At 43.3% G+C, this 72,089-nt stretch overlaps 1 long non-coding RNA gene across 1 annotated transcript; it reads right to left on the bottom strand.

Annotated features, from left to right (window-relative positions):
- Positions 1 to 27,700: 27,700 nt before the first annotated feature.
- On the bottom strand, positions 27,701 to 52,999 carry LOC123377307. The gene is made up of 3 exons (XR_006582165.1): positions 52,885 to 52,999; positions 39,048 to 39,187; positions 27,701 to 27,770 (listed from the first exon to the last, which is right to left on the bottom strand). It is a non-coding gene; the product is annotated as an uncharacterized LOC123377307 (long non-coding RNA).
- Positions 53,000 to 72,089: the final 19,090 nt, after the last annotated feature.

Raw genomic sequence — 72,089 nt, 5'->3', positions numbered from 1 at the left:
TACTTCCTAGTAGCCATTTTCCTCCCTCATCATTTGATGATCCCTTAATAAGGCTACTTGGACCGCAGCCAGACGTGGATTCTCAGTCTCAACTGCTGCATCCCATTTAAAATCTCCAAGTGCTAATGCCAGACACGCAGGAGGTGTCAAAATTGTGTGTCCAATTTTAACTCCATAACAATCATGGAGAGGAACTGGCAGATGGCTATCATAGGCTTATAATAAAGTTAAAAAAAAGCCATTTGTTTTCCCCATCAAATTAAATATTTTCCTGTTTGATTTCATATTTTAAGAAGAATTTAGGAAAACCTGCCTGTGATGCAGAAACATTCTGTCTTACATTGGCACTGTCTGCCTTACAGCTTTTCTTTGGGGGTGGCTCTAAGATGTCCCAGATGCCAAGATGTTTTTTAGCAGCATCTGGCTTTTTGGCACACTATCTGGGCAGTTGGGTTGGCAGCTTCAACGTTGCCAGAGGGTAGTTCTATGTTTCAAGCGTGTGGCTGGGATTGCCTTGACCTTCTACATGACATTTCTTTTTGATTTACCTTTCTGCGAGAGCAGTGTTATTTCCTCTTTGGTGTCACGGCTCATGACGTTTCAGCGTATTGAATCCACAAGGGGATCTTAACATCAAATCACAGGGGACATTCCCATATGATTAGATGTAAAATTGTTGGATCATTCTAAACTAGGGTCATCTGTGGGTCATGAACCGCTCTTCCCGCCCTGTCGCCATTGTGAGAGCAACATGATGTCACAGATATTCCCGGGGGGGGGAAACAAAATTTGAATTTTTTTAAGTTTAAAAAAAAAAAAAAAAAGCACATTCCAGAAAAATGTTCCCATTTTCCAACCAACTCAGATTTTTTGATGCACCGTCACTTGTAAAATGGAAATGTATGATCTCGCTTGATTTATAAATGAACTATATATGCACATCAGAAATCTGCTCCCTCTGATCAATCACAGCATGGTCTGGTGCAGCGCTTTCAACCGTGCGGGCTTTCTTGGGGGGAGACAATGGTTCATGGGGGAGCTCCGAGTGTTGGGGCGGGGATTGAATAGATATGGCTGCTTTTGTTTATTTCTAATTAAGACACTATTAAACTAGGTTTAAAATCACCTGCGTCTTACATACATGTCTGTGTCTTATGCTGCTGCTGGGCCTGCGAGCCTCTCTGAGCCCTCGTCTCCTGCAAAGGGGCTTCAGCAGAGACACTCCCTGCCGGGGGAAGCATTCAGCAGGAAGTCTCTGACTGAAAGACCTCTGCTGGAGCAGAAGGCCAGGTGACGCTTCCAGAACCAGTAGCACCAGCACTTGCACACAGGGCATGGGGGCTGAGGGAGAGACCTGTGCACGGTATGTTTATCACAGAAGGATTTTTACCAAGTGCCAAGACTGCATGTAGCAAACATTTGGCTGAAGATGATTAGATTTGACTCTCGCTCATGGGTAACTGTGTGCTCCATTCCAGCCTTAAGTAGCTCAGCTCAAGAAAATTTCTTAGAATGATCAAGTGAGCAAAGGGTGAAGACCAAGTTTTCAAAGCTAACAAACCAGGAATTCTGGCTTTCTGTTAAAGGGGAGTACAAAGAACTCAGTGATGAAGCTATGAAAGTGCTGCTTCCGTTTACTTCTAGTCTGGGTTTTCAGTGAAAGCTAAACATAGAAATTATTTAAACATGGAAAACAAGCTACGTCTGATGCTACAAAAGATTCAATCAAACATTGTGTTACTACATGGCTCAAAACAGGCCACGTCTTCTCACTAAAATCTTAGTCTGTGTCTGAACACACAACACACACACACACACGCACAAATTCCATATTTTCAAATCATAGTTTTAAAACCCAGATTAGATCAAATTATATAATTAAACAAATAGCTTGTTGTTGAATAAAGTCACAAAACTAACTGATCTCTAGCACACCTAGTGAATCTAGTGTCCAGAGCTAGTTAAAAAAATGGTATTTGGTTGTGGAGAGCCACTAACGTCTAAGATATCTGTAAGGGAGCTTCAGTACTAAGCGGTTTGGGAACTATGGATCTAGTGGGCTGTGTATCGGACTGGGAGTCAGTTGACCAGAGGGCAAATCACTTCATTTCTGTTTCCTTTCCTGACCATTGTCTGGTTTGTCTAATTAGACTCCAACCTCCTCAGTGCCTAGTACAATGGGGTACCGATCTCAGAAAACTAAGTGCTACTTATATTACTACAAATGATCATCCCATTTATTTTTCTTAAATGTCATGGGATATCTACAACTCACTTTCTGGATAAATGTGTACCAAGATTATTATTTACAGTAGCACATACTATGTGCTAGTTTCTTTCCTGCTTTAAAGAGATCACAGTCTGAGAACAGACAAGACGATACAAGGTAACAGAAGAAAGGGAATGTGCAAACAAGACTAGGCAAATTATATACAAGTCAACTTGTTTCACTGTAAGCAGTCCGATAATGAAAAACGCAATACAGTATTACAAATCAACACAGTACTCGGCACAGTACAAATGTCCTTTCTAATATTTCCATTTTGAAATACATCTATGTATAGCTTTCACAGACCGAAGCACTGTAAGAAACTGCACTGCTAACATATCTCTCAGGCATAGGCTATATGGTTCAAAGAAGTTGTCAACAAAGTTCACCTATGAAGCGAACACATATTGAATGATTTTAGGACGTGCCTAGTTATATGAATGTCCTTACAATAAACTACTTCATCATTTTACCTTTCATACATCTATTGAATTGGCGCTGTAGTCCAAACAGAAACCATTTTGCTATACTTCAGAGTTATCTGGTTTTAATGAGTCTCTGGAGGTACAGCAATGGATTTTGCTGCCAATTACCATTCAGCTGAACACTGCCATGGAAACATTGAACTAGAGGAGTTTGGTGTTCCTGCTTATAAACTGCTATGCTGCAAAGTTAGTGTACATGCAACATGGGCAGGATACACCAAATGGCAACTTATACGAGGAAGGTAAAACCAGCGGCTAGTTCATCATCAGTGCTGATTTTCACAGTCAACTTGAACTGAATATTTTAGTCCTTATTTGGAGTTCTAGTCATTTGAAAGTTCTGCCAAGAGTGGAATAATGACTAAGGGAAGATTATGGTGCCTTTACTCATGCTGAGTAGTATTAGATTCCCATTAAAGTCAACGGGGCTATTCATAGAGTAAGTTACTATCAAAGGGAGCAAAGGTATCAACCTGGCCCTAAGTAATTTCCATTCTTCTTTCATCGCAATATTAATTTCCACTTTCAGTAGAAATTCTCAGACTCTCTCTCAAAGGGTACGTCTGCACCACAGTCAGGCAGTGCAGTTTCAGCACATGTAGACCTCTCTCAGCTAGCTGTGATCTAACTAAATCAAAGCTAGCTCGAGTAACAACAGTAGGGAAGCCGTGGCAGCATGGGTAGCTCCTCGAGCATGCACCCACGGTCCTGGGCAGGTGGGGCTTGCCTGTGCCACAACCCATCCTGATGCAGCTTCACTGCTACTGTTACCTGAGACAGATAGATTAGATAAAACAGATTAGATTAGATTAGATTAGATTAGATAGATAGATAAAAGCTAGGTCAAGCAAGTCTACACATGCTGCAATAACACCTCCTGGCTGCAGTGTAGACCTACCCTAACTCTGTATCCCTGGTTTTTCACATACAGAAACAATGGAAGTTTGATGTATTGGAGCACGTCCTCTGAAGGGACATCTGGTGTTTGAGGCAGAGGATTAGGAGCTGGGAATTATGGAGCCTACTGAATTCTACAGGACTTTTCCATCACTAGTAATTTGTATTGCAGGTGTGCAGAGAGGCCCCAACCCAGATCAGGGATTCACTGTGCTAGGCACTGTACATATTTATAGTAAGACAGTCTCTGTCCCAAAGAGGTTACAGACTGAATAGATGAGACCAAGGACTATTCTCCCCATTTTACAGATTGGGAAGTAAGGCCCAGCAATTAAGTGATTTGCCCAAAATCAAACAGGGAGCAGAGCAGAGCCTGGAAGTAAATCCAGGTCTCCTAAATCTCAGTCCAGTGTCATGGAGTCACAGAGTTTTAAGCCAGAAGGGACCATCACATCATCTAGTCTGACATCCTGATGTCAGAGGCCACCAACACCATCCAGCACCCACACACTAAACCCAACCATCAGACCAAAGTATCAGAGCCCACAGGAGACTAGACTATATTTTGCCACAGGCACAGAATAGGAGGGACCGAGGTGTAACAGTGCCCGAGGCCCCTGCAATGGCAGGGAAATGATTAAGTGAGATTTACCCTGATAATCCTCCCAAGTGACCTGCACCCACAGGCTGCAGAGGAAGACCAAAAACACAAGGCCAACCTGACCTGGGGAAAATTCCTTCCTTCCTGACCCCACACATGGCCATCAGTTAGGCCCCGAGCAGCGCCTGGGCCACACAACCACCTTCCTTTCCCATAAGTGTTTGAGGTGGGCAGGAAGCAGGAGTCTGGGGCTGGGGGGTTTCATTCCGATAAGAGGACTGGGAGAGAGGCAGTGGCAGGGAAGAAGGGGATGCTCCTACAGTAATGGGAAAACACAGGCTGTCTTTGGCACCTCAGTGCAGATCAATGGGAACTAAAGTAAGGCCCTAATTTGCAAATGAGCCTCACTCTCATTTAGGAGCTTACCAAAATAAGAGGCTAAGTTTTCAAGAGTCCAGTGCACGTTGGCCGCTGACCTCTATAGAAATTTGTCCCTGAGTCTCTCTGGTGAAGGAAACATCCCGCAGACTGATCTGGAGCACAGGTCTTTAAACTAAACAAGGGAAGCCTCTGACACAGTAACCAGTATAGGATACTAGCAGCAAAGAATACTAACATTTTTAAGCTGAATACGCAGGCAGGTAATTAACAAACCTAGAGCAGCTGAGATTCCACAGCCATTCAGCCGTTTGAACACAGTACTAGGCTCCTTCCAAAAAAAAAAAATCATTTCTGTAGGAAACCCCCCTGATTTATAGCTACAGTGTCTGATGACAGGGGCAGAGGAGAAGGGAGAGAAAAGCAGCATTTCTTTGAAGCGCATTCTGCAGCTTTGACAGTCATTCCGAGATCAGCCTCTAGTTACACACAGGGAGGGGTTTCTTTCTTTCACCCTATGAAGACTGACTCAGGAATGAACTTTTAGGGAGCCACTTAAAAAAAAAAAAAAGCACTAGATTGAAGTTAACTTTGTCCACTCTAGACAACACATTCAGATCTCAACCCAGCTAGGAGACCTGGAGGAAAGGGTAGAAGCCATGGATTGCTGTGCCAACAACCTAGTGGTAAGGAGTCATGGACCACAGCATATACAATACCAGGGCAAGGGGTGAGATCCTCAGCTCCCCCACCCAAGCCCCTTTGTACCTTGTAAAGGAGCTGAGCTCTATAAAGGGGCAGTAAAAGCACCAAAACAGGCCAGGGAACAATTTCTCTGGCACGGGTACTGTGGAAGACGGTTATAAGGCTGCCCCCGATCACCCTTTCACAAACCCTGGGGTACGGGGTGGTGTTGGGACAGGGTCAGAGAACTCAGAGCTGTGGACATTCCAGGCATTGGTGTGAAGGCTGCTATAAAATAGGCTCCTGGGGGCTGTCTAAGGGGGGGGGCAGTGACCTCCCCAGCCCCTGTAACAGTCCAGGATTGGAAGGGTACAAAGGCGGCTTGATGCTGGAGCTGTAAACTTACAGCCTCAGAAGACTGTTAGCCAGCAAAGTCTCTTGTTAGCCAGCGAAGTCTAGTGGATTGTTTTGCTCCGGTGAAATTTAAAGTTAATTATTAAACAAGATTTAAAATGACTGAATATTGGGCATGTTCCTCGAGAAAAAACCACTTCATTTATACTAGGGTAAACCGATCCCACTGGAATGAGAACTCACCCCCACGGAGGGTGGAATGCAGGCTACTAAGCGTAGCTAAACCGAATCAAGGGCCAAATTCTGCATGTCTTGGAGTGATCTGGCAAAACTCCCATTGACACCTCTAGAAGTGAGCATTAAATCAATGGAGAATTTTCATACCAAAGGCAGGATTCACAATAACTGGTGAGTTTGCACATGGCAATGCATAAACACATTTGCACTAGGACTTTATCTCTCTTTATAAAGGCCCCATTTCAGCAAAGAACTTATGCAAGTGTTTAACTTAAAGATATGGGACAAGAAATTAGCACAATACAGTAATTAAGTGAAAGTCTCTAACAAGAAATTAAAGGCAAAAGACAAAATTATCTGAATATTTTCCCAGCTGACTATACCATTAAATAACCCTGTGCATTAGATAGAATTATCTGCTGACCTTTCTGGACATCGATGGAAATGGAAAGTGATTGTGATAATCAGCTAAAAGCCTTTAGTTGGATTTTGGTAGTTTAGAGGAGGAAGGATATTAATATTGTGCACCTTTAGAAGAACTTCAGAGAGCTCCCTCACCAGGGAAAGGAGCAAAATAAAAAAAGAAAGTAATACGTGAAACATTTGAGATTAAAATATCCATTCTCCTCTAAAATGCTTGGATAGCAGGCTAGAATACGGAAGCCTAATGCTAACTATACCAGATCTATTTCTTATATTAAAGGTTATGATATCAAAGTTATGATGTCCATATTCTAGAGAACTGAAATTGACTGAACCTGACACCTAAAATTCAAGAACTTTTTATTTATACAGTGGAACAAGCACACATTTGAGGTTGAAGTAAAGCATTATTTCCTAGTCCACATGATAAGGTAATCAATATTATTTCATCCGTATCAAACACTTACTTCCATTAAAATAGTGAGATCAGTAAGTGCCCTGATGAACACTGTTAATTTCAGTCACGCAGTATAATTCATTTAAAGAATTACATTAAAATAAAAGGAACACTCAGATTTGGTTGGCTGCAATCCATTGGGGAGCCCTGGCAAAATTCATAGGCACTCAATCATCTATCATTAACCATCTCAATTAGCTGATTTGTGAGAACAATTACAGTATGACTACTAAAATCAATTACTACATTTCTGAGCAGACAGACAGACTGTATTAGCTTGTCTAGTTTTTTTGTGCATTTATAAACCAGTTTAGGTTAGTGTTGGAAAATCACACAAGTTAGAAGCTGTAAGTTAGAACCTAGTTAGAATTTAAAAATCGAATACATCAGCTAGCTCGTCTCCCTGCCAGTGCAAGACCAATCCTTACAATATGTTTTCAAGCATTTTGTAAATCACAATAAAATTAAGTTAATTCAGACTAAAGTCATTTATCTCATAGGATATGGAACAGGATCACAATAAAGATCCTGAAAACAATATGAGTGAAACAGATTCTACTTAGACAAAACTGAGCAAGAAAGAGTGTTGAACTTTGGCAGTGGACAATAAAGTACAAGAAGGGCCCTATCAAATTCACAGCTGTGAAAAATGTGTCACAGACCATGAAATCAGCCCTTCCCCTGTGAAATCTAGCTATTGGGAGGGAGGAGCAGGGCTGGGGGTGCCCCAGCCGGGGACTCCAACCATGCTCTGGGCTCCAGATGCTAATCCTGGCTGGTCTTGGGAGGGATGGGATGACTTCTTCCCCTAAATGGCCGTTCTCGGGGGTCAATCAGACCCACCTCCGGGTAACTCCACTCGCTGCATGAGCCCAGCTCTGAAGGCAGCATAGAAGTGATGGCAATCCTGCAACCTCCCTACAGCAGCTTTGCGACCCCCCCATATACCCATTTTGGATCAGGACCTCAAAGGAAACCACAAGGTGAAATTTCAGATGGAAACATCTGAAAACATGAGATTGACTCATTTTCAAATCCTATTGCCATGAAATTGATGAAAATGGACTGTGAATTTGGCACGATCTAAGTATAAGGAACTACACTGGCACCCTATAGCTATTCACATTCTGTAAGAGAGAACAATGGTTCCAAAAAGTTCAATAAATTACAACTTGGGTGAAAAAATAATGAACTGTTTCCTTCTCAGAGATATCAAGTAAGGAATACAACCTTGAGTACTCACTAATGTAGGCAGAATTTCTATGCCAATTTAAACACTTCACTATAAATTAAATCTTAAGACATTTTCCCCCAAAGGAAGAACACCTCTTACAGTCATGGCTAGAATACATTCAGAATCATCATCAGAGGAATAAATCTGCTCAGGGTGGATTCACAGATTTATGTTCCATACTCCAGTGCCCTGGAAATGGCGTTTTTGTTTTTGCAATGCACCAACTTCAGGACACATTGCATTACAATGTTGTATCCTGATGGCGTGCTACACTCATTGCCACATGAATGCAGGCTCCACACTCCCCAAACCATCCCTACCACCAACATTCCCAGAGGACAAGAAATCTGTTTAGAACAAAAGTATACACCAGACAGATCAATAATTCAACCACATGCGTAGTCTTCCAACATACCTCTATTATAGGTGTTCAAAAGCCTACCTGTACTAGGTAATCTTTTCTTCTCTCTTCCCTGAAGTGAATTGTAATAACTGCATGTGATATCAATACCTTAATTTCTTTTTAGCTATACGTTACATAGGAAGTAATGTACCTTTGAAACTCCAATTCACTACATTAAAACATATTATAATAATAATGCCAGCCAGACAGCTGGAGTGTGAGGCTCACAGCTGGCAACTGGGGAGTGGTCGCAGCTTTGCTTAAAGCTAAGCATTTTGCAAATACAAATGAAGTCCAAATATATAATCACAAATGGAATGCTTCCTGGACAAGGTGTCCTAATTTCTAGGTTGTTGAAAGCGGTGGTATGTGGGGAAAGCATAAATATAACTCCAGATCAAACATTCGTCAACAACACAATAAATTCACGAATCAAGTGTAATTTTGTATCTGGGGCTGTATTGTGCATTTACAATTTCCAGGAAATTACAGTTTACAGTGGAGTCTATTTAAAGAGGGATTACCAAGTTTTCAGGCTACATTTGACCTCAGTTTTTCAAATATTTGTTTGCTAGCTCACGGCCCCAGCTCAGAAAAGCACTTAAGCATATTCTGAGCTGTAACCATGTGCTTCAAAGGGACTTAAGCGCATGCTTAATGTCAAACAAATGCGTAAGTGCTTTCCTGAATCAGGACCTGCATTAGGCCATTTTCCCCTAAACCAATAGTTTCAACGCTATTTTTTTCAATGCCAACAGGCTAGCCCAAATAAGAAAATCAAGAGAAAATAAGGTAATGAGATTATACCATACAGTGGAGTGGAGCAAAGGATGCCCTCATCTATAGTACTGTGTCCAAATCTGCCCTATCCTCACTAAGGAACAGCCTGACAAGTTATTGCCAACGGGGCTAATCAGAGCTACACAGGCCACAGCCCAAACTAGTCTCTCTCCCCTTGTCCAGATGTGCTAACGTAAGAATAAGGAGGAACCTGATCCAATAAAAGAGCATCCATACCCCAACTTCCACTGCCCACGTCAGCTGGACATCGCTCAGAATCTGCTAGGCCCTAAATGCTCTCTTTTTGATCCTGCCTGAATTCACGCCCATTACTCACTGCAAAGACTCTTGTAGCTTTATCTTGTTATATTTTAATGGGGTGTTGAGCAGGGCCTTCTTTGCTTCTTTGCTAAACTCTCATTTGATCAACCATATTCAAAGACAGGAGGAGTCAGAGCTTATCTGCATCTTTTTACAAGCTGAGAGCTTCTTACTTGCTTCATACGAATCATAAAATGGATTTGTTAGAATTGCTACAATCTGCTCCTCTATTTCTGGGATGGTCAATGTGACTACATCCTCAGCACCCAGCTTTTGCCCTGCTTTGTTGATTACTGGTCCTGTTACTTTTGTTTTATTAAACATTTTTTTCTCGGAGCTGCTGTTTTATGATGGTTTTTCCATTACTATTCTTTTTTAATAATTGTTTTATTTTCATTGTTCTTTTTAATGACATCCATACCAGCTACTTCATTCTTTTCTTTCCTGCTTTATCAGGATTTTTATTTACGATGTAGTCACTTCTGCAGCTCTGCAGATATCTATTACTTTAGCTAATGTTAAGTCGGGATGTCTTAGTGACAGTTCCTTCAGACTGAGGTAACTAATGCCAGAAACAATCTTATCCTTTAACCAAGGGTTGCTGAAAGCTGTCATCCCTATTAGGCTATTGTACAGCTTTCAGCCAGTTACTGATGTCTTTCATATGTTCCATTCTGTCCAGGGATATGTTATTCATCACTATTCTCTAACGCCACATCCAGATTGTTTCATTCAATTTCAGACTCAAAAGTGAATGTGCTTTAATCTTCCAATACTGTTTCTTCCCCACCCCACACCAGAAGAAGAAAGACACACTACTGTGGCTTTTCCATCTGGCGCCATAGCCATTAGATCATTGTTTGGACTGCCTCCACCATTAAACGACATTTCCTGTAATCTGTGAAAGGGAATTCAATAGGAGTCTGGGTCACACTTCATATTTATAAAGGGATAGTAGTTAATAGATGTTAAAAGCATGTTACAGTCACGAGTAGTATGGGTTACAGGTAGTTATCAGAACATCCGTTAAAGGTGTTACCGAGGGTTTAAGTGACCTACGGATCTACTGGACCCCATAACAATCTATAAAAATCAGTTCACTATTTATTAAAGCACCATTAATTCTACCTTTATAAACTATTTAGAACTGAATACTTAATATAAAGTGTGACCAGTGTTTTAGTCCCAGCGTGTGAGTGTGTGTTATACTCTGGAATTCGGACCATGTTGGATCACTTTATTATGCAATATTCACATTACATAACCAGTAAATCACAGGTGATAGTGAGTTTACATAAGAACGGCCATACTGGGTCAGACCAAAGGTCCATCAAGCCCAGTATCCTGTCCTCTGACAGAGGCCAATGGCAGGTGCCCCAAAGGGAATGAACAGACAGGTTATCATCAAGTGATCCATGTCCTGTCATGCAATCCCAGCTTCTGGCAAACAGAGGCTAGGGACACCATTCCTGCCCAGCCTGGCTAATAGCCATTGATGGACCTATCTTCCATGAATCTATCTAGCTCCCTTTTGAACCCCGTTATAGTGTTGGTCTTCACAACACCCTCTGGCAAGGAGTTCCAGAGGTTGACAGTGCATTGCATGAAAAATACTTTCTTGTGTTTGTTTTAAACCTGCTACCTATTAATTTCATTTGGTTCATCTGCCATTTTGTTGCCCAGTCACCCAGTTTTGTGAGATCCTTTTGTAGCTCTTCGCAGTTTGCCTGGGACTCAACTTGAGTAGTTTTGTATCATTTTCAAATTTTGCCATCTCACTGTTTACCCCTTTTTCCAGGTTGTTTATGAATATGTTAAACAGGACTGGGTCCAGTACAGATCCCTGGGGGACACAACTATTTACCTCTCTCCTTTCTGAAAACTGACCATTTATTCCTACCCTTTGTTTCCTATCTTTTAACCAGTTATCAATCCATGAGAGAACCTTCCCTCTTATTCCATGACGGTTTATTTTGCTTAAGAGCCTTTGGTGAGGGACCTTGTCAAAGGCTTTCTGAAAATCTACATACACTATATCCCAGGAGTTGGCAACCTCTGGCACGCGGCTCGCCAGGGTAAGCACCCTGGAGGGCCGGGTCAGTTTGTTTACCTGCTGCATCGGCAGGTTCGGCCAATCGCAGCTGCCACTGGCCGCGGTTCGCCGTCCCAGGCCAATGGGGGCAGCGGGAAGCCATGGCCAGCACATTCCTCAGCCCGGCTGCCGACCCCTGCTATATCCACTTGATCTCCTTTGTCTGCATGCTTGTTGACCCCCTCAAATCAATCTAGTAGATTGGTGAGGCAGGATTTCCCTTTACAAAAACCATGTTGACTATTTCCCAATAAATTATGTTCATCTATATGGCATCATGTGCCAGCAATGCCCCTCTGCCATGTACATTGGCCAAACCAGACAGTCTCTACGCAAAAGAATAAATGAACACAAATCTGACATCAGGAACCATAACATTCAAAAACCAGTAGGAGAACACTTCAATCTCTCTGGTCACTCAATTACAGGTCTCAAAGTGGCAATTCTTCAAGAAAAAAACTTCAAAAACAGACTCCAACATGAAACTGCAGAACTGGAATTAATTTGAAAACTAGATACCATCAGATTAGGCCTGAATAAAGACTGGGACTGGTTGGGTCATTACAAAACCTAAACTTAATTTCCCCAATACTAATTTCTCCCTACTGTTACTCACACCTTCTTGTCAACTGTCTGTAATAGGCCTCTCTCTTACCACTTCAAAAGTTATTTTTCCTCCCTTGGTATCCTGCTGTTAATTGATTTATCTCGTTAGACTGACCTAACACTTGGTAAAGCACCCCCATCCTTTCATGTATTTATACCTGCTCCTGTATTTTTTACTTCATACATCTGATGAAGTGGGTTCTGGCCCGCAAAAGCTTATGCCCAAATAAATTTGTTAATCTCTAAGGTGCCACAAGGACTCCTCATTTTTTTTGCTGATACAGACTAACAGGGCTACCACTGAAACCTATGTTCATCTGTGTCTCTGACAATTTTGTTCTTTACGATTTGCCCATCAACACTAAGCATTTGCACTGGTATAGCTACACCAATGGCTGTAACGGCAGCAAGTCCCCACCGTGGAGATTTCCATCACTTTAAGCTACTTATCATTACATCCAGGATATTAATTAGGGTGCAGGTGAACTTGGTTTATTAGTGCTGCTGTCTTTCTGGCAGGGAGGATGAAATGACCCAGTAGAGTAGGCTTTGTCTCTTCCATCTCCCACTTTACAACAGGGGGTCATGGATTTCCCCATTCAATGTGCATTAGGGCTGGGCCAGTCCAGCTTACATTTCCTTCCCTGAGTTGTTCATTACTTCTGGATACAAATAGGGCAAGTGATTAACGAAGTGCTCAATCATATCTCAGGAGACAGGGCTACAAACAAGGAGGATTACTTGTATCTGGTCCTCTCTCTCATTAATACAAAACTGTCATATAAATGGAGGTGTCTAACCATCTCTTGGCCTACAGAGGAGAACCCACAAATGAATCTTGGGCAAACTTTTCTCAAATTCTCAAAGGGAACAGAACAGCCCCTATTAAAAATATATTACAGCCATTCAATCCTGTACCTTTTTGTTGCTGACATTATTCTAACAGAGGGCTGGGGTAGATAAATGCTAATCCACTAAAAGACTTAATGCTCTTTTGGGGCCTGATCCAAAGCTGAGTGAGGACAATGGAAAAATTTCCATTGATTTCAATGGGCTTTTTGGATTAGGTCTCTAGTGCATCAAGAATTAATATAAATTGTAGACCAGTCAGCCCTGATCAATCTGAATCCATTTAAAACCATATTCACTTATATTAATAAACTGCAGATTAATACACACATATGGTTCATACAAGGGTGATATCCACTTACATCTTCTGGCTACCCCAACATGCAGCAAAACCAAGCATGCATTAAACAGAGTCTGTTAAAGAGAGGCAAATCATTTGCAGACTTGATTCTGCCCATCCAAGCAAACCAAAATCCTGTATTTATGCAAGAAAACCCTCAGGGTTTGAAGGACTATTTTTGTTAGAAATGCCTTAAGTAATTAAAGTTTACCTTAACTTTGTCACACACAAAAAATACAGTGTGCTCTCTTTTTATACTACTGAAGAATTTGAAAGACGACATGGCTTCTCAATTAAACAAAAAATTGTAATCTAGAAAGTTTATGAGCCTCTGGGTAGATCCTTAACCTAGTAAATACACAGAACAGCTGAACACAGTATTTCTTTTGTTGATAAGATTTTCACAATCTTTAATAAAGCAATCGGAGCTTTGCTCCACTAAGGATCTCTGAAATCACCTGCAACACTTCTGAACTGCGTTTGGACTTTACCAGCTTAAGGTTCAAATTGAGAGTGGAAATTCTGACTAAAAAAACCTGAAAGTTCTTCTCCAGCCGGCTTTCCTTCCTGCTCACCTCATTTACTCACATCTTTTATTAGAAAAAGCACAATAGCGAAGTACAGCAAGAGATGGGAATAATCTTCTAGTGTCAGCCAAACCGACTCCTACAGACCTCAGTTTTCAACAAGAAAAGCACAAGGAAAACTAGAACAGGCACTAAATAACAGATTCACTTTGCTGGCACCATTTTAATAGAGAGATATATCCTTAAGGCAGAAAGCACTGTCCTATTTACTGAACATCATTAGCTGAAAGGTGTTTGCAAAAACAACGGAGGAGTATTGTGACACCTTAAAGACTAACAAATTTATTTGAGCATAAGGTGTTTATTTTCCTTTGTTCCGTTCCTCCTCTATCTGCGCTGAATCAAATTCTGCTATAATCATGGAGGCTGCACAGATGTAATGAAGGGCAGAATTTGGCCTGTGGTTTTCTTTTTTTCCTCAAAGGCCCTCCCTGCCTAGCAGGACCGGTGTGTTAAGTGGATTTCAAATACAGGCACCAGGATTTTCCCTCACCCACTCATTTTACTATGAGAAAGTAGCACAAAATGTAACCACAGAGAAAGCTCCACTCAGTGAGCAGGGCTCAAACTCAGATTGATTTTATAGTTTAACATGGTAAAATGACTGTACCTCAAGCCGTTCTGCTTTCACTGAATCTCTCACCATTGCTGTCACTGTCTCATTTGCAGGAAGTGGTGCACCAGGCAGAGTTGTAGGAAAGAGATCTTAATTGAACAGGCTAAGATGCCAGTTACATTGTGTTGATCCTTTGTTTGAGCAGCAGCTGCCTGGCCCCTGGTGCCATGCCAAGGTCAGTCCCTCTTGAAACTGACCCTCTTTCTTCAGTTCCACCCACCATGCCACAGTCACATCCCATCCGATGCTGGCACTTCTGCAGTTCCTCAAGTGAGGAATCAAGGGGTTCACTCTGGACCTTCAGGATGCCAAAAAGTGAGGGAAAGAAATCTCAGTCTGAAAATATTTTCAAATTCTTATGCATGAGGGTGCAATTCCTCTGTGGTACTGAAGCCTGGAGGGAAAATCCAAATGTTGACATGGCAAGAGAGAGAGCTACTTTGGGGACAGAGTTAGAAAGGCCCTTGGAGAACACAAACGTCAGTGGGGAGGAGACATACATTACGTTTACTGCGATAGGTCTCTTCCCACTTCTGCTTAATTCAATGGGAAACTTGCTATTAGAATCTATGGGCGCAGAAGCAGGCTCAATAAGGTAGTTAAGAAAAAAATATTTGGAATACAATATACAATATATTTGGAATACAAGTATACAAATGTATACTTGATGTTGAATTCACATCTGTTTAGTCTCAACTGTGAGAAACAGTATTCAAGCACAGTCTGGTATTTAAGCACATGCCTAATTTTAAGCATGTCAGTAATCTCATTGCCTTCAACAGGATTACTCCTGGCCTTAACTACCGTGCTAAATTTGGACCATCATCCAGTATTAAAGATTTCCTTGTAGCGGTTTGACTTGCATAGTAAAGGAGTGGTTTTCAGAAGTGCTGAGCGCTCACCTTAAATCAGTGGGAGCTCTCATTCCTCAGCCCTTCAGAAAACCAGGCCCAGGTTTAGTTCAATCAGACAATTCTGGCACTGTTGGGAAAACATTTACGATGCAAAATGCTAACAGGTTACCCAAAGTCCATTCACGCAGGGAACTGCAAAGGCTACACATGAATTGCTAACATTTTGACTAGAGCCTTGTTAAAGTACAGTTTTAGGCAGCAATGGGTGATCTTTCTTTAATCTGTAAATTGAAGCACTCGGCTATTAGGGAGTCTTTGAGCTAGACGGAATAACGTAATCCTAAATGGGAGTTCAAAAAGAAATGCTAGGTTCCTAATAAATTCTGGGAGATCGGTGAAATGAGAAGCCATTTCCCTCCCTACACAGATACATCTATCTCTTTATACGCAGACAGAAATTCTCTAGCTTTGTACTAGACCTAATTAGGTTTTAAATGAGATTCCAGCACCCATAATAGCTTATTCTGATTGTTCTTTTTATATCATACAGGCACTGAATATTCATGGTGTTCATATGATTAAGTACCAAATCAATAGAAATGGCTAGTGGACTTGTTTAAATTAATACTTTTGCTGTATAAATTTGAACAATGAAAGTTATATCTGATGTACAGTTGAGCTTTCCTCTTTTAAGAATCAGTGGCTAGTACTGGTGAGGGCTGGGGGTGGAGGTGAGGACTGTGAGAGAACTGGTAAAATATAAACAGGTTCTGCATCTGGGATCAGTCATTCAAAAAGGGAATGTTTCAGCATTTTGGAAGGCGTTTTCTAGGTTCTTTCATGGGTGAGGGTTAAGAAATAAAATAAGAATAACAGAAGTTAATCAAGAGAGGATCACAGTAACTAGAGGCTAAAAAAGAATAATCAGACCCCTGAATCTCTTACTCAGCACGGACATGCTGGAGTGCCCCAGATATAGAAAACACAGGTATGAAACTGACACGACACCGATTGACATTAGCAATGAAGGTGATAGAGAAAAGAGACACTCCAACAATGTGAGTTTTCCAAGTGTGAACCCTGAAATACAAGTGAAAGAGAAATCCCCAGAGATATAAGCTTTCCTAAAGAGAACATAATAGCAGTATGAACCCTTCCCTTCAGCAGATACCTGTGAGAAAAGGGAATTCATCTGGTAACATTTCTATTATGGTTCACCATGTTGATGAGCCTTTTACTTCCATCCAATTTGTATATTTGATCTCTCCTGGCTTTTTATATCTTTGTGCAGCTTGTTTATTAGAATCACAGCAGTTCTGAGGCAAGTCAGAGCTGCTGCATGTTTAGATCTTTGATTGGCATGCAGCTGTCCTCCCTACTAACATTATCTTAGCAGTTCTCCTTTTCCCTCCATAAGAGAAATCAGACTGTTAAAAGGCAGAACATACTGGTTGCCAGCACATTTCTAATCTTACACAAGATAAGGTGCATCTCCCCTACCCATGTGACACACTGTTGGCAACTTAACCCACTTCGCTTCAATGTGTTACTGTCATTTAACCATCTTGGCCACTGATTTTATAATTTACTTTTAATTTAAATGGGAAGCACCATAAAGTTCAACCATTTCAAGTGTGCCTAAATGACTTGGGAACCTAAGTCAATGGGACTTTGAGGACCTGGGCCTAAATGACTTAGGAACCAAAGGTATTTAGGCATCTAATTCACACGATATCAGTGGAAATACTTTGTACAACATGCAATCAGCCTGCAGAACTCATTGGCACAAGATATCATGGAGGACCGGAGCTTGGTAAGATTCAGAAAAAGATTGGGCATTAAGATAACAAAATCAAACAGTTATACTGATGAGGATTAATAATTAAAACCCAGGAGTTTTGGAAGGGAAAGAGGCATAAGCCTCTTAGGCCATGTCTACACTAGAGAGCTTACAGCAGCTCTATGCCGACGGAAGAGCTCTCTCCCATCGACATAATTAATTCACCCCCAATGAGTGGTGGTAGCTATGTTGGCAGGAGAAGTTCTCTTGCCAACAAAGCACTGTGCACACCTGTGTTTATTGCTGGTGTAACTTATGTTGCTCAGGGAGGGTGGAATATTCACCCACCTGAGCGACAAGTTTTGCCGATATCAGGGGTACTGTAGACGTAGCGTGACTAATGGGAATCAGGAAGAAACTTTCAATGTGGCAGGTTATTCTGTAATTGCCTATTCTGGGGTTTCTCTTCCTCTGAAGCAGCTGATCCTGGGCCCTAATCGGGACAGATTTCTGGACTAGAAGGACCATGGGTCTGATCCAGTCTGGCAGTTCAGTTCCTATGTTCCTAAGTATCAAATTGGTGATCAAATGAGATTGTATTTAGAAGCCAGTAAACACTTTTGGAATCTACTAATTGAAAGCGAAGGACTGCACCAAAGAAACAACATGACACACATGATAAACACAACAACAACATTCTTTTACTCACTCCAGTGGCAGCGCGAGAAATGAAATGCAGCTATTATCTCCATGGTAAGCTAGGCAGGTTTGGAGCTGTCCTGCACAGCTGATTGCATTTTTACCACTGAGCTTGCTCGCCCACACACCATGCCTAAAATAGAATAACGTTCTCTCCAATCTTAACATGGCTCCACCAGTACAAGGCTTTGCGTATTACATGCAATCATGATTTATCTTTTAGATTTTTTTCTTATTCTTTTTTCCCATGATAATGCTCCTTTGACTAATAAATTATGAATTTAGCATTTGAACACCTCCACTTTGGCTTCCATTTGGAATCATCAAGAGTGCAATATCTCCTTTTGTTATCAAGTATCAGAGACATGGTGTGATCCAGTGGAGAAGGCACAAGATCGGGACACTTGGGCTCTGGTGCTGGCGTGGGCAAGTCATGTCGTGTCTCTATGTGTCAGTTTCCCATCGCAGCCTTTGTGTATTTAGACTGTACGCTCTTGGGGAACAGGACTGTGTTTGGGAAAGGAACTTGTGCTTGTACAAAGTCTAGCACGAGGCCGGGGTCTTGGTAGTAATGATCTAAAGATTAAAAGTGATAATTTACCATACAATACTATATATAAATAAATGTATTTTCACTGGCTTACTTAGGACAGCTAGATTTGTTCTGATCTCACAGTTCTGATAGGAATTTGGGCAAATCACAAAAGGCAGGGGTAGTGGGGCAGGTGGCCCACTCCAGCAGGTGGTGGGGCAGAAGCACCCAGGGAGGCTGTGGAAACCTGCAGCTAACTAAGGCGAGGCTTGTTAGGAGCCAGACAGGAGGCAGCTGCTGTGGAAGCCCAGATATAAGGGGCTGCCCAGCAGAGCAGTGGCCAGAGGGGAGTCTCTCCTGATAAGCAAGGGAGGAGGACTGGCTCCTGAGGTAAGGAGGTAACACCCTGGACAGAGCAGTGCTGGGCAGGGCTCCCTCCTGTGACCTGCCAGGCTGCGGCCCCTGACTAGAAGGGCCAAGAAGTTACAAGGGGCCAAAGGAGAAGTGGCCCAGGGAAGATAGTCGGACAAGGGGAAAGAAGAGAGGCTGCCGCTAGAGGGTCCCTGGGTTGGGACCCAGAGTAGCCGGTGGGCCTGGGTTCCCCCCCACCGCCCCCTTGCACTGCACCTGGCCAAGGAGGAGTGTGGCCGATACAGACTGCAACTTGCCCTGAGGTGAGGGGCTAGACGTTGAGTTGTGGTTGGCCCCTGCGGTGGCTGCGAGCCGAAGGACTGCCGTGACCCCCGAAGGCGGGTGAGAAAGAAGTAGTGGGCACTGCCGGAGGGCAGTGTCCTGAAGAGGACACCGCCAAGCAGGGGAGCAACGCGGGTCCGAAACAGCGGAGCAGAGCAGACAACGGGCAAGACACCACCTGCAGAGGGCGCTCCGGAGCGGGACTGAGCTAATTCCCGGACTGAACAGCAGGAGGCACCGCAGCAGGGAGTGCTCGACCCGTTACAGCAGGATAAGCCAAACATTTAAGGAAATGTCTCATTGAGAATCAATAGCCATTAAGTCCTACTGAATGCACAGCACGATCTCCCAGGAGAGAGCAAGCCAACAGAACTGTTGCAAACTTATGGAGATGTGCTTATTTAGAACCAAATGAAATAGGTATAAAGAAAATGGAATTAGGGGGTATTTTTCATTACTACATGGCCATTTCACTAAACCATTTCCTCCATTTTCCACTCACCCTTGCCCCACCCATCAATTAGAAAGTGCCTCTAAATAATGGTAGCAGCAGCGTCTTTCACATCATTTTATGCCAGATGAGTGTTCAAGGGGAGTTTTTTAATTGACTTCAGTGGATTTTGGCTCAGGCTGTAACGTGTCGAGGCAGACAATTTCCTTCGCTTTAATTAGAGAGGATGGCTATAGGGAGATAATGGTAAGAAGTGTGACTACATCAACCCCATTCCCAGACTACCCCCACTACCTGTCCAGTCATTTCAGGATCCAGTTCAGAATTGTCCCTAGTGAAACTGGGATAAAGTATCTGTGAGGGGGGAATTCCCCCGAAGCTTGTTCTTGCAAAAATATGGAGTGGGGACAATAGAGAGGCTTAGGCAGGCCCGAAGCTGTGTACTTGTTTCTCTCCTCTTTTGGAGGCTTTATATGAGTGGAGGGGGAAATTTCTCTCTCTTTCTCTAATAGGATGCTGTGCTGATGCTGTGATGGAGAAAGCCTGGCTAGAAAACCACCAAGCCACTGGAACTGCTGGAGTCCAGGAGGTAGAAGGCGCATGAGATAAACTTTGGAGAACTTTTAAAGTGTTGAATCTGGGACAGTGGAAAAGGTACCATTGTTTCCTGCACAGTTCAATAAACAAAATTTGGATGGATCTAACTCTGGCTTTGCCTCACCTTTCTTTCCAGAGATCAGCGGGCACACACTTTGTCTGTCTTTTTTCTAATTCTCAGAAGCGACTGTGGTCTCCCTGATCAAGCATGTCACGCAATCAGCAACTTCAAATCCTTCCTTAAAGCACTCTACTTTCCCTGGGTGTCAGGGCTTGATCCTGCAAGGTCCTGAGCTCTCTGGCTTTATCCAGCAAAACAGTTAAGCAAATAGCTAATTTTGGCACCTAAACTGGGCTCAGACAAGCATTTAGCCCACAGTACCTGGCACTGCTGCAGAGTTCTATGCAAAGGCCTGTGGAAATTGTGTTATACCGGAAAGAGTCCATGGAAACCTTGCTGGCTGCTATCCAAAATCCTTGCTGTCCTCATGGTCTTCTATCTTGTGAGAGTCTAGAAGCCATTTTCCTTAGAATATTACAGATCTTTATTCCGATAATTTTGATTTGCATGGGTCATGTACTGCTGCAACACCTCCTCTTCAGCTTTCTCCTTGGTAGTTCTAATCTCCTCTTCAGGCTGTTGTGGAGAGTCCTAGGTCCTCCCAAAAGGAGTTTTATTAATCTGGGATCTAGCAACCCCTGGCCATCTGCTAAAATCAGAAGAGGAACAAGGTACTGCATTGTAAAAGTTCTTTTCTCTGAAGGCCTTTAGGGAAAGATTTGGGGCCAAGTCTTGCACTCCTTACTCCTACAGAGTTCAGTCTTCCATCTGAATGTTTTCAGTTTTAGCAAAATGTCTAGTTCAAACAATTAGCTCATAATGTAGGATATGTTCTATTTTATTCAAAAACTATAGACTTGCTTTGCTTTTATTGATAAACCTGACACTCCAGACAGGATAGTAATTATATTTAAAGTCTTGTTCCAACTCCCACTGATGCATCTATTTCTGGAAGATGTTGTGTCTTGTTGTTTACAGTGTGAAAATTTAACCACATAAGCTTCTTTTACTTAGAAATCTGTATTGCATATAGTGGGCCAAATCTTCAGATGGCTTAGTTCCATTTTGTCTTTAATGGATATAAACTGGCCATCAACACGTTTAGGCTTGAAATTAGATGAAGAATTCTAACCATCAGTGGAGTGAAGTGTTTCAGCAGCCTTCCAAGGGAAGCAGGGGCGGGGCAGGGGAAAACCAACAAATCTAACTGGTTTCAAGACTGAGCTTGATAAGTTTATGGAGGGGATGGTATGATGAGATGCCTACAATGGCATGTAGCCGACCTGCGACTGCTAGCAGCAAAGGTGTCCAACAGCCGAAGATGGGACATTAGATGGGGCGGGCTCTGAGTTACTACAGAAAATTCTTTCCCAAGTGTCTGGCTGGTTGGTCTTGCCCACATGCTCAGGGTCTAACTGATAACCATATTAGGGTGGGAAGGAATTTCCCCCCAGGTCAAATTGGCAGAGACCCTCTCTCCTTCCTCTGCAGCACGGGGCATTGTTCACTCTCTGGTTTAAACTAGAGTAAATGGTGGATTCTCTGTAACTTGAAGTCTTTAAATCAAGAGTTGAAGACTTCAGTAACTCAGCCAGAGGTTATGTGTCTATTACAGGAGTGGGAAGGTAAGGTTCTTTGGCCTGCAATGTGCAGGAGGTCAGACTAGCTGATCACAATGGCCCCTTCTGGCCTTAAAGTTTAGGAGTCTATGAGCTATGCCAGTTTACACCAGCCAAGGTTCTGGCCCATCTGTAAATATAGCAGAGGTTGCCGTTAAAACCTTTGCAGTTTCACAGCTTACTAACCTCAGTGCAGTATTTGTGCTATTTGCTCTATTAAATATTTATTGCTGGGTGCTTATGGGAGCATCTTGGGATTGCAAGAGTCAATCTGCTCTGCTGAGGTCTGGCTACTTCTAGGAAAAAGGCCAAGAACCCAGCCTTCACTTCAGCACAAGGTACACAAAGACAGGAGGACGGTTGGTAGATGGCATACATTGGTTAAGAAAGACCAAGAACAGCCGTTACATTGAGAAGAATTAGACAAGATGACTGAGGTGAGATTATAGATTGCTGTTTTCTTGTCTGAACTTGTATGTTCAGATGCTAAATTCCATATGGTCTGGTGAGCACTTTGGCAACACGGCTGGTAAGTGCCTCACACTGTGGGGTGGCAGTAGCAGCAGTATAGGAGCATGGCCTTTGATTTCCAGTTGACATTTTTTAGGGGTCCTCAAATGAAAAAAGGTTGAGAACCACTGTTCTAAAAGGCTCTACAGGAGCTTCAAATAGCTAAGGGAAAATTTACCCAATGTTGGTACAGCCTATGGCTGCTATGAGGGTCCCTATGTTGTCCTTGAAAATCCCAGCACCAGGAGCATGCCACTGGTGGGCCTGATGGGGGGGTGGACAAGTAATGAATGGTGTTATGGGATTTTGGGCTTCGCTACAGCCCATATAGTCAACTAGGAACAGGTTAGTGCACCCGCCCACAGAACAACCCAGACTCTGGAAAGCACAGAGGTGATACACAGCTTCCATCACTCACCTGATAACTTTTCAAACAAGCTACTGTCACAGTTGGAAGGTTTCAGAGTAGCAGCCATGTTAGTCTGTATCAGCAAAAACAACAACGAGTCCTTGTGGCACCTTAGAGACTAACACATTTATTTGGGCATAGGCTTTCGTGGACTAAAAGTTGGAAGGCATGCCTCAGAAATATCCGCAAGGCTAACTCAGGATAGTATTAAGTATCAGAGGGGTAGCCATGTTAGTCTGGATCTGTAAAAAGCGACAGAGTCCTGTGGCACCTTATAGACTAACAGAAGTATTGGAGCATAAGCTTTCGTGGGTGAATAGCCACTTCGTCAGGATAGCATTAAAATTCAAAATGATCTGGACAAACTGAAGAAATGGTCTGAAGTAAATAGGATGAAATTCAATAAGGGCAAATGCAAAGTTCTCCATTTAGGAAGGAACAATCAGTTGCACACACACAAAATGGGAAATGACTGCCTAGAAAGGATTACCGTGGAAAGGGAACTGGGGGTCATAGTGGACCACAAGCTAAATATGAGTAAACAGTGTAACGCTGTTGCCAAAAAAGCAAATGTATTAGCAGGAGTGTTGTAATCAAGACATGAGAAGTAATTCTTCCACTCTACTCTGCACTGATTAGGCCTCAACTGGAGTATTGTGCCCAGTTCTGGGCGCCACATTTCAGGAAGAATGTAGACTAATTGGAGAGAGTCCAGAGAAGAGCGACAAAAATGATTAAAGGCCTAGAAAACATGACCTATGAGGGAAGATTTGAAAAAATTGGGTGTGTTTCTTCTGGAAAAGAGAAGACTGAGAGGGGACATGACAACCATATGTAAAAGGTTGTTACAAGGAGGAGGAAGAAAAAAAAATTGTTCTTAACCTCTGAGGATAAGATAAGAAGCAATGGGCTTAAATTGCAGCAAGGGTGGTTTAGGTTGGACATTAGGAAAAACACTGTCAGGATGGCTAAACACTGGAGTAAATTGCCTAGGTAGGTTATGGAATCTCCGTCATTGTAGATTCTTAAGAGTAGGTTGGATAGACCTGTCAGGAATAATCTAGATCAGTGGTTCTCAAAGCTGGTCCGCCGCTTGTTCAGGGAAAGCCCCTGGCGGACCAGGCTGATTTGTTTACCTGCCGCATCCGCAGGTTCGGCTGATCGTGGCTCCCACTGGCTGCGGTTCGCTGCTCCAGGCCAATGGGGGCTGCAGGAAGGGTGGCCAGCACATCCCTCGGCCCGCGCTGCTTCCTGCAGCCGCCATTGGCCTGGAGCAGCGAACCGCAGCCAGTGGGAGCCTCAATTGGCCAAACCTGCGGACACAGCAGATAAACTGGCCCGGTCTGCCAGGGGCTTTCCCTGAACAAGCAGTGGACCAGCTTTGAGAACCACAGGTCTAGATAATATTTAGTCCTGCCACGAGTGCAGGGAATTGAACTAGATGACCTCTCAAGGTCCCTTCCAGTTCTATGATTCTATGATTATTCTTCTTCAAATCCCCCCTTAAAAAAACTCTTCTTTGCTGCAATGCCTACGAAACACTTCACAGAGAGGCCGTGGGCAGCCGATCATGCTAACCAATATTGTCTCAGTGTTTCCTTGTGCTCCTCCATCTTTTTGTCAGCATCTATCTGTTGTGTCTTGTCTTATTCTTAGATTGCAAGGGCTGCAGGGCAAGGACCATCTTTTTGATCTCTGTTTGTACAGCATAACTAGGGCTCCTTGGCACTGTGGACACAAACAATACTAAAGCCATCTCTTGTCTCTGTTTGCCGTGTCTCCAGGACCCTATGGGCCTGCTGCATTCTTGGCAAGAAGTGACTGGGATGAGGCAAAGGATGATCCTTTGAACTAACTTTTGTGTTTGCACCTGAATTTAAGCAAGCGGGGAGAGCTGTGCTGAGAAGAAGCGTGACAGCGGCTAAAATGATTGAACTGACTGCTTTGACCTCTGTCTCCTTGGAATCTTCTTTCTTGGCTAGGTTCTACCACACTTACAATGCCGAGTAATAGAAGCAAAGACCGTAGTATAGAAGCATTGCCACTGATTTCAGTGGCACTACTCCTGAAGTAAAGTGCTTCTCAAAGAGAGGAAAATCGGCAGAATCTGCCCATCTTTTCCCTGTTATGTTTGTTCTCTAATCAAACAAATGTTTTGCCTCAAAATATAATAAATCCCATTTCAATCTCATTTAGAGAGGGGTTTTCTTTTTATTTGTTCTTTGAAAAATGTTATCGTGTTTCACACTGCTGCCCATTCAGATGAAGGCAAAAATAAATCCCATTTGAGGAAACATACTACAATACCCTTTCTTCCTTGTACCAGTTTGTAAAATGAAAGCAATCTGGTCAGTGTTAACGGTAAATAAAAATACAGTGATCTTAGGGCCAGATCAAAGCTGGTAATGAAATGAAATCCTTTACTGATTTTCGTTTACAAGTTTGCAGCTCTGCTCTTGGGTTAAAATACTACATTTCCTTTCCTTTCCTGGGCAAGTGGAGATAAGAGGGCTGCTGCTTTCATTTCCTTTGTTATCATATGAGAATGATCTTTGCATTTGCTGAATGATTTTTAAATTGGCTTTGGTACAGTGGGGCGGGAGGAAGGAAGGTTTGTGCTGTTGTTAAGCAGTCACAGAAAGCAAGATATGAACATTTTCTGCATTTCTAATGAATCACTGGGAAAAATATTTTTGGATAACAGTGTGATAATACCAGAAAAGTAGGGCTGTTTCAAAGCTTCCGCTGAATACAATAATTCACTTTATGTACTGACAGCCGTACTCTCACATGGGCATCAAAATCAGCACTTACATGCCAAAGAAGGGTACAATTTTAGATTTACTGCACAGCAGGTAGAATTCCATATGTTTTGTGCTGTACATTTACTAAATATACTAAACTACATATTTAAAACTTTCTCAAACAAAATCACTCTTCTTGTGCATGAAATGGATTTATGTATTGGTAGAAATCAAAGCAAATCCCTTTTGAAATATTATTGTGTCCTTTTTTGAAATAGAAACCTACATGACCATTCATGTTATCCATTCATTAAGCCTTAGTTAAATGGTATTTCCATATTAAAAATAAAAAAGATTACATTATCCTGTGTCTAATGAAGTTCTATCATTTGTCCAAGTCAGAAAAATGAAGTTTTACTGATTTTTATTTCCCTCTGTTTATCTACTGGATTTGTTCATAAGTTGTATATTATTTCTAGATTTACATAAATCCTAGTAAGAAAATATGAGTTGTGATGATGATGATTGCTCATGCACTTGTTGTACACATTCTCCATGCTACAAAGAGATATGCAAATTTGAATTGTTCCATCTTTGATGAGCTCATTATTTCAAAATTTGACTTTGATTTTTTTTTAATTTCTCAGATGTAGAAACGATTCTTATTGATCAAACTTGTTCTTTTTTCTTTTTGTGAATGCCGGCTAATAGCTAGGGTAGCTCATAATATTAACCCCACAGCTTCCCTACATGTTCATGTACAGTGCCAGCTATAAGAGAATATTATATTGGTATTAATCAACCTGTCTTCCATTTTGTTTTTAATGTACTTAACCTCATTGTGATTTGTTCTTATGTAACTTAGCACCCCTGGGGGAAGAGGGCATTGATGCCAGAAGGTATCAGACCTAGGACCTCTGGATCTAAAGTATGCACATTTCTACTACCTGGGCTAAAAGAGTGGGTAGGGTCTGTTATCTCAAATGCTGCAGCTAATACAAACCTGATCCAACCACTAGAGGGGTCAGGAAGCCACCCAGGGTAAGCACCAGTTATACTTGCTTTGAAACTCGTTACTTACCAGTACTGTTTACTTAGATAGAACCAGACTGTGATGCCTTGCCTCATGGTAAATCGTACGTTGCCCCATAAATAATCCCACTGAAGTAAATGGGACTCCTTGTGGAGAAAAGTGCTATCCATCCTGACCAAGGAGATGAGAAGTCGGCCCAGAGGGTACAGACACATGACTCTGCAATACTGGAGGAAGACAGATACACTGTCCCCACTCCAACTGACATCAGTGGGTCTTGTGCCTATGTAGGTAAGGTCAGAGTTGGGCCCTTTTTCTCTAAAAAGCGGCACATTCAGCAATAACATTGCCACATCCTCCAGCCATGGGTGTGGTTTGGGGGGAGGGGGATCAAAGGGCCAACAGAGAAGTCAAATGGGGAGGGAGAGCTCAGTGGTGTGAGCATTGGCCTACTAAACACAGGGTTGTGAGTTCAATCCTTGAGAGGGCCATTTGGAAATTGAGTTGGGGATTGGTCCTGCTTTGAGCAGGGGGTTGGACTAGATGACCTCCTGAGGTCCCTTCCAACCCTGATATTCTATGAGTCTACACCTATGTCTCCAATGCCGGATAGTCCCACTTTAGAAGTGACATTTTCTAAGAAGTCCTGCACGGTACCAATTACTTGGGGTGGACTGAGCATTTTTACATTCATATATTGATAATTGCAGCACTTGCTCCCCCTGACCCAGCCAATGTCTATTTTAAAGCTCGTTCTCTTAGTGTATGTGCTTGAATTGTTCCTTTCCCCCAAAGAATTAGAAGCTTAGTAGCTTGTCTGGGTCTGGCAGATGTGCAGACTCAAATTTGTCTGCTAAAGTAATTCCATGGATTTCAGATGGAGTTACAATAGCAAAGAATGAGTCATAGTCTCCAGCCTTTTCCTGAAAAACAAAAAAAAAGAAAATTGGGATGGAGGGAGGGGTAAGGCTGGTTATCCCCAGAGGTATTAAATTAAGCTTTTTTGATCTGTGACAAAGTTTGTATCAGGTTTTTCTGCTTGCACCTCAAACAAAATGGTCATCTATTTATTCCATAATATTAGAAGCCACATAACGTTACCTTACCTTGGTTTCTTGTTTCTTCCCAAAACATGTCTGATCCCAGTGTCATCTCTGATTATCCTTTGGCCATGTCTGGGAAGAAATTGAACATAACGATATAGTTTTGGATGTACCTACTGTAAGATCAGGCTCAACTTTGGTCAACAAGAACATTAATTAAGAATATAGCGAAACCCTCTCTCTCAAGCGCCAAATCCTCCAATCCTTAGTCAAAATCTCATACCTGGATTTCTCCCCCAAGGTTTTCATGCAAGTTTTCTTTTACTTTTAAAGAGCCTCGGCCAAATTCTGCTTTCACTTCTATCTGTTTAGGTGTGGAATAATTCCACTAACTTCAGCGAGGGCAGAATTTGGATCCCACTCTGTGTAGATGACCAGTTTTTGCTGGTCTCTTGGGTAGTCACTTCAGGGCCAGGTTGAAGTGATCCTGATTAAGGTTTGCACATCTGTTTGTTTTCTAATTCTCTGATCTCAATGGGGATTTTGACTCCATAAGGCCTGTAGGAGTTGGACTTAATCAAATACTTTTATTATTAATAAACATTTACATTATGGCAGCCTCCAAAGGCCCCACTGGAGGGCTAGTGTCACCTCTAAAACAAATTTCCTTTCTAACCCAGAGCAAGAGGCTGTCCTGCTCTGGAGAACTTACAGTCTAAAGGACACAGCTGAATTGCTGAGGATGGAGAATAACACATAAACAAATGAGCCTTTTTGTACGTTGCACACGATCTTGTTAGTTACATGTTTTGTTGTCAAGTTGTTTTTAACTGGGGCAGACCACAAGCAAGGTGAATAGCAGGCATGAAAGAACTAGTAAAAGGAAGAAGGAAGGTTTGCCTTAGGGGAACGAGCACCCCTTGTGCAGCACATGGTCCCTTCTCCAAAGGGTGTCCCTGCACAGCAGTTCCCAGCGGCAGCTGGGTGTGACGCAGGAGCATACTGGAGAAAGGACTGGAAGAGCCACTGTTGTGCGAGCCCTCTATTCCCCCAGCCTGCACTGAGGGCTGCATTCGTTCAGTGATTGGGGTAATGTGGTGGACTCCACAAAGCAGTTCTGCAGCAGGGGGCGTGGTTGAGGATGCTGTCCCCTTCTCACCTGCCCAGCCCAGTGACTCCTGCTGCTGGGCAATGAGGATTTAGAGAACTTGCTGTACAATAGCTTCCCAAGGTTGAAAATCTGACTCACGTTAGAGACAGAGAGATCATTAAACATAGGAACATCATGTAACAGGTAGAAGAGAGAACAGTACATCTTGTTCACAGAGCATCACTCTGAAGGTTCTGATGCTGATGATTATAAATGTTTCTTGCTTGTACTCAGGCCTTATTCTACAGAGAGGGGGTGGGGAAAGAGGATGTGTTAAGAAAGTGGCTGGTCTGGTAGATTCAGTGGGCCAGGCCCTTCTTCTGGTTGAGTGGTGCTCAACATGGGGCCTTGAGAGGGGCCTTTTCCTCACTTTTATGACTCTTGATCCTGGGCTACTGTGACCTCCATCATAAGGCAGAGCACCCACAGGGCTGCTCTAACTTACACTCAGTTGTCTCCTGGCTCCAGTGGTTGTTCCAGCAGCCAGGCATTGCGAGAGCACATTAGCACTCTGATCTCACCCTCTTCTCAGCAGCCATTCCTCCTCACCCGCTTTGCAGCCTCTCCGTGCCACTGGAGCAGTGCACAGAGACTGTTGTGTGCTCAAGGAGGTGGCCCTGCATGCTCAGAGGAACACATTTTTAATGATGACTTGAATAAAATTGCTAGTCTGGTTGAAAACATGGCATCTATTAAGTGAGGAATGAAGGGATGATGCGCATCTCCCACGGGCACGTCAGCCCAGGACGTTTCCTACAGAGGCATTAGCCGTGATTTACAAACCAAGATGGGAAAGATGAGGTTTCCTGAAAAACATTGCTGCTCTGCTGAGCTGTACCTGCCAGGGACGTGCTGAGGCTACTGTTAATTAAAAACACAGAGCTGAATGATAGCCATGGCTCGACTTGCCCAAGGAACAAATGGAAGTTGATCATCAAGGATCATTCGTCCCATGCCCAATGTGGATTCAATATGGTACAACACCTGGTGATGGCCAACTGCTGCCACCATTTTTAATTGGATTTGCCTTGCTTTATTTATGTATTTGCTAACGATTCCTGCTTTTGCATTCCCGAGCAATCCCCGCCTTTGTGTGAGTGCAGGGGGGAACCTAGGAATGCCGCCGTCGCAGGGACCTCCTGCAGCAGAGGCTACAATGACATTGTCATGGCAACCGCTCCTGCAGCTGCCAACATTTTAATGTAACTGAATGGGAAATGTCACTGCGGGCTGTTAGGGAACCTGCTTTCTATGCTTGGCACACTGACTTAGCTGCTGCTGCTTCTCTGGAATCCCAGCTCTGTCGGTGCACGTCTGCAAACCCCGGATGGATCGGTAAGTTAAACACCATCCCCAGTGCCGACAAATGAAAAGGAGCATTTAGAAAAAAGTCTGGAGACTCCCTGCCCCCTTATATGGCTCCTGCTCTGGCTGAATCTTAGCCGGCTCTTGCATTTAGCTTCCTGTCCTGTTAGGTGAACTGGGATTTAACCATAGTGTGTGGGTGGGGGGCTGCCAGTGCCACCCAGCCATGCTGCATGTCACAGGGTCTGCCACTGCCAACCTGACAAAAGGAACAAGGACATACATCCCTACAACCCCACGTTCCCCGTCATTTCAGGATGTTAGGTGAACTGGGATTTAACCATAGTGTGTGGGTGGGGGGCTGCCAGTGCCACCCAGCCATGCTGCATGTCACAGGGTCTGCCACTGCCAACCTGACAAAAGGAACAAGGACATACATCCCTACAACCCCACGTTCCCCGTCATTTCAGGATGTTAGGTCTTTGAGGTCTTCTCTCCCCTCCCCAGGGAGCAGCCAGCTCATAACTACTCTGTCCTGCCCCAAAATCACTCCAGACTCTTCCCCTTCCCAGTTTTTCTCCTCTCAGTCTTCACTCCCTCTTTCATCCATCTGCCCTAAGGCTATAAATTTGGCGCGGAGATCATGGTGTTCACAGTAACTGGGAATTTGAATAGTCTGTGGCCCCCACATCATTGGCTCTTTTCCCCTCCGGGTGTTGCAACCTGGCCCATGCTGTCATAGCGATGCTCAGGTTTGGTGTGTATGTCCCTCCGTAGATGGAGGCAGAGGGCCAGATTTGATTGCGACTACATGGGCCAGCTCACACCACCAGTCAAATTTGGTCCTCCACCACTCTAGTTCTCCACCTATGGAGGGGTGGAAGTGCCAAACCTGAGTGACGCTGAGCTCACGTGGGACAGTTCCCAATGCCTGGAGCAGGCAATCATGCCCAGCCCAGCAGGACAGGAGCTGCCACTATGGGGCAAACTCACTGTCCAGGCCCGCTCCCTAAGGGACCCTCAGCTCCTCTCTGCTTTCTGTGACATCCTTGTTTTCCCCCACCTCTGCCATGACATTTATTAAAATTCACCATGAAAAGAATCATAGCCTCAACCACACCCTGCTCCCCCCCTACACTTTGTCCAGCCCTCACCATCTGCCCTTGCCCTTACATCCCTTTTCATTATTCCAGTTCCCTTACCTCTAGCATCCTCCCTCTCCTATTCCACCTTGCAGTGCCTCTGCTTTTCGTCCCCCGGGAATCCCTGTCCCATTTTCCTGTCACACCTCTCTTCCTTCCTGGTCCCCTCTTCTGGTGTCCTCCATTTCTGTTTGCCCCTATGCCACCTTCTCTGGCATGCTGCACGGGTACCATAACATCCATCTGAGAACAGCTCTGGTGTCTCCCCTAGTCCCCTTATCCACCCCAGAATCCATTTCTTCCTCCACCAGACAGGCCCAGGTTCCACAGAGCCCGTTGGCCTGTTTGACGGTGGGGCTCCGGTTAGTCAGAGTTGGGAGAGGGAGAAAGAGGATGGAGAGAAGGTTCAGGCCTCTCCCTCGTGAGCTAAAGGGCAATTCCCTCCATTGTGGGAAAGCAGAAGGCTGAGCCCAGCCACTAGAGGGAGTCATGCAATCATTAAGCCACGTGGCATCCCATGGTGGCATTTCTAGAGAGCTCCTTCAGGGCAGAACAGCACTTAAATTCTCTGGATCATTTGCTTCCTCAACACAAAGTTCGAGAATGATAAGAAATCCCTCCGCTCACCTACTTTTCCTTAAAAACATCTCCACAGCAGGTGCCTGTTCAATTGATTTTTACAGGTGGGTTATTGGAGCTGGACTGTTCCAAAGAATTAAAAAACAGGTCACCTAGGTACCTGCTGTAATGTCACCTCCAATGTCATCAAATCACTAGCCTAGACTCCTCCGCTTCCTGCTCAGGTTTGGTACAGCATAAATAATAGCGGAGCTCTCTCTTTCTGCTGGAATCACCAGCACGCTTCACATTCAGTTTACAGCTTTTACACTAGCTCTTTCGGAAGGCACAAACGATTTCTCAGCAATAAAATCCCCAGTGGACACATCTGTTGGCTCGGGTAAGTAATGTAAATCTATATATTATTTATCATTTACACTTTAGAACCCTGCAGTTAAAAGCACTTCTCTTATTTTGCTTGTTTTCCTCCTGCTTGTATCATCTCAGGATCACTTTGACTCTAATTGCGCCTGCATGCCCCAAGTGAAAATAAAACGTTTGACAAACAAGCGTTATTCAAAACTCGCCATTCCCTGTGTTTGTACAAAACCATCGTTATATGAATCTTTTCTGCGCTGTGTTTGCTTAGCTCCAGGCATATTGCTGGAGGGGAAACCTGTGACTTTGTCCTTTTACATATAAGTTCACAGAGTGAAGAGCATGAGAAAGTGGTAGCATATTAACCACAACCCTCTTCTTTTTCAAGGTCTTCCTTAAAACTAACAGGTCTTCCCCGAAAAAGTTCTCCTTGCACAGCAGTGTTGGCTAATTAGATCCAGTAAAAATCATGGGAGGAAACGTTTCCCAAGGTTCCCTACTTAAGCACACAGCAGTTCCTTACATCCTATTCCCAATGGTTTGTTTGTTGTCTTTTTTTACAATAAGCCCGTGAGTAAGTGCTAGGACCGTGTCTCCTGACCACTCCGTAAAGTAACTCACTGTTGGTGCTATACAAGTAATAGAGAATATTTAAAACACACAACGTTAAGTATGAAAACAATATGGTTAAGTATTATTATTTTAACTGAAGTCAACACAGTATACATCTTTGTCCACCTCTACTCGTCACTTGTAGCAATGCCCCTGCCTGGCTCATCTGTGGAGACTGACCCATACCTTCTGGATCTCAAAGCAGGAGTCTCTACTGTAGTAGGAAGAGAGTCTGAGACATAAGCCCTTCTATCAGAGGCCTGGTATGAGGCAGGACCTGCTCACAGAATTTGGCAAGAACAGGGCTGATATTGCAGAAATATACATTCCTAAGACATGCTAGTCACAGAGTGCTCACGCAAACACATCCCGATAGCAAGTGGTAACAGAACATCCCGATATTAAGCATGGTACAAAAACGTTCCCCAAGGATAATAGAAACACACTGACCCTCTCTTAAAAGATAAAGTCCGGATGATAGTATGTAATAAAGATGTTTCGATCAAACCAACATGTACAAAATGGGTGATAACTAGTGACATCTGGGGGCTGTAACTAACTATGTCAAAGGGGCAGTACTGACTTGTTTGTATCAGGGTATAAAGATGTATTTCAGAGGGAGTATCTTTGTCTGGCCTTAAGGAGGAACAGAAAGTCCCACCATTCACTGAGCTGGTCCATTGTTACTGGCATACATGTATTAATGGCCCTGTAGAGTCTGTGGGATATTAGTACCATGCTTTGTCGACAATAAACCTGGCTGAGTGCCTTCGTCCCTTAACAGATCTTGTAGTCATTGGGTGGTTCGCTCAAGATCTGCCATGTCAGCTGTCTGCACAGGGCTGGGGTGGCACACAGAGGGAACACACACACACATGCAGCCAAACATCTATCAACATCTAACCACATCTACTGCTTGAGCTAAAGGACCAGAGTTCAAAGCCAATAGCAGACTCATATACCTCTATATGGGGTCAAAAAGCCATGTTGTGTTAGCTTGACTTACATTGTTATTTACAGTACAGCAGAATTCCCAGTCAAAGATGGAATCCCTGATGTGCTAGGTGCTGTACAAAATGAGTACATCAAAGAATTCTTGTACCAGCAAGCTCACCAGCTTGGGATGTTGAGATATAATAGGTGAATGAAACCCAGACTGAAGGGGTAGGTGGGTGTGCAAGTACGTAGGGCAGCAGGAGTGGTCAGAGATGGGAGGAGTTGGTTACAGTAGAATAGGCATTTGCTGTATAAATCAGCAATCTTCAAAGACCAACCTCTGCCTACAAAACCATGTGTGTTCAGAGGTCAGACTGATGGGGGTTGGGTGCCTAACTCACTTGGCCCCACTGGAACTCCCAGACTGAATCCCCAGGCTTGCCTTTGCGGAATTGTTCTGTAGTCAGACTAGACATACATTTAAGTTACAAAGAAAAGAAGCAGCAAGGTGTTACAAAACTCCCCATCCCTGAGCACCCTCAGCATGGCAGGAGCTCCAGCCAAGCTTTTTCCCAGTCTCCAGCTAGGCCCAGCCCCTTCTTCCTGAGGGGTTTCTCTCCTCTAATTTCAGACACTCTTCTCCTCCTCTCCCACTGCAGGATAAGTACCCTAACCACTGGGCTAAAGGTTATAAAGGTGCCCCACCATCACTGGAAATCCCACCACCATCACCACAACCTTTTCATTCTCACAAGAAACAATAGAGTAATTTGTGCATCTTGTGGCAAAGTGTATTGAATGTTGATGGGAGATGCTGCACTAAGACTGGCGAAGCAGTCATCTCTGTTTCATTTCCAGATAATCAGCACAGATGTTATTTTTTTTTGAGTATGAGGCCTTGATGGATCCGGATCTGGAAAGGAGAGTCACCTGTAATCAACACATTAAATGAAAGACTTGACAAGCTTGCTACTGAAAAACAACCACGTCCAGTAAAAAAGTAATTCCATATCTGTAAGTCCTGATGCTCTCCTTTAGTGTAATCACTGTTCACCAGCAACTAAAAAACTTTACTCAGAGATTTTTTTAAAATTCCAGAAATACGGCTGCATAGTATTGTGCGAAGAGTTACAGAAGACACAAGCAAATTAATATTAAAGTCTTCAATCCTATAAATGCATCTGTAGTTCTATTGACTTCAGTGACACTATTCAAATGCTCTCAGTTGATCACATTCATAAGTGTTTCTAGGGTCTTAGTCATTTTACTTCTAAGATACCCAGGAGCGGTTCATGAATTCAGTGATCCCTGGATTCTGATGCTGCGATATCTGTCACTGACACTGCATGACACCACGTAATTATAGACTGCTGTCAAACTAGTAACATCCTCAACAGCACAGAAGTGAGTGCTTGAACTTCAGTGTGTCAGGCAGACAAACATACAGCTCTAGAGCAAAGAAATTAACTTGAATGAAAATAGGCCAAACCCTGCCATCCTTTGCACACACTGGAGGGGCTGCATGGGTTGCTCTGCCAATGGAATTGGGTGAGTTTCATCAATATAGCAGCATAGAACCTCTTGCACAGCTCCTGTGGATGGAGTCCAAATGCACAATTTAAATGTCAAGGGGCCTATTCCCAGCTGGGGCACATCAGTGTTCTTCCACTGAAGTCAAAGGAGCTATTCCACTATATACCAGCTGAGGATTGGAATCTAAATGATTCAGTTGTTTCAATTATTCCACCCCATTCCCTTCTTAGTCCCCAGACAGCACACATTAAAACTATATTTTTAAATAAATGGGGAAATTCGGCTGGGGAGGGGGAATACAATTTCCTTGTGGATTAAAAGAAAAGTGATGGAATTTTACTCAAATCATATGGCAGAGATCAACCATGGGAAATTTCAGCCCCAGAGGTGAATGATAAGTATTTGAAAACTGGGGCATTATGATAAAAATTATTCTGTGACCTTAGCTTGTAGTGGGAAGGATAAAGTAACCTCGATAATAGGGCCAATCTGTCATCCTCGTTGGGAGGAAGGTACAGAAAACCGAGCCATGGTATTTTATTCCAAGTCTTGACAATTGGCAGACAGGATTTGCCAGCTACTCTGCCAATAAATTCATGGATATGGCACATTTGTAACTGACACTTCATTTTTCTCTGCTTCTTTTATTGACAACCGCTCCAGGACTGAGTAGCAAATTACTCAGCTGTTGAAAGATGGAATCGGAAGAGAACAGGCCTAACCCGGCTCACACAGCCCGTGCAGCGCCAGTGATTTCAGTGAAGGCAGGGCAGAATAGACCTCACAGTTTTATCACCGAAGGGAGAGCTGTGTCTTTTGGCCATGCTAAGCAATGGGCAGTGTGTAAGCTGTACCAGCCTAGGAGTACGACCAAGACACAATTCCTCCCCAGCTCTGCTCTTGCTCCAGGGGAATAGTAAATTACTTCCCACCTCATGCAAATGGCAAGAGATGGGGCCCCTCCCTGCCCCCTTGTAAACAGTGGGGAGTATTTGGGAAATAGGGGCTGTGCTCTGCACCAAGCTCAAGATTCAGGCAGGGCAAAGGCAGGAGTGTTCCTGAATTAGACAAGGGGCCCTAAATAAACAGGGCCAGATTGCATCACTTTTGCTCACACTCCGTAGCATCTTATTCCTCTTTCTAGCTCCCGGAGCCGCTCACTCAGCTGGAGCACAGCTCTTGTATTGTCAGATCAGCCATATCAGGATGCATGCGCAGGGTGGTGGGGATGGAGGCAGAGAAAAGGCTAGGAAGAGCATTGCCGGTCATGCGCCTGGACCCTGATCCAGCAAAACACTCGGGGCCTGATCCAACGTCAGTAAGAATCTTTCCAATGACCTCAGTAGGGGCTGGATCGGGCCCTTAGGCATGTGCTTTAGCAATGGGATGACTCACGTGCTTTAAGGAAAGCATGTATTTCAGTGCTTTGCTGAATCAGGCCATAGTTTTCGTCCGATTGTTTTGTTTTTCAGGAGCCATAGAAATCTATGGCTGCAGATTTTGGGAGTTGAGATCCCCACTGCTGACTCTGCTTTGTTCTGACACTCTGCACCCTCAATGAAAACAAAAACAGCCTTCCCTCAGTAAATCAATCGACTGACGTCTCATCTGCTCCGCAGCCAGTCAGACAACACCAACACAGTGACATGAGAGGTGTGGTATCCCCCATTTGTCTTGCAGTAATGGGAAAGACGTCTAACATCAAAGGCACCTGCTCTATGCAGTGCAGTTGTAGCCGTGCTGGTCCCAGGACATGAGAGAAACTAGGTAGGTGAGATGATATCTTTTATTGAACCAACTCACCCACCAATAGAAGTTGGTCCAATAAAAGATATTACCTCACCCACCTGGGCTCATCAAAGGCATCTGACTGCTCTCACAGACGGAAATAGGTGTAGACAGGGAGTCTGACTTTTATTCCCATAGGGCAGGCCATGCCTTAATGGAGAGATTTGCTCATGGGTCACTTCACCCTCATTCAGGATTCCACTGACTCCCTCTGCTCCCACTGACAGTCACTCACTTTCCCTCCCCTACCACTTGCAGTCATAAAAGCTCCCTGTGACAACTGCTGCAGCTGGTGACATGCCATAAATAAAGACAATATTTTACGTATTTTTAGCTGCCCTTATATGACGATAGAGGAGGTCAGACTAGAGGATCCCAGTAGTCCCAGACTAGAGGATCCCTAAAGTGCTTTTAGCTGCAGGGTTCTGGCCAATGATCTACAAAAACAGCTGGACACAAGGGGAGAACCAGCTCCCTGAAGATCACTAGCAAACCATCGGTGACACAGAGAACCCAGTTTGGAAGCACCTGGGTTAGGGATAGGATATCAATGTACAATTGTGTTATTCCTGGTTACATGCTGGTTCTTTATTTGCAATCTTTAGGAATATTCCTGTGCACTTAGAGCACAGTCGTGATCAGCTGGGGATTCCCGGGTGGTGTAAAACCAGAAATGTCAGCTCCACACCACACGCTCTCCTAGAATCAGAGACATGTCGGGCTGGAAGGGACCTCGAGAGGTCACCTATCCATCACCCTGCGCTGAGGCGGAACCAAGTATGCCTACATCATCCCTGACAGATGTTTGTCTAAACTGTCCTTAAAACCACCACCTCCCATGATGGGAGTTCCAGTACTTAACTATCCTTCTAGTCAGAAATATTTCCCTAATATCTAACCTAAATCTCCCTTGCTGCAGATTAAACCCATTACTTCTTGTCCTACCTTCAGTGGATATGAAGAACAATTTGATCACCATCCTTTTTTATAACAGCCCTTAATATATGTGAAGACGGTTATTGGGTGCCCCCTCAGTAGTCTTTTCCCAAGACTCAGCATGCCCAGTTTTTTAAAACTTTCCTTATAAAAGTCAAGTTTCCGAAACCTTTTGTCATTTTTGTTGCTCTCCTCTGGACTCTTTCCAATGTGTCCACATCTTTCCTAAAGTGCGGCCCCAGAACAGGACACAATACTCTAGGTGAGGCCTCACCTGTGCCGAGCAGAGCAGAACGGTTACTTCCTGTGTCTTACATATGACACTGTTGTTATCCCCCAGAAGGATATTTGCCTTTTTTGCAGCTTCATCACATTGATGACTCATATTCAATTTGTGATCCACTATAACCCCCAGATCCTTTTCTGCAGTATTACCGCCTAACCCAGTATTCTCCATAAAGAGATACCATGATGCAGATTTGAACCACAGGTGCTGTGGCCACAATGCAGAGTACTAACTGCTATCAGATCACAATAACCCACCTGGAAGGCCCTCCTGAGCAGACCAAGGGAAGGAGGGGCAGTGGCAGGTGTACAGTTTGCTCCAGACACCTCTAGCTGGTGGAATGGCCCCTGTGGGACTGTTCTAGCCAATGTAACTTAGAGCAGCCCTCAGACTGCTCGATGTTATGACAAGGGCCATTTCAGTCCCCAGTCAACATCAAGATTGGTCTTTACAAGCACCTTCCCATACCGTGCCACGTCTTGGGGTAAGCAGGATTTGGAGATCCAGCCCTTTGGTCAAATATTGCTCTGACTTACACAAGTGTAAATCAGGATTAATTCCATTGAAGGGAGTGGATTTACCTTGGGTTTAGACCACCATAGTGGAGAGCAGCTTTTGCCCCATATTTAGACAGTGGGCTCTTAAATCAGGGGATGTTAATTTAATAAACCACAGACTCATAAGTGGGGGAATGACCATCTTTTGCCGGAGTTCTCCATCAGTTGACTCCACCTATGTATGAAATGCTGAAAAAGCTAAGTATAAAAGAGTAAGTAGATACCAACCTCTCCTGATATCAACATTTGTTTTCTTTCCCAGTCTGGGAATAGAAGAAACACCTCAGTCCTTCTCCTTCATACTCAATCCAGCTCCACCACGTTAGTTTGGCTGCCTCTCTGCTTCTGCCCCACTTCCAATTCTGAGACTGAAATACAACGTACATCGATTAGGCTTAGGCACCAGCTACCTGCTCCTCCTATGTCCCCTGTGTGTGCGCTCAGCTTGCTCAGCCAGGGTTGATCCTCATGGAACGGTCTGGCACTGCCGCCCTGTGGCCTACCACTTGCACTCCTGTTTCTATGGGCTGCAGCACTGAAGTACACAGGGTCTCAGTCGTCCCTCCCCATCCTGACCCCTCGATGTTTGAGGTCCTTACAGCTGATCTAGGAGTAGCCAGCTTTCTGGAAGCCCGCCAGCACTGCTGGAGTATAAAAGGGTACTGACGTGTATTAAGAGTATTGTTGAGCAGATTATTGTTACATAGAAAATAGGGTCTCCTCTAAACAAATGTGAGAAAAAATACTCATATTATTTACTGTCAGAGTCAGGTGGTTCAGGACATACTATTGCAGTAACCTCTGAATTTGGAGGGAATTTACCATCCAGCACAAAAACATCTACTGCGCATGGCTTGCTGCTAGGTCTGGCTCTGAGATCTCACTTCAAACCGTTAGTACAGCTAACGTGCAAAAATTAAGCATGTTTGCATGTTGGCCAGAATCAAATTCAAGTTCTTAAATTTTAGTATTGGGAAACCTAAACTGGGTTGAAATACAACAGAATACAATCACTGTCTCATTCTTGTGACATTCTCAACTATGAAGTTGAGTCCATCGAGTTTCTTTTCTTTTGCACTAGAGAAAACACTATTTTAACCCCTACGTTGGGAGGAATGGCAAATTATATTAAATGAAAACAACTCTGAAGAATTTTAGATAATAAGGAATTTTGAGCATTAGAAAAAACAGTGATTGTGCTGGGGATTTTTGTTGCTGTTTCTTTTGCAAGACTTTCATGCTCTATTATCCTTCTATTCAGAGACACTTTTTGGTAAAATTTTCTGAACTCTTGAAACTGTTGTCTGTGATAATAGACTTTAATTTGAAGTCTTTAATATATTGATAGGTGTATTAGAAGAGACCATTGTTTAATTACTGGAGTCTAGATATAGTTAGTAACATTTATATGTTTACTAGAAAAAACAGGAAGTGATGGGTCCAGGCGCTGAGAGGCAGTAAACAGAGACAGTAGTAAGTACAGTCAAAATTTCCAAGACAATAAATTGTGATGCACAAAATGTCTAAAAGTTCTCAAAATTTAATTTAAAAATCACAATTTTTTCTAGACCAACTGTCCCAAAATTTCATTGTTCACCATTTTTTTCTAAAATTGCTCACGTGAGCCATCCTTCCTGAGGCAAGGAGACCCATTTCCCCACTCCTCTAACATGGATCTCTCCACTGAGTTCTACTTATCTTATTCCATATCCTGACCCCACCTATGTCCGTTGATTCTGGAGCAAGTCAGAAAGTTACAGAGAAAAGCAAAGGCTTTGTGAAATGTGTGAGCATATCTGGTGGGTGATTACTACTTCAGGGTAGTATGGACTGATTCAAAGTCCATTAATATCAGTGAAAAGATTCCCACCGACTCTGATGGGCTTAGGGTCAGGCCCTAAAACCTGCAGTCTGTCGTTAGGTTAATTTGGTGAAATAGAAGGAAAAAAGAAGACTGAACAAGCAGGGAGGAAGATTTCAGAGCACGTTAAAACTTGAGTAATGTTGGAAACCTGCTCAGAGTGCAACAAATTCTCATTAATGGAGTGCAAGAAAGAAAACTGGAGGAAAAATACCACATGGTGCAGCTTTTTTATATCCATATATAATATAAAGTTTTATATTGCAGAGGACAATAATAAAAATTAAGCAATAAAAACCTAAACAGGACTTATAAATCAAAACTTAGGAATTAAATAGGAGAGCAGGACGTATAAACTTAATCAGAATAGCATAACTTCAAAGTCTTGGTTCATATAAATCAGTCAACATATCTCAAAGTGCAACCTGAGGATTTATAAACTAAATCTTTCTTCATAAAGTACTTATTAGTCTGATTTATAAATCAACTGTGCTATTTATAAATCTGTTTTATGATGTGCAAATCCATTTCCTGACTTAAAATAGCAGTTGAATGTTGCAGCTAAACCTTTGCGTGCCATATAATGATCTCAAAAGCTTTGTGGTCAGGGTTTACTGGCTGTTTTATAAGTCAGTAGCAATATACAGTACTCAGCCCAAGATGGAAAGAAATGCAGATGTGAAAAATCCAGCATGTACAGGGTGGCTGGAACAATTTGTGTAGCGGGGGTGCTGAGAGCCATTGAACCAAACTGTAACCCCTGTAAATAATGGAAACCACTACAAGCCAGGGGGTGTGGCAGCACCTCCTGTACCCCTAGTTCCAGCACCTATGAGCATGTAGGTCCACAATAAAGCAATGTTTTTTCATTCGGCAATAATTTAACAAATGCAGCCCATATTTCTGTAAATAAAACTCTGACTTCTCATTAGCCGCACATGAACATATACTAAAATATACATCACAGGAGTCTATCAGAGCAGGCACAGAGGAAAACAAGAGCCTGATTTAAAAGCACAACCTTCAAATATTGTTCTGCTTTTCAACTCTTAACAGGAAGCAGCATATGAGACTGACAGCAGAGGTTGGCTTGAGGTCCCATTGTTCACACAACTTAAAAAAAAAAGAAGTAGTAGTTATGCTTGGGCAAATGTCCACAACTGGCTTGAGAAAAAAGGAGATTGACATAAGGGCTGGACATACTGTAAAAAAGAAACCTCAATAAGACAATCAGGACTCTCAGACCAAACTGCCAAAAAGGAACACAGCAGAGAGACAAGCACAGCTGACAAGAGCGCTGGATTGAGGGGTACTAAATTCCCCAAATATTTTGACATCTGTTTCATAAGAAATGAGGGCTAAGGGTGGGTGACCAGATAGCAAGGGTGAAAAATCGGGACACTTTTTTTCCGGGGGTGAGTGGTTGGATATAGTTGCATATATAAGACAAACCCCCAAATATCGGGAAAGCCTCGCTAATATCAGGATGTCTGGTCATCCTGGCTGAGGGGTGAATCTAACTCACAATAGGAGAAAATGGAGAAATGCTATGGAACCAATTTTTAAGGAGAATTTTGAGATATTAATTTTAAAACCTGTATGTATTTTTAAGTATATAATGAACCATTTTTATTGGTCTTCCATGTGCCTCAGTTCCACCATCTGAAAATGGGGATAATAACAGTGACCTCTTTTGTAAAGTACGCTGAGATCCACTGAAGTAAAAGTGCTCTACAGGAGCTAGGTGGTAGGGTTTTGATGCAGAATGACAATAAAGCTTATCAGCTCCCACTGAGCAAAGAAATGATAGAGCTGGTTGAAACTTTTCCATTGAAACTGGGTATTTTTGTTTGTTTTGTTTGTGGTTTTCTTGTCAAAAATTGGGGGGTTGATCAAATGAAAAGGTTTCTGGAAAGTGTCAGATTTCTTCAAAAACTGATTATTTATCGGAAAATTGAAAACCTCAGAAATGAAATTTTATGTCTGAAAACACTTAGGTTTTCATTTTTTGATGAAAAGTAGAAATTTTCACTGAAAATTTTGGCAAAAATAATTATTGTTTTTTGTTTTCTAGTTAGTTATCAGCTACGTTTTCCATACGGGAAAAAAGACGTTTTCCAACCAACTGCCTTTATTAAATAGGTAGCCCTTCCCTCAGGAAATTTACAGTGTACAAAAAAACTGAGGCTGAAGATGGCAGGAGAGAGGTGGGAAAATGACATTTGATTGATTTTTTTTGTTAGTGAAATCATATCAATTTTTACTAAATTTTGTTTTTAAAAATATTGGAAAAAAGTTTTAAAGCTTCAAAATGTCCCATTTTGACATTTTCAGAATGAAAAATTTCTACTTTTTGGTAAAAAATTTACTTTATTTTATATTGAAAAAATACTAAAATAAAAAAGGATCAAAATTATTTTTTAGATTTTCATTTCAAGGAAAATTTCAAAATTTTGGCGCTTCAGCCCAATTCAGGATTTCTTTTTTAAACCTTGAAATTATTCGCAGGACACAAAATCTATTTTCCAACCAGCTCTACTCAGCACCTGGCAGGATCATGTTCCATATGTTTTAAGTAACAACAGATTCCCCAGACTTCTCTTTTTAGCCCTAGATTTTCAGACAATGTATTTTTTAAAAAACTCATGCCAGATCTCCTATATCTACAATGACAATAAAATTACAAATTAGATAAGATTTTTTAAAATAAATTCTGCTCCACATAGAGAATTGTTATATTCCATTCTGAAGTATTGACATTTTGCATAACTCTCTTCCCTCAGGTCTTCCATTTTAACATGTTTCACTAGCAAACAAAAAAACATTTTGAATAAGTCTGGATTTTCTCAGGAGAAAACCTTAGTATCAAACACAGAACCTAAATAAACAGGGGAACTCTACTAACACAGCAGCTACACAGTCAGCCCATGGATGCTCCATAGCGTAGGTAGCAAGTACATGTTTTTTTGTTGTTTTTAAGAGTGGAAAACTCAGAGTAGAATTTTCAAAAGTACCCAGCAGTGGGCTAATTCTGTTCTCCCTGATCTTACTGGAAGTTAGGCCAAAGGTGGGCACTTCTGAGAATCCTAGTCTAATTTTGGCAGATCTCTGCCTAAAATGTGTGACAAACTAAGAGCCAAATCATTCCCCCCTTCTCTGCAGGGCGGGAGGAGAACTTTTCAATTAGTATGAAACTGATAATCTTTCTGTGCAGTGATTGCCTGCCTTAGTGAATGTTGTGACTGTAGACATACTTCAGAGGAGGCAAGAAACATGCCAGCTGGTTTCAAAACGCTATGGCAAATAATAAAATCAAAGTCTCAAACCCACTGATCTGTTCAGATACAGTATCTCACTCTGCTCCTGACAATTACTTTATGATAGTTTGCTGGACTTCATTATTTTTTATTTATCGTTGACGTTTCTCTGTGGTGTTTTTCCTTCCCATTTTCTTGATATATGTTGCTGTTAATTATTCTTTGCTATATTTTAGATGTTATGTTTTTCCAGTATGTCACTGTAAAAAGAAACCCTTCAAAAATGCAATCAGAACAAAGAAAGATCAAGGAACTTACTTATTTAAAAATCAATAGTCAAGTCAGCAAAGATTTGGGATGCTTCGCCCCTGCTTCCTATTTCATGTTTTACAGGACATAAAAAGAACCAGGAATATATTGATTTGCTCATTCATTATGTATGACCAAAAGAAACTTATGAGCCTGCACGAATCTCTCAAGTTTTAAAAACCTCTATAATTCTTCAAGTACTAAACTGTGCATGGAGCGTGATGTAAAAACATAAGAAGATGTTGTTACCAGATGGATACAATGAAAAATGTTAAGCAGTGGCATTATTTTTCTATACAAATTTCCCTATTCACAATCTTTAATGACAGTGCTGGAGATCAGTGGCAAAGTTCAGAAATGAATCCAAACTTCTCCAAAGTCCATGAGGGTATGGATCAGCATCCCCAGTTTGGGTGTATCCCTGTGAACGAGATCCCACAGCTTGCAGTCAAGCAGCTACAGGGGCTTGAGGGCTAGAATCCATTAGCCTGAGGAGTGAATAAACTATTCTTGACAGGACTCTCTGGTAAAACAGTGTAAATCTACAATTAACAGCTACCAAATCTGTTCTGAGGACTTGCTGTTTTGTGCATTGCAACTATATTATTGTTATTGTCTAAAGACAAACTATTGACATTGCATCCCCAAATGGAAGCCTGTCGCCAAGTTTTAGGACATTAGACCAGAAAAAAAAGTGTGCATTGGTGCACATCCACATATGCAAGAAAAAGTTACAGTCCATCTAACTGTCTGCACAGGTGTGTTAATTGCACATGCAAATACTAGTGTGTACAGTTTTGCAAGCCAATCTCAGTCCCCACCTGAATTTCCAGGCTGCTTGTCTTTCCTAAAAGCCCTACTGAATCCGCTCCCCAAATATTTGGGGGGAAGAACGTATGAAAGGAAGCGATGCTCTGTAACAATGAGAACCAGTGCCACTATTAGAAGGACTGCAATCAAGAATTTCCCTTAATTTAGGGTTTGATCCTGAACACTCTGATCTAGCAAAGCCATTAAGCACATGCTTAACTTGAAGCAAGTGCGTAAATCCCATTGACTTCAATGAGACAATTCACATGATACAGTTAACCATGTGCTTATGTGGTTTGATGGATCAAGTCCAGAGTGCTCAGCACCTTGAAGGGCTGATCCCCCATTTCCTGCCAAGACTGGAAACATTTGATAGACTCTTTGGAAGTTGCGTTCCCAGATTTCCAATGCTATACCACATCTGTTTCTAGCTCCAGTAGATCATGAGATGTTAGCACTAAAAACAGCCCCTCCACCCCCATGATCTAACAGATTTTGGCTCCAAGACTTACAATAACAAATCACCTGATCTAATATCAGCAAGATGTTTACTCCCTCCTCTATGCCAGCCATACCACATGCAACTACAGCATCCCTCATACGTACCACAATGGTCTGATGAGGCCGCTTCAACTTGATAGTCATGTTAAAATGAGAAAATAGAAATAGCCCAGTTGGCTCAGACTGGTGATGCATCTAGTCCAGTATCCTCTCTCTGACAGAGGCCAATCCCAGATGTTTCAGAGACAGCTGCTAGAAATATTGCAGTAGACCGCTATGGAGTAACCACCCCAAAGGCCAAGATTCTTTCTAACTTCCCCATTAGGAATTTCTCTTACGCCTGGAAGTATGAGAGTTTACAAGATTTTTTGTTGTTGTTTTCTCCACAATTTCAACCCTTACAGTTATAACTGTATATTTCTGTTATCCATATAAATATCATCTCCCTTCCTAAACCCTGTCAAGTTCTTGGTCTCAGTGGTATGTTGTGGCAATGAATTCCACAGGCTAATTATGCACTGTGTGAAGCAGTATTTCACCTGATAAGTTTTAAGTATGTAACATTTCAGTTTCATTGAAAATCTCATTGGTCTTACAAGAAAGATTGAAAAGAAGTGCCTGGTCTACCTTCTCTATACCATTAAGATATCCTCTGTTATCCAAGTCTTTTCAAATTCTTCTCTCATGAGTGTTTTTCCATAGCTAGTCTTCATTCTTGTGGCCCTTCTCCACACCCCCACTATTTCTTCTAGTTCCCTTTTAGACAAGTGATCTGAAATGAACATAATATTCCACTGATATATATCATATTTTCAGAATTATTTTCTATCCTATTCCTTATGCATCCTAACGTTGTTTGTGGTTTTTTTGACTGCCATTGCACCTGTTCCATAAATTATGCCATGATGCTTTTTGTAAAAAATAAACTCTACATCTTCCCATGTTTTAGAGGCATGAACGCAACCGCGTGTCAACTTTTGCTCACATAGCTTGAAACTCAGCTTAAGCATGCCCTGTTTGACAGGAAGAACGAACTTCAGTACTGCAGATGGTTATCAAAGGATGATTCATTTGTGTGTACAAAGCACAAACACAGCTCACAGAGAACTTACGAGTAATGTATAAAAGAGACTGAACAAAAATAACTAATAATGTTGACGCAGATCAGTGGGAACACTACATTAAAGGATAAAAGAGAGGTAGTTGAATAAAGCTTAAACAAAAAGAATAGCTAGAATAGACTAACCCAGCAGGGAAAGAGGGAACAATTGGCCACCCAGAACTGTTATTAATGCCAAATTTTTCAGTCCAGTAACAAGAAGTAAATTTATTACCAACGGAGGAAGATACACAGGAAATAGCCAGCTGCTGGAAGCCACTCATTGTGTAGCTCAGTGAGTTGTCATGGGTATCAAGGAAGACACAGAAGCAGAGCCAGCTGTGCTACTTAATCTTCCTGGTGGAGTATTTTAAAACTTTAAGCCAACAGCTGGCACATGTGGTCAGAGCAAGAACTAGGACAGTATTGAACTCCCACCTCCGTCCAATCAAGTGAAGAACTTCAATATTGCCTCATCATGAGTTTGTTAAAATATTTGGAAACAGCAAGACATGTGTACTTTACACAGCCATATTGACAACACCGCTGATACCCGTGGAATGGCATCATGGATGAAAAAATGGCCCATTATTCGGCTCCTGTCTGATTCCATCTGTCATGGGATTATATAGATCCAAAACTCTAGCTGAAATTGGACACTCCACATCAGACTTTGTTAGAGCAAACACAGACTTTGACAGAGCTATATAGATTTACACCAGCTGAGGATCTGGCAGTGTTTTACGAGGGATCTGTCATTAGTCTAGCATGCACCAAAGAGAGTGCCTGAAAATATTGCTATAGAAGTTCAGCATAAGAGTGCAACATGTTGAGAGTCAGACATGGCTGGAGCCCAGATGCCAACAGACAATTAAAGATAGCAGATAGGATAACAGTACAGCAGAGACAGAATGAGACCTTTGTGGGACACAGATTATCCCACTTCTGCCTCCTGCAGGGCTCTGACATCTTCCTCTGGACCACCTAGTACTGGCCATGGGTCACAGACTAGATGGGTCTGGGGTTGGAGCCAGTCTGCAAATTCCTACTGCCTTAGAGTTTGCTAAATTGCATTTTAGTACTTCTTCATTAGTTGCAGTAGATTTGGGGTGGGGGCTTGTTTGTTTGAAGAGCCACTGATTTGACTTACATCCTGCTAATTGGTTTATCCATTTCATGGTTGTGCTGCTGAATTCATATTCTACTGCAGTGACCCCGATAAACAAGGAATGGTGTTTTCATGTAAAAAGGCTCAAATTAGGAACAGCAGGGGAAGGGAGGCAATACAATGAGTCCCCTCCTGCCTCAAAACAAACCCAATCCAAACCTTTTCAGCGCTTCAGCGGAGTAGAATTAAGGACGCGCTAAAACGTTCAAATAGCATGGGATAGTCTGGCGAGCTCCTGGAAGTTACTACAGCCCCAAGCCTGAAATGAGCACTGCTGGGGTAGACACCAGCTCTCGCTTGGTGCTCGCTGCGGGACCGGGGCTATCTTTGAAAGCAGGAGATCAGCCAGACCCAGCAAAGAGGCCGCTGTGTCAGAATGGAGAGGAAGTGGGGTTTTCTCCTTCGTATGCAGGCCTGAGCAGGGGCTAATGCACCCGTCTTATTCAGCAGAAGCACTGTTGTGATCAGTTGGTGTGTACTAAACCATTTGACGCCAGAACAGTAAGAGCCAGAGTGCTCTTGGCTCTTATCTGGGGAGGGCGTGAAAGGAGTTTCCCCCCCCCCACACACACTTTGCCAGTCACACTCCCCAGGTTCAAGGGAGTTCCGGGATTGTTCTGTCTCTGTGGGGCACTATGGTATGTATCACTCTAAAGAGGGGGCAGGAGTGGGTTGGAGACAGTTGTGGTTACAGGACTACCTCTGTCCCCTCTCCTGGCTTCTGAGTACACCCCCTGAAGTGTCAGGCCTCGTGCCTTTGCTTCACCTGGAGTGGAAACCTGCAGTTCTCCCGGTCTTGGACAGGGTCTTGGGCCACAGACCAGCCATGCTTACCCAGCAGCCCCAACTGGGATCGGCAGCTGCATATCCTCTTTTTGGGAGCTGTGATCAGCGGTTAGTCCACGACCAGACAGCCTGTTCAGAACAAAGTATTGTCAAACCTTAACAATCGGAACCAGGCAAAGCATAAGAGAAGACCCTACGCATGTGTATCGTACTCCCAGGCTTAGGTAGGCCTACCTTATACCAGACCCCTGACTTCCAGGAAGTCAGTTTTCCCCCTGCAACAGTGTCTGCCTCGCTCTCCCCACTGTGTCCCTTCTTAAAACCAGCCAAAACCCTTGGTTCTCTCCTGTGTCAGTTGAGCCTGATTACACCAGCTTGTGCAGCTCACCAGGGTGTTGGGAGGAGAACTTCAAAGCAGTTGGTTCTGCATTGCCTCTCAGGCTTGTGAGAGCAGCTGTGGTCAGACTATTGTCCCCTTCCTGTGCACATGCAGCCAACCCCCTTCTTAATTTAAAGCCTTGTAGCCATTCAGCATCCCTACCACAGTCAGACAAACAGAGAGAACCTATCCTCTTTATGAATGACTACAGAGCAGCTCCAAATGCACCACAGAAACCTGGCCCCATCACTCACCTCTGCACTAACCCACAGAGGAGGCCCGGCACACTAGGAGCAGGGGTGTGTAACTGCACGGCCCTTCCTTCAGACCAGGAAACTCAGGCAGAGACTATCCTCCGGACCTAGACCTAGCTTCCTCGGAGGGTGACCATAATCCTTCAAGGCGTAATCTAACCCTGTCTTTCCCACTATGGCAAATCTCTTGAGTCATGACTGGTTGGCTGAGGGCAGCAGTGTTGGGCCCAAGGCTGCTCTTTTCCTCCTGCTCAAGGGGGCCGTAGGTTGCCAGAAGGGGAAGATTCTGTGGTAGAGGCTGAAGGGTGGGTCACAGAGGCAGGGTAGCTGTGGGGGTCTGGGCGGAGAGTGGCAAGTCCAGTACATACTAGAACCCATCAGCTGAATCATCTACGGTGCTAGCCCAAGCCAAAACTCGCTACCAAGAACAGTTCCATGAGAAAGCTGATGGTGAGCATCGTGTTTCAGAGATTTCATGGGACACTCTCTTTTAGAAGCCTTTAGGAATCTGGTACTTTTACAAAATAAAGACCTGAACTGTTTTCTAAAACAATCTACTTAAGAGAAAAACTGGAAGGTGCAATCATTTGAAGAGTAAAATAATAAGAACAACAACAACAAAAAAAAGGGATATGAGCACTGGCTGAATGGTCATTGTAAGTGGCATCTGATGCCCCAAAGGGAGGAAAAGGAAGGACTCATTGCCCACCACGTGGGGGCACTTTCTCTCTAGCCCAGAAACAAGGCACTGGTAAGTCTACATTACTGTGTATTCTGCACCTTTGTGAGTGTGTCTGTTGTTAGTGAGGCTCTGTGTAAAGCACTGGCTGATCAGATGTGTGTGTGGAAGGGTTTGATTCATATTGAAAGGCATGGAGATATTTTGATATATGGACATTATAAAACATTTGTGTTAATAGAATGTGTTATTTGTTGTCGGTGTAAAGTATGTGGCTTCTTTTCATTACTTAAATGATTTAATCATGCATATTTTTACAACTAGATAAATATTTTAATCTCTGTTTACTGCCAGTAGCATTAACTAACTGCTTTCTGTAATCCCTTTATAAATCTCATTTGTAACACATTTAATCTTATATAAATTCTCTTTTGCTTTCTTTAGTAGCTTAGATTCCAACTGCTTTTTTCTTTTATTGTCTGGATTAAGATTTTTTTTTGTCTGATTGGTGGCTTTTGGAAGAAATACTTTTCCGTAGACAATACTGTATCTTGTAAATGGATTTAATCCTGATACAGAGCACTGACAAAGTATAGGTAACATGCAAACACTTTGCATAGCTACAGCTGACCGTACATATATCATATACACAAAGCTCACCTTAAAATATCTTTGGCAATTAAAAATGTCTGAGTGGGAGTCTAAGAATTACAAGTTCTACAAAATTTGGTACCGAAATTGTGAATTTAAACTTGAAAATTTTCTACAGACATCCTTGTGAAACTCTGAGCAACTGTCTGCGCGTCACCTGTACATCGGGGATAATAAGGACAAACTAAAGTCTATTCAGAATTGTAACTGATCAACCGATCAAATTTGGACACTTTACCTACATTAGAAGCCTACTCCAATGGCTACTGATGTCAGTGGGAGTCATTCTATGGATGGAATGCCAGGAGTGCCATGGTGAATTGCCCAACGTAAGATGCATAAAGAATGAAAAAATGAACAACGCATAGAAAAATCCGTTGATAATACCTTCCTGAAACTGTATATTACCTTTAAAACAGCTACTTCCTAATATAGAAATCCTCTACTCACACTAGAAACAAGGAAACAGAGAATTCCATGTCACACTTGGATGCATCAGTTGCTGGCCACAGTGATGAATCAAAATAATTGCTTGGTCCAGTGTTTTATGTGATTCTAAATATAAGGCTGGATCTAGAAAATCTTTACATGAATAAACCTCTGATTATAACAATTCAGTGGCTTCCAACAGCCTCATTATTTCTTGGGCTTTAAACCTAAAGGAGAAGGAAACATATTTAGAAATTGTGTTCAACTAATGGGACTGCTTCCCTGACTAATCTTTTTTGTACATTTTTTTGGGTTCTGTTCTTATGTTTGCAGGCATAAAAGTGACCTAGGAGTTGCTGCTCCTAATGAAAAGTCAATGTTTCAAATCCTTCCAGGATGGATAAATTTCGGAACATTTGGGTCCTTATGGAAAAGTCATACTGACTTTAAGAGAAAGATTAGCATTGTCTATAGGGTTTTTTTGGGGGCGAGGAGGAGGCGGTTTAAAACAGCCTATAGAGTTTTAAAAAGAGTGATAGCCCTGCTATAGAATTCTAGAAACAAAAACTGCAGCAGATAGGATTCAATTCTGTAACTCCATTTAAGGCAGGGGAGTTACACAAACAGATAAATTGGCCCTATATGTTTTTAAATATAATTTCTCGAGACCTCTCTCAAGCTCCTATAGAGCTTCATTGGCTTCAGCCCTGTTAACTTCTATCAGATGTTTCCATGAGAAAAGATTTGGTATGGTTAGGCATCCCAAAGTATGACATCGTTTGGGCACTCATCCAAAACTCAAGAAAGCCCCATCTCCCCGTACAGACTGTGTGGTCTTTGTGTGGCAGGAAAAGCAGAGGGCAGTGTCCCATTTCATTCCTCAAGGGCCCACATCGTCTCCTGCCATCTAGCATTGGGTCCCTCCCGCACCACCTCAAATCTACGTAGGTGTGGAAGGTGCTATCTGGTGTTGCTACTAAATAGTAGAGGTAAAATCCACCAGGTAAGACCCCATGAAAATCAGACCAGGGCTTGAACTCACAAGCTAACTTTCGTTGCCTACTGCAGTAAATATATTTACTTCTCTAATTATCAACTGCAGCTAAGTGTCTTAAGATAGCAGCAGCAAGGTAATATACACTACAATACCATTCACCTCCAACAAGGAGGTGGGGTAATGGATACACTTTTAGCTATGTGGCAGCTACCGCACGATCACTGCCACTTAAGATAAAAGGGCAGCTGTTGCATTGATTTGATTTTATTTGTGACGGACCTCTGCTATCAGATGCTTCACAGCATGGTCTGATCTCGCTTGATGACCTTGCAGAAGACTGGAGGAGAATATTGCTTCATAGGATCGCTCACTCAGTTTCTTTCATTTTCTCGGTTGTGCCTGGCTGCAGCACCTTCAGTTCCAGAGGTGAGATTCAGAGAGGCAAGAAAAGTGGCACTCACACAAAAAACATTATATCTTTTTAGAGCTTGTCAGCAAGGGAACTGCAGGCCATTTTCCTGCCATCGCTTTCCTTTTATGAGTTTGTCTGTCTTGTCTGCTCAGTAGCAGGTAGAATGGAGTGAGCTGTAAGTGTCAGCTTCGGAATTGAGAAGATGAAACCCACACAAACCATTTGTTTGAAATTATTGACTTGGGAAACTGCCTTTCACTCTCCCCCCAACCTCTGCTCAGCCCTTGGTCTCAGGCTACTGCAACAACCGTTATTTACTTGTTCCAGAGGGAGGATGCTCTTGCAGCTAAGGATCCAAAACCCTAGAGCAGAGGAAGGAGTCCGCTGTGTTATAATTCTCACTCTGCCAGAATTCACTTTGGAACCTCAGGCAAGTCACGTCTGTGTGTCTCAGGGGACAAGCATAATCTTACTTGCAGTGAGATGTGTTATATTGCTTGTGCTTTCCCAGCTTGCTGTTTCCTCTTCCCAAAAGTTAAAAGGAAAGGCCACCAAAGACCCCAGGGTTATTCTCTGGAAAAGAAACCATGTAAATTAGAAGTTCTCGATGAATCTCCATTTTTTAAACAAATGTAATCACCAGTGAAAAGTTTGCTGGAAGAAATCTCTTGTGAATAAGAATGAAAAATTCCCAGCACATGTCTAATAATGAGCCTGCTCTTTTGACCCTAGAAAGCAGCATAGTTGGGGCCTCATGGTCAGGAGCTGCAGTTACCTATTTGCTTTGAGGGGAAGGGAAGCCAACCTGGCTGAAAATATTGGCCATTAGCTTCATTCATGAACATATGGTCAGAGTGAAGTCCGAACTCCTGCACCCAAGACTAACCATTCCCATCCCAGTGATGGTCTGCCTGGTCTCTCGATGGCCTGGCAGCAGCTGCAGCAGTCAGCAGTTCTAGCCCTACCATTATCTTCCTAAATTGTCCAAATGCCCAGTTCTTTAATTAATGGAAATGCAGACTCTCTTCATCAGAGGCGAAGCCTTCAGCCCCATTGGTTGCCACTACGCAGTGTGGGGCAGTCTACAGACACCGGAACGGGGATCCAAATGGGTTCTGGGTCTGACTCTGCCACTCACTTGCTGTGTGATTCTGAACAAGATGCCCATGCCAGCACTTTCAGAGGGTGTGGAGATGTCCATGCACTAGGGAAACTGGTTGACCTGCTTTGTCCAGGCTGGTCTCCTGTGGGACTTTCAAAATTTGGTAGGCAAGGGGTGGTGGTTTGGAAGATATGAGGTAACACTTGTTCATGCATGGATCTAGCCCGGGGTGCTTATGTCTGCAGCTGGATTTGAGCAAAGGTTGCAAAAGGAAGCATAGCAAAAGCACATAAGGCCTCAGGGACACCAACACCTGTTATTTGGCCACCAATAGGCCACCTGAGGTCAAAGCAACCAAGAAGACAACTCTGGCAGGGGGCCTCTCTAACACACAGCAGAAGCAATGGATGACACTGGCCTTTCATGCTATGGCCAGGCAGAGTGAATTGCATTTTAAATATTTGGCGCAGATGAAGAAGTTGATTTTCAGAAGATTCTAAGTCATTGACGTTCAATGGAACGTGTTTCTAAATCTCTTAGGCACTTTTGAAAAACCTCCTAAATTCTGCTGCAATAATTCAATGTATTAACGACTTTGGGTTTTAATATTTGTATTCAGAAGTAAACACTGGGCATATAGTGAATTAGAGAGAACTTCCAGTAATTGTTTTTTGAGAAGCTATATTCTGTGAAAAATAGAGAAAGAGTAACTCTTCTAGATCTACTGACTTAAATCTTGTGAGTTTAAACACGAGAGTACTGTTTCCAGGCTAAGATCTGGAGAAAGTGTAGGATGACGGACTTCTGCTGCTCGCTAAAGTGTTCTCTTGGTTTTAATATTCTGATGCTTTCACTTGGTTTTGGGTGGTTGCATTTTCTGGGGGAGGCAGAGAGAAGAACAGGACTTCTTGTGGCTGACTTATTTCTGCACTGTACTCTTGTACTCTCTCTGCATCCTATAGCATAAACTTATTCCGGAATTTGAAATATTTTGACTGGATGTGAATGTTTCTGAGTATAGATTTTTGATGCATTAAGGCCTCATAAAATGGAAAATTATTAAGATAAAGTGAACCCTGAAGGATTTGTCAGGTCAAATTTCCATATTAGTCCCAGGGAGCAGGGGAAGAGAAATGGTAGCATTTCTGACTTTTATCCCTAATGAGGAGCATTGCTTTAAAAATTGATTTTAAGAAAAGCCACATAGAAAATGAAAGTATGGTGAGCGCCAACAAATGGAAAGCTAGGCCTTTTGATAAAAGTAAAACATTAGAAGATATTCCAACCCAGGAACTAGAAAAGTGTAATATACACCTCTACCTCGATATAACACGACCCGACATAACACAAATTTGGATATAACGTAGTAAAGCAGTGCTCTGGGGGGCGAGGCTGTGCACTCCGGTGGATCAAAGCTAGTTCGATATAACGCGGTAAAATTTTTTGGCTCTTGAGGACAGCGTTATATCAAGGTAGAGGTGTAGTAGAACATGCCTTAATAATATACTGGTTTAAAAACAAGTGACAATATATTTCAGTAGTATGGAACTTTATTCTAAAGATCTTAAAGTGCTTCATGAAAGATCATTGTGCTAGGTAACACATTCATTTGATAGATGGGAAAATCAAGTCAAAGAGTGATTTGCTTAAGAACACAGAATAAGGCCTGATCTACACTGGGGCGGGTGAGGCGAGCTAAGTCGGTCTATGTTATGCAACTTCAGCTATGAAAATAGTGTAGCTGAAGTCGACATACTTAGAGCTACTTACCACAGTATCTTCGCTGTGGTAGGTGAACTGCTGACGCTCCGCCGTCGACTCCGCCTACGCTTCTTGCTCCAGTGGAGTACCAGAGTCAACGGCAGAGCACTCGGCGGTCGATTTATTGTGTCTTCACTAGATGCGATAAATCAACCCCTCACTGGATCGATCGCACCAGAAGTAAGTGTAGACATGCCCTAAAGACATTATTACCACTAAAATTAGAATTAGGAGATGAAATCCTGACCCCACTGAAGTCAATGGGAGTTTTGCCATTGACTGCAATGGGTCCAGGATTTCAACTCCCGAGTTCTGATTCCCACATCATGTTCTTGCCATTGAGTACATTACACTCCCTGCCATACTATGGCCTGGAGTATAATATCAGAAAAATAGGTTACAAATGTAACCCTTCTGCCAGTCAGAGTTGGCAGCAATAAGGGCCGGGTTCAGTATCTAGGAGTTCCTTTTCAACAATACAACACAAAACCAGCTCGAGCCCCCACCCAGTGACCTGGTACAATTACACACCATCCCCTGGGCACCTCTAAGAGGCAATACTTCCCCTCTTGCAAGCACAGAGTCTGAGTGTAGCAAAAAACTTTGAATAAAAGGAGGGAAATAACTTGGCATTAATTTGAGGATACACCACAAACAGGGCTCATACATGGCTCAACATAAACCATGAGTGAAAGACCCACCCCCAAGTAAGTTGGGCAGTGTCCTTTTCCCCTCAGGTTCTTAAGTCCAGCAACCCAAAAGTCCCTTTAATGTGCCTGTGCCTTCTCTGCACCCCACTCACAGTTGTTCTTGGACAGTGCAGACCCAGAGTTCAGAGGTGCATCTGCAGAGTTCACCTCCCACCCTGGGTGGAGGCGGGGGTAAGGAGACACCTTACTTGCTCTGCTGCTCGGGCACTCACTCGCCGCTCCTCTCTGTGGGGCTCTGCTCTGGCCCTCTCTACCAGCCACCCTGTTGCCGCTCTTCTCCACCAGCCGCCCTCTCTCAACTGAGTCTAAATTAGCTCTGTTATTACATAGTGGAGAGAGGAAGGGTCAGATGGTGTTTGGGGCCCTTAGGCAGGGCTCACACCTCCAGATACAATAACCTGTCCCCACCCTCTCGCTCCTCACTGGGCTTTAGAACCCATGTCCCCTGCCCAGCGAGTGCCCTTTAGTTGAGGGTGAGTCCCGCAATTGGGAGATGCCAAGAACAGTTCTGCTGCCCTGGATTCACACAACAAGGATATCAACCCTATATTACTCCTGCCCCAATAACAAGGAGACTGGGACTCCAACTGTGATGTTACCTGATTAAAATACAACCATATAGATCATGGTTTCAATCAGTGTTATATATTTGCAACAAACCTTGTACAAAATGTGGCATGTAAGATGTCTATGGAAAGGTTATGATTTGCTGAATATGATTATGCTATTTGTATGCATGTATCATTTTTGTATGTGAAGTTACGAGTATTGGCTCTATACCTGGATTTTAAATGTTTGATCCTGGGGTAATGCTCACAAGGTAGCTAGCCAGCACATCTTGGAGGGACTATTCAAATTAAGTGGCTCATCAAGGAACACTTAACTGACAATGGACCATGGGAGACGCCCATCTACACTGAATGGACTGTCCTGCAAACGTGCTTTCTGGGATATAGGTAATGATTTCCTGCTGTGACTAAGCAAAATCATGCATGGACATGTGACGTGCCCATGTGATTCCAAACCCCATCTTTTACCTGTAATTTTCCACTAGCTGTGCTGAGGGAGTTGTTTGAAACAATGGGTTTTTGTCCACATGGCATAAGCTATAAAAGGCTCTGGAAACATCTCCATTTTGCCTCTTTCCTGCTCCAGCCTCCTTCCTGCTCAAATCTCCTGACTATGGACTTATACTAATGGGAGCATTCTAACCAAGGTACTGAGGTCCTTCCAATGATTTGGAAGCAACCAGAGACTTAACAAGCCAGCAGTTTATTCCATCACTGCTATAAGCCTGAACCAAGAAGTTCGCAATTGCTAAATGTATTTGATTCCTTTAATCAATTTTAACTCCTACCTTTCTTTCTTTTTATGAATAAACCTTTAGCTCTTAGATACTAAAGGACTGGCATCAGCATGATTTTGGGATAAGATCTAAGTTATATATTGACCTGGATGTGTGGCTGGTCCTTTGGGATCAGAAGAACCTTTTATTTGAAGAGATTGGTTTTAAAGAACCACTCACCTCTAAGTCTAGTGTTTTCGGTGGTAATACAAGGACTGGAATGCCTCAGGAAACTGCTTTTATGACTTCTTGTTAGCCAGGTTGGTGAAACAGAAGTTTACTTTTGTTGCTCATTTGGGTATATCCTATGGGGGATAGCCACCAGTCTTGGCGGGTATCTGCCCTATTCCTCAGCAGTTTGTCCTGAATTTGGCACTCTCAGTTGTGGCCCAAGAAGGCACAGTTACACCAACACCAGACAAAAGTGACCATTTGGTCAAGCAATCCCATCATGCTGTGCACCTAGGCAGGGTGGGTGTGTCCATGCAAACAAGATCAGCTCCTGAAGTCCTCTTCCACAGCTCATCACTAGATGTCAGGAGAGAGCTCATTCAGACTCTGCTTACACAGTCAAATAATCTAGGCAGAAACTCAGTCTCACCCATCTTAAATAATAGTTGTAAGGTCTTTGGGGCAAGGAGAGAAAGAGAGAGGGTGTGTGTGTGTGTGTGTACACAATGGCACCCCTCATTCCTGACTGTGGCCTACTGCAAGTCAGATAATATTTTTTTGTTTCAATTTCAACCGGGTGGATAAAAAATATAGAATATTCCATAAGACTTTACACTTAGTCCCAAAGGGAAAAGATGAGAAACAATTTAATTATATTAACAAAATAATTTTTTAAATAGCAATCTTTATTTCTAAGTGAAATTGATCCCACAATTTTCTGGAATGAATACAGGACAAGAGGGAATCTAATTCTTAATGACTACATGCTTCAGAGCTGGCTCCTTTACAGTCTTCAATATGGATGTTACTGAAACTGACCGACATGCAATACAACAGCCATTATGTACAATTCACCCACATCATTGTTGCATGGAGAATAGTTAAAAGGCTCCAATCCCTACACTTCTTTTGTCTTTGTATTTGTACTTTTAGATTAGAATAGTTTGTTATTATCCACTCCAGTGGCTGTAGGGGATTCCACTATTTTATAATGTGACAACTTCTTAAGTATAGGTCACATACCTGTTTTAATTTGTATTCAGATCTGAAATTTGAAATACCCCTTCTTCTCAAAAAGAAAATTCAGGGATTTCAGAACCAGGCTTTGGTTTATAGCATTAATAAGATAGATGAAGCCAACAGGAGTCTGATCCCCAAAAAACACATTCAAGTTAATGGAAAAACTCCCATTGATTTCAACAGGCTTTACATCAGGCCCTAAATTCAGATACAAGTTTGAATCCTTACAGCCCGGTCCATCCCCAGTGTTCTTCAACCCCCATCCAAGGAGAAGGGTCTAGTCTGTAATCTTCACTGAAACACTCATCCTCAGTCATCAGCGGAGAACAAAAAAACATTTCCAAGAACTGTCATTAAAATCTTGTCTTTAGTATTCAAATAGGGTTGCCACCATTAACAAAAAAAGAGGCCTTTTATTAAAAAAAATAAAATAAATCAGAATGATTCAGTTTTAACTACATTTTTTAAAGGGGCCTATGAAAAAATTTCCTGACAGAATTTGTGACTGCACAATTGTGCACACAAAATGCAACCCAGCCCTGGTTGAAACTGTTTCCATTTTGGACTTGTTCAATTTGGAGGAGGAAAAAATGTGAGGAAAATATTCACAATATATTAAAAAAACAAACAAACAAAAAAACCCCACCTCTGTTTTTCAGCCAACTCTAGACCTGGTCTTGACATTTTAAAACATTTGATGAAAAATTTGAATTTCCCCTACAAAACAAACCAACCAACCCCTTTTTTTCAAACCAGCTCTAACCATCACCTTGTTCTGCAAGCAAACCTAGGCATCTTTTGCTGGTAGTGCTTATGAGCATAGAAGGAGCATTTTGAAAGATCCTCTGAAAATCTGCCTCAACTTGGTGCCCTAGAAGAACATCTTAAAATTGAAGCCATAGGCCCTAATCCTGCAAGGTGTTCTATGCAAGCACTCTCCTGCGCCTATGCAGCATATCCTGCAAGGTGGGGGGTTTAGGACCTGATGCAGGAAAGATTTATGCCAGGGTTTACCTTCACACACTGTGAATAGTTCCATTGACTTCAATGGACGCATCAAGTTAAGCGTGTGAATAAGTCTTTGTAGGACTAGGGCCTAAGAATCCAGTCTGCAGCATCTCCTCATCATTTGAACAATTATTTCCAATTGTTTTCAGTTGATCGCCATTTGTTGTACTGAGCTTCCTTCAGATTACTGCTAAATATTCTGTATTGATTTTAAAATGTGAGGCTAGCACTACTCCATTTATCACCTCTGTCAGGTATGAAAATGCTTTTTGCTTGTCATTGCAGATTAATAACTATCTCGGGCTTTCCACCAGCTGAAATAAAAACTGCTTTGTGCAGACATTCATTCGGCCTTTTTACTCTTTTATAATTGAGATTTCTTTTAAAAACTACTCATTTCTCATTTTATTGGACACATCCACGGTACTTAAGGCTGCAAAAGCGGCTTCTGTTATGACCCTTTGAAACATTAAACCTCAAACCTCATTGGCTGAAGAGGTCTCAGCCAGAGCTCCTGATATTCTCCTCCTCCAGCTCTGGTCTGAGTGGCACTGCCAGAAAGGAACGCAGGAGAACTCCCAGGCACAGACCTGAGGCAAGAGAGAAGAGACCTTGGTCTGGACAAGGGATGGACTGACTCTGCCCTCTAGGTTTCGCTGTATTCAGGCTATGCAGACTGTCTCCTGAGGTGAAGGCACCTGGATTCTAAACTTGGACACCAGGCTTCTCCTCCTGGACAACCCTCCATGGAAAGTTCTAGTAAAGCCAGGTCTTCTGCCTAAGGCCTGAGGGCTGCTATCCAGGGGACAGTGGCCTTGCTTAGGCCAAGGCGGTGGAGTTCCCATTAGGTGGACACTGCAAGAAGTATCTGTGCTAACTGCACTAGATATTGTCTCTCTTGTTAGACCATTCCCAGCACCTTCTGCTCTAACTTTCTCTGATTTGTCTTCTCTTGGGCTGCTACTTCTGCTGTAATAGTAGCATAAGCAGTAAAGGAAGAGCATATGATCTCACATGGCAGGAACAGGTGCAGGGAGAACAGATGGAGAAGCAGCAGCTGTGGTAGGCATTGCATCGCCTCTTCTCGCTAACTGGAGGGCACAGGGTTAGCAGCTCACATTCCCCTGGCCAATAAATCAACAACCACCAGCAGTGAATATGCAGTCTCTCTCCTCTGCTAGTCAGCTGTGTCGGGCTGCAGCTACACTGTAAGCACACAGATCCTCCAGGGGACACAATAATATTGATAGCGCTTCTGCTTCCTCTAGTAGTGATCAGTTAAACAGAGTATGAGTCACCCACACATCCAGTGCCACTGCTGGTTCATAATAATAGTGGAGGCATTTTACCTCAGACTCAAAACTTAACAAACCTAGGGGCAAAACAAAAAGCAGGCAGTGGTGCAGGTGGAATGACAAAAAACAAAAAAACAAAAAGCAGGCAGTGGCATTCAGGTGATGTAAAATACGAAGACTCTACCCTATCGGTGTCGTCTTCTTCTCTTCATAGACAATAGCACAGCATAAATTCCTGGGCATTACTCCATACATGAGAAAACTGTTATAAAACTGTGTGTCACTCTTGACAAACATGGTTTTTAATGACGTGTTCTAAACACGACTCTCCCTTTCAACAGGGGCCTACCCTCTCTGGTAGGAAATTCCCAACGTCCACTTTTTGCCTTGGGATGGAGACCCCCTCCCTACAGCCTTTGGAGAGGCAGGATTTCCCCCAGCACTGTCAGCAGTGAGGACAAGAATCCCCTTTGTCAGCAAACACACAGTCCGAGTGTCCCTCCAGCGTCAGTCACTGATCGAGCGCCTTCTTTCCTTAGGTCTGGCTGCTTCTCATGGGCCATATGCTCAGGCTGCTCCTTGGGCCTGTCCCCCAGCCCAGAGCTCAGAGTCTCAGCATGCTGTGTGTCGCTGCAGTAGCACGAGCCATGTCCAGCAGCCTGTGCAGTCACTTCTCAAAATGAAGTTCAGAGTGAGATTTCCTGCTACCTACCGAGCCAATCAGGGCCCTGGAGCAGAGGGCTGGTCCATTCACGCTGTTGATATGTGGAGTGTGGGGTTCCACAACAGGAACATACACGTGTGCCCCCCTTTAGGTGCATTAGCTCACTGCTGTGAGTGCTTTTTTGGAGTATACAAGACAGACAGCGAAGGGCTGCCCAGAGAAGGGAGCAATGACAAATACTGTTATTTAAACAGATTGTCAAAAGACCTAGTATTGCCTGTGCAAGGAGAAAAGATATGATCCCTGCCAGTATGGAGTAACTGTGCCCAAATCCCTCAGCTGACAGAGGAGTCTGCATAGGGTTGCAATGGCCTCTGCAGAAAAATAATCAAAGTGTAATAATGAAGTTCATTCTCGTTTAAAAAACAACAGAAGGTGAGAACTAGACATTTAGAAATAAATGATGCAGCCCTGAGGTTAACAGGGATTAACAGCAAAGAGGTTTAGTGAGCATGGATCCTTTCCAGTTTACTGTCCACAGATGCATTAAAACTTTTTTTATCTTCCTTTTCGTTAGCCAGATATGTCATCAGCATTATTAGTAGCCTCCTCCTCCTCTCCCCTGCCTTTAGTTTTAATTAGAGTATGTAGTGGGGGAAAAAGCATATTTGGTATGAAGATGAACGAGGATTTTTTTTTAAATAATAATTTGGCAATATTTGAATGTTTTCATTAGTCACATGCTGCCTGGGTCAGATTTTCCAAAGCATTCAGCAGCCACAATTAGGGCCAGATTTTCTGAAGAGTCTAGCACATTTGGTGCACTCTGGGTGCTGGGCATGACTGAAAAACTGCTCGTAAGTGTCCCAGTGCAAGGTGTTGGGAGTGGAGCACTGTTAAAAATCGGGTTCTTATTTAACTGCTTAAATGGGTGCTGTTTCGCTTGAAAATCTGGTCCCATCTGTGCAGACATACGCTAAGGTTGACCATGGAAAATATGTTTTCTGTCTTTACTTTTCTCTCTGAAACCCATCGCATTAGGTTCTGATCCCTAACCAACCTAGCTGCTTACTAGCGGGAATTATCAAGGTCTTGCTTACCAAGGCGAAGGCCCTAACCGTCCTCAAATACACAACATCTGTCCTCCTAAGAGTCACCATTTGATGCTGAAGCACCTTCCCAGTTACTGCTCTATCCTGAAACTTCCACGTCTCACTCCTAGAGAAGTTTATTTTCGAGAATACGCATCTCCTAGCAGGCATTTTGCTTCTTTACCAACTACAGTAACCCCTCACTTAAAGTCGTCCCGGTTAACTTTGTTTCGTTGCTAATCAATTAGGGAACATGCTCATTTAAAGTTGTGCAATGCTCCCTTCTAACATCATTTGGCAGCCGCCTGCTTTGTCCACGGCTTGCAGGAAGAGCAGCCCATTGCAGCTAGCTGGTGGGGGCTTGGAACCAGAGTTGACCGGCAGCCCCCTATCAGCTCCCCTAAGTTCCCTGTGCAGCAGCTGCCTGCAGCTCAGCTGTGTCCCTCCCCACACTGCCATGTTCTGCTCCTGCCCTCTGCCTTGGAGCTGCTCCCCGAGACTCCTGCTTGCTGTGCGGGGGGGAGGGAAGGAAGAGGGGAGCTAATGTCATGGTGTCCCCCTCCCCCCCTGCTCCTGCACCCCACTTACCCCATCTTCCATAGAGCAAGGGACACACACCAGGGCTCAGGACGGAGGGAGCTTTCAGCAGCTGCGGTCTCAGCAAGCTGATCTAATTAACAAGGCAGTGTACTTAAAGGGGAAATGTGCATCTCTCTCTCACACATACCCCCTCCCTCCATTCCTGCTGCCTTGCAGAGTGAGAGAGTTAACCCTTGAGGGCTCAGCCAATTGCTAGTTCATCATTTAGCAGTAAGGGAAATATCCCACCCTCTTACTCCTCCACCTCAACCAAGCTTCACAATCATCATCACTGTGTACCAGTATTAAATTGTTTGTTTAAAACTTACACTGTGTGTGTGTGTCTGTGTGTGTGTCTGTGTGTGTGTCCTCATTTACATTAATTCTTGTGGGGAAATTGGATTTGCTTAACATCGTTTTGCTTAAAGTCACATTTTTCAGGAACTACAACACTAAGCGAGGAGTTAATGTACGCTCACTAGTGCCTAGGAGCTAAAGGCCAGAGAGCACACTGCACTCAATGCACCAGAGACGATGCAGCTGCAGCTTGTTAAGTTGCTTGTCCCCAAGTGAGCTGGGTTAACTTTGATATACCCGATAGTAGTGCCAACAGACTTTGGACTAAAGATTCCCTCTTTGCTTGTTCGTTCTCATATTTGTATTTTGGGGTGGGGGGCAGGAATCAGAGATTAGGGCTAAAAAAATCGGAACAACATTTGAACATTTTAGTTTTTATCATTAAACAAATGTTTAGGAAGTGCATTGTCCAGAACATGCTCTGTGTAATTATTATGTTTGAAGTAGAGAAAAATTTTCAGTTTGCATACAATGTTTGTAAAAGTCTGTCAAATGTGCATATATGGAAACCACAGGATTTCAATAAGATAGCATTACCATACAGACACTTAACAATTTAATAGCATTTTGTCAGTGTATTTACTCCAAGAGCCCAATTTCCTACAGTTTAACATGGTTTCCCCTATGGCTCATAATTCTACGTTTTTCCAAAGTAGCTTTAAACTGATCATCACATTTCCTCTTTAATGCAGGGATTAACAATGACTTCTGAAGGGTCCCAAGCTCCAGATTTATGAAGGATAATTGAACTTTTACCACATTAGTGTGAACTGTCCAATACCACAATTATCAAATGCAGTACATTATGCCGTGGGTGAAATTTAGACAGAGAAGCCTGTAGGAACCAGGACAGATGCAATCTCAACCCAGCACCCTGAAAACACTAAATTATATTATTTCCTTGTCCACCTTTGTCCCCTAGCCTTCAAATGCAGCATCCATTTTGACCCCTCTAGAGGTCACTGCTTCTAGGTCCTGCTGGTTATTTCTGTACATCATATCCAAAATCGATCCTCTTTCTCCATTCCCACAGCTAAAACCACTGACCACCTCATTTTCTGCCTGCTACTCATCTTTTCACTCAACTACTGCAGCCTCCTTCTCCCTGAATCCTTCAAACCACCTGAAATGCTTGCAACTTTCCTGCTTTTCTGATTACCCAGCCATCTTTCTCTTACCTTCTGCATTAAACTCAAGATAATTCTCCTTGCCTGCAGAGCTCTGTACAGCTCAGTCCCTGCTTACTCCTCTGCCCTTATCACTTATTACTCCCAGTCCCTTGCTCTTTTCACTCGGTCCAAGCTGCCACCTACCCATCATCCTTTTTGTAACTTGTCTCCAAGTCTCGACTTTGTGCTGTCTTTCCTAAGGGCCCCCTATATCTAGAACTCTCCCCCTGACCTGCTCTGTCAGGCTCCCAACCCCTCCTTTGAATCTCCAAAACCAATAAACTTTAGTGCACACTAATGAAAGCTAATTTTATCCAATGCCACCCCTCCCCCAACCGGCCAGCTGGTCCGATCAGCCACTAGCCGCACACATTGTTTTCCTTAATGAGGCTATAACTCCAAGTGGGCAATACCCATGTGTCTTTGGTCTATCCAGTCATGAATGTAGAGGTTGTTGTTCAAGTAGTAATAGTCCTCTTTGGGGTTGCAGGACTGGTTTCCTCTTTCGTTTTAGGGTGTGATGGTCAGTTGTGTTCAGAGATCTGACAAATATTAGTCTCAGCCATGGACTCGGCACTATGACTATGCCAATTAAGCCAATTCAGGGCTTATTTCAAATTAAATGTAATGGCGTATAGACATGGATTAGAGAGATCCAGCCCTTTAAGGAAGATGAGAACTTGTAGTTACTTCAGCACAAGTCTAAATCTTCTCCTGTTTCACAGAAGCCTGAACACCTTGTCAATCTTCTTAAATACAAGCTCTCGACTCTTCTCGGGTGACACACACACACACAGTAGGTAGTTTATCTTGAGCACATAATTCCTTTTAAATGGTATTAATTCTCCTCCACAGGGAAAGCTGCAGCTATTCCCACCTACCAGGATCTGTTTGCATGGTATCTCGATGGGTGGAAGTTATCCAGAGACACATGCTGTAGGTCAGAAGTAATCTGTACTCCCAAATGTTGCATTCTTTGCGTACCCAGTGAAAGCACCATTGAGATAGCAAACTTTGCTGGCAAGAATGAGAACATAGGCATGTTTCAGATTTACTATGGCTTGATTTTAGAATCATAGAACATTAGGGTTGGAAGGGACCTCAGGAAGTCATCTAGTCCAACCCCCTGCTCAATGCAGGACCAATCCCCAGATTTTTACCCTAGCTCCCCAAATGGCCCCTTCAAGGATTGAACTCACAACCCTGGGTTTAGCAGGCCAATGCTCAAACCACTGAGCTATCCCTCCCCAGTCACCTGCTGGCGTCAGGAAGGATTTTTCCCCCCTCACTGCTCAATTGGTCAGTTGTCTTCAGGAGTGGGGTGGATGGTTCCTCTGAAGCATCAGGGATTGACCAGAGCTGGGGTCAGGGTGGACCAGTGCCCTGAGATGGTCCAGAGAATCCTTTCCAGCTGTCTGGCTGGTGAGTCTAACTGAGATGCTTGGGGTCTGACTGATCACGGTATATGGGGTTGGGAAGGGATTTCCATGAGGTCAGTCTGGCAGTGACTTTGGTTTTGTTTTTTGCCTTTGTCTGCAGCACGGGTTGCCTGCTGGAATCATCTGGGCACGTCTCACCTCATCAATTCCCTGCCATTGCTGGGGCCTCAGGCATTGGTGGCACTTCAGTCATTCTCCTGTTCTCTGCCCATGGCACATAATAGTCTAGTCTCCTGAGGACTACAGTGCTTTGCTTTAACTCAAGTTATTTGACTCAATACAGGGAGAACTGGCTGAAATGTAATGGCCTGTGATAAATGGGAGATTAGACCAGATGATCTAATGGTTCCTTCTGGACTTGAAGTCTACGGAACTGTAACACAGGCCTGAAATGCCCTGGAATAATTCCTAATTTCAAGATGCAGAATGACAAATTCTGGGCAGCTCTAGGAAAACTGAGATGGTTGGTTACGCTAGAGCTATAACTATCTTAGATTAACAGATGTCCAATGCTAAAGCAGGCTGCCCCCCCTCCTTCCCCAAGGATGTCCTCTACTAGTGCTCTCAGGCTATTTATTGTCCAAACCCTTTTTTCCATTAAGATGGGCTGTAGCTATACACAGACCATAATGAGTAAATATAATGGAGTTTGAGTGCATTCTATTTTTGCTAACCACACCTTTATTTAGCAATATTGGCCCCGGCTCACAATTGCACAAACAGAACATGTTGCAATAGAGATTACTTCCAAAGTGAGCTAAAATACTGACACAAACACTACTGACATGCAAGATGCTTACCAAGTCAGAAAAGGCCTTTGCAGCTTTGGATAGAAGCAAAGTCATCAATCACATCATTAAAGTCTAATGACTCGGTGAAAGCAGTTTCAAAAATGCTAGAGCATGTATGTGGGCCTGATGCACTATACTTTGAAAACCGCTTTTGATGCATTTCTAAACTGAATAATTTTTCCATATTAGTGTTTGATGTTGGCGTGCAAAATACAGTCTCAATATTAAGAAGTACCCTCTAGCCTCGATCTTCCAATATTTTGTGCATGATTTATCACTCTTCAAGAGCATTTGGAATTGGATAAACTCCTCTGGATATCCATCAGGTCATTGGCAGCCCCTCCTTCTAAAAGCTTTAGCATAGTAAATTCATATGCTCATAAATGTAACCTCTAGTTCAGTTCTTTATATCAAAGTGGGGTATTGATCCTGAATCCCTGAACATTTTCATATCCTTTATTTTTCTTTCAGGATGGGCCAGTGGTTAGAGCAGTAGCCAAGGACTTGGGACACCTAAGTTCAAATTGCTGCTCTGCCACAAGTCACTGGACACGTCACTTAGCCTCTCTGTGTCTTAGTTCCATCTGTGAAATGGGGATAATAGCACTTTCCTACTGTGGTGTGAGGATAAATACATAAACTATCAGGAGGTGCTCAGTAATGGGGACCATAGAAGTACCCAAGATAGATTGCCAACCAAATAGATTGAGGCTAAAACAAGGATTGAGTTTCTACTGTGAAATCTTCATGACCTAAAACAATGGGGAAATGGGGCATCATGCTGAAACTTTCATAGGTTTTTGTGCACTGGCTGATCCGTCATACATTAGCCACAGGGGAGAGGTTTCCTTCTCACTCATGGAATGAAGGCTACGCATTAGACCTAGAAGCGTTATTAGTATTTGTGATAAAGTCTCATAGGACTGAGACTGGGAGCCCAATTTTACTAACGTTGTGCATACAGAGAGTAAACACAGTTCCTGCCCTGAAGAGCTGCTTATACTCCAAATAGACAAAACAAAAGGGAGCATTATTATCCCTGTGTTACAGGTTGGGAATGGAGGCTCGGGGTAGATTACGTGATTTGCCACTGTCACATGGGGAGTCTGCAGCAGAGCCAGGAATCATACCCAGGCGTCTTCAGTCCTAATCTAATGCCTTAACCACAAAGACAGACTTCCTCTCCAAGGCAGAACTGTTCCTACATTCATGCGTAACACAGGCAATTTAACTCTTTGAAGCATGGAGACCTAGGTCACTACCATTGGTACCTCCAAGCCATATAATAAACATTTCTGGTGGTCCAGCCCTAGCCCCCTAGGCTTCAGAGCCTGAGCTCCAGCCCAAGCTGCAATGCCTGCACAGCTATTTTAGAGCCAAGTCTGTCAACCTGTGCTCAGAGGATTGCTGCTCTGGGCTCCAAAATGCTATGAGGACATGTATCTTAGGGCACGTTAAAAACCCCACCCTGCCCTGTCTCTACACGGGTTGTTTTCACTCACACTGGATCTGACACATCGCTGACTGCCATTCGTCGGCATCCTAGCAGCTACTTCCACTCACTTATTACCAAACAAAGGGATTATAGTACTTGCCAGATATACCGCTCCCATGGCTCCAGGGGTCCCGGTGCACTTGTGTGTGCCTTGCTCTGTCAGTCCCTTGTTATTTTCTTGGTCTACCTGCCATTCCTCTTCTCCAACACCTCCCTTCTTTGTAAATCCCAGCTGTGTCTGCCACTCACACACAAGCCTGTATCTGGAGTCAACCCCCAGACTATTTGCCCCACCCTAGTTGTTACCTTCCTTTCTCAGGGCTTGTCTACACAGAGCATAGCCGCCGACTTCTGCTCCCGCCGGTGGGTGCTCGACCCCCCTCTTCCGCCGCCCTGACTCCACCCCCGCCCCGCCCCCATTCCAACTCCTTCCCCAAAGTCCCTGCCCCATCTCTGCTCCCTCCCTGCCTCTATTCTGACTCCTTCCCCAAATCCCCGCCCCAGCCCTGCCTCTTCCCCACCTCCTCCCCTGAGTGCACCACGTTCCTGCTCCTCCTCCCCCCTCCCTCCTGGAGCAGCTCAACAGTTGTTTGGTGGTGGCTGGGCAGGAAGCACTGGGAGGTAGGTAGAGGAGCGGGGACGTGGCACACTCAGGGGAGGAGGAGGTGGGGCAGGACGGGTGTGGACCTTGGCTGCCAGTGGATGCAGAGCACCCACTAATTTTTCCCCATGGGTGCTCCAGCCCCGGAGCACCCACGGAGTCGGCGCCTATGCCTGGCAGCAAACTGGAGTGTGAATGCACAGCACCGTAGCTTACCACATACTCGTGCGAGCTCTGCTTGAGCGGATGCACTAAAAATAGCAGCGTGGACATGGCGGCACGGGCTAGCCACCCGAGGACTAGCCCATGCCGCTGCTTGTGCTGCAATAGCCAGAGTGCTATTTTTAGCACGCTAGCTCGAGTGCAACTCATGCATGTCTGTCTACCAGGGCTGGGAAGTACGCTTCCATCTGCAGAATAGACATGCCCTAAATCTCCATATAGATACACCTCTCCTCCAGCCCATTCCCTTCTTTTCCTGTTGTGCCTTCACCACCTGCCACCCACCTCCCTCCTCTGCCTCTCTCTTTCTTTTCCCTTGCTCAAAAAAAAATTAAAGGATCCAGACTCAACCGGAGTACCTAACATTAGGAACCGAAATCCAGGCTAGTCTCCAGAATACAAAAACTTCAGCATTCATAACTGGACATCACCACCTGCTGCCCAGAAGTGATTCAGTTCAATAATGCATAGGTCAGTTTCCAGAAGTAAGATCAGGGCTATCTTTTCCTGGCACCAAACTGATGGTAAACACTTCACCAACTAGAGCAAAACGGGATATTTTCCTATCTTTATAAAAAGCCCTGAACTATAGCTCTGGTCTCCAAGCCAATTCACAAAAGGCTTAAGTAATGGTCTCATATTTATTTATTGCCTTATTTTATTGCTAAAACAGCTAACGCAGCACCATGCTATCATCACAGTAGGCATAATATTTTAATCAAAGATCACATAACCTGTGATGAAAGTAAAACAGCATTGGAGTTCTTGGGCAATCACAAAGGTATTGTGAAAAACAAATCCCACAAAAACGGATTTAGAGTAGCTTTCTCAGATGCAAACTTTTTTTTTTTTTGCATAAGAAAAACAGAACTCTTGTGAGAGGAGATTTCCCGCTGGAAAATAGGAAAGTTAATTGGTGGTATTTATGGTGAGTATGTTGCATACCAAGCAATGGCAACAGAATGCCTTAGTTGGCCAGCTGGCCTAAACTAGAGCTAGGTTTTGTATTTAATTCCCTTGTTAAAGAGAAAAATCTAAGGAGCAATAGCCTTGAAAGCACTAGATAAGTTGGTCAGTTCCCGAGAAATGTATGCAAATGGGCCCATCTTTACTTTTTCCCATCCCTCACGCCCATTGGTCTGTCGGCTTCTTCCAACTTGTCACAATCTGATGCAAGGATCATCTTTGTTTCACTCACTTGTACAGTAGCTAGCACAGCAGGGGGCCTGACTGAGGATTCTAAGAGCTACTATAATGCAAATAAAAATGGAAGACGACTGTGTTCTCTGTCATTTGGGGCATGAGAAGAGACAAATCTAAACAGACAAATGCACTAACTTCCCAAGTAACCACATTACCATGTCCTCTCCCTCCCCTTTCCCCTACCTCTATTGGCATCTCTTCCTCTTTATTCTTGGCTAAATAAAAGCCTGATTCGGGAAATCGCAGAAGCCCAGGTTTACTGTTACAGTTTTAAATGCTTATAGTGCTTCCCTTCCTGGAGATGCTCTCCTGAATTGGGTCTTAGACTGTAAGCTCTTCAACAGAGGGAACCCATCTGCACTTCTGCCGTGAAGAACTCTGCACATTTACGGCACTCTCCAAGAAAATTATAACAAATAACAAAATCACGTTACTTTATTAAGAAATGGAGACTCCAGGCATCTCATGAGTATCATTATTATGCAGTTGTACTGCAGTAGTGCCTAGAAACCAGAACATCATTGTGCAGTACACTGTACAAACACCTTTCAAAATTACTTTCTCCTTACCATTTGTGCAACACTCGGGTGCTTTGGGATTTATAATATGTATACATGAACAGCAGAGAGGCAACAACTACCAGCAACAAGGTGTAAATAGAGACAAAGGCAAGAAGATGGGAATCCCAGAAATTCCTCTTAAACTCTGCCTGCTATAGAGGGATTAGGCTCTTGGAGTCTGCGCTCTCTCAAAGCATTGAAAACTGGGGCAGAGTTAAGGGTGTTTGGGTACCTTATCTATGCAGCTCTACTCTTTCCAATATATGGTTTTCTTTGACATTTAATCTCAACCCTGAATTTCCTGGGGTTTTAATGGCTGTGAGCATCTGTAGTCAACCTGGTCTACCCTTGGATTCCCACCATAGCTAGCAGCAACAGAGTTACATGCATGCCAAAACAACAGGGGGTGAATCTGAGTAAATCCTGAATGTAGTTCCCTTCCCTTAGTTCTCTCGCATGTCTTCCTTCCTCAGGCTGCAATTTCAGCCTGGCTTAGAGCTCCCTCCACTGATAGGATGCTGCAGTGATTCAGACTACCCTCAAAACACCTGTGACACAGGTATCCCAGCTATTCAGACTGAGGTGTAGTCATTCAGAAAAGTGGGTTAAAGAGTGAGTTAGCTTTAAGTTCATGGCTATCAACGTGGTTAGCCCTCTCCCGTCCTGTGCCTTAGTCCACCATGCAGTTTCATCTCCACATTCCCTACCACCTTCACCCTGACAGGTCATTTCCCCTCCTCAAATTACAGCTCTGGCTTGCAAATCCTGTTTTTGGAGAATGTTTTTGAAATCGCTCTTTAGTTACTTTTCTGCAAAATTGTGGATTCAACTAAACTGTTCCACTCTGTGATGCCATTGCCACAGGCTCACGCTCCATGGCAGGAAGCAGGCCACAGAATAAGACAGGGCCAGCTCCTAATATGTAGAGATCAGGTTAGCGCCACTAACTCCAACCAGGTTAGATGGATTTACACCAGCTCAGGATCCGGTCCCTATTTTTTCCTGCAGCTCACACTCAATAGACCATTTCTACTGAGGCAAACATACAGCTTGGAAGTCGTAGATTATTCAAAGTTATATCTGAGGTGAACAGAG

Source organism: Mauremys mutica, chromosome 9 (assembly GCF_020497125.1).
Source record: "Mauremys mutica isolate MM-2020 ecotype Southern chromosome 9, ASM2049712v1, whole genome shotgun sequence".
Classification (NCBI taxonomy): domain Eukaryota; kingdom Metazoa; phylum Chordata; order Testudines; family Geoemydidae; genus Mauremys; species Mauremys mutica.
The sequence above is the reverse complement of the archived record's forward strand: the minus strand, read 5'-3'. Positions and strand labels throughout refer to the sequence as shown.